This window comes from Agelaius phoeniceus, chromosome 3 (assembly GCF_051311805.1).
Source record: "Agelaius phoeniceus isolate bAgePho1 chromosome 3, bAgePho1.hap1, whole genome shotgun sequence".
In the NCBI taxonomy this organism is placed as follows: domain Eukaryota; kingdom Metazoa; phylum Chordata; class Aves; order Passeriformes; family Icteridae; genus Agelaius; species Agelaius phoeniceus.
In genome coordinates this window covers 70,175,403-70,247,491 of record NC_135267.1, presented here as the reverse complement: position 1 = coordinate 70,247,491, position 72,089 = coordinate 70,175,403, and the positions used below count along the sequence as shown (strand labels likewise).

General features: G+C 37.4%; 1 long non-coding RNA gene across 1 annotated transcript; it reads left to right on the top strand.

Moving 5' to 3' along the window:
* The first annotated feature begins 22,216 nt into the window (after window positions 1–22,216).
* On the top strand, window positions 22,217–57,093 carry LOC143693716 (uncharacterized). Its single transcript, XR_013181654.1, has 4 exons — window positions 22,217–22,416; window positions 35,948–36,106; window positions 54,789–54,854; window positions 56,625–57,093. It is a non-coding gene; the product is annotated as an uncharacterized LOC143693716 (long non-coding RNA).
* Window positions 57,094–72,089: the final 14,996 nt, after the last annotated feature.

The window sequence follows — 72,089 nt, the reverse complement described above, 5'->3', positions numbered from 1 at the left end:
GATAAATGAGAAAAAAAGGAGCTAATTGCACTTGCTGGTCATAGCAGCCAGATGGCCAGGTGTCTGAGGCACTGTTTGCTGTGGACAGTTAATTTGAGTTGGTGATGTGCTGTGCTAGATCTGGGTAGGATTCAAGAGTCTTATTTCCGTAGGGAAAAAGGGTCTCTGATCCTATCTCTTCTGTGTGTGCCAGGGTCCAGTGGAGGAAGAGCTGTGCCTGAGCATTGATGTGGTCTGGTACCCTAAGCAAAAATGATAAAGAAATAATGATTTGGAGCAGTAGTTTATCAGAAACTTGATGGAGGCATGCCCACAATATCAAGAGACCCCTGAGCTAAGAAAGACATCTTCCCTGTGAGAAAGCATGTCTGTTCTGCTTCCCATCTGGTAGTGTTTGAATGGTAAGTGTCCCCAAACTTAGCTCCTGGGTTTAAAAGCACAGTTTATTTAATGTGGAAACAGTGCAAGCAAATCTTACTGTTTTCAGTTATGCTTGGGCTCCTTCACAATTTGTGTCTTTTCTGTGCAGATCCAGAGCTGGATCCAGCTGCTCCATGGACAAGCCATTGTATGGCTGGCAGCAAAGCCACAGTGGAGCATGCTGGTTCTCCCAGCAGGCTGTGTGTTTCTCTGTTTCAGTAAGTTTAAGATCTTTAAATATTTACTTGGCTTTTGTTTTGCTAATAGAAAATGGTGAAGCAGTTTGTTTCAAAGAGGCAAAGAATGCATACAGATATTTGCCAGATCTTTATGCTTCAGAAATACAGACAGGCTATAGAGACCTTGATATTCTTGACCCCAGTAACTGAAAAATGCTTCAGCTTTTTAGTCTTTGTTCATTATATTAATGTCAAATGTGTCTTCAGTAATCACACTACTATGTGGCAGATGGGGGAATTCAGACATATGGAGTTCAATTTCTTCAGTGAAGAAAAGAGTTTTCCTGGTGCAGATGCCATCAAAGACTAAAAAGTACCACAGCACATGCAGAATTATTATGTTCTGTATTTATGGCTGAGTTAGTCTTGGCAAATAGAAAATAATACCTTACTGGGAGCAAACCAAGTCCTGGGATTGGATTCATTGGTATGCTCTGGCTGCTCAGGGCTCCATCAGAGACCCCAGCTGGTTTATGTTGTCAGAGCAACAGGACAGTCAGGAGTTACAAGAGAAGCTGGGCCAGCTTGGGGGCTTCTATGATTATTTTTTAAAATAAAAAAAAAACCAACAAACATTGTCAAGCATTAAAAAGGCGATATTAGCTCTGTAGTTAATTTGATATGACAGACTGACTGTTCAGAGGCTGCTACAGTTACTTAAAAGCAAACTACTCTTGAATATAATTGCTGCAGCAAGTGTCCAGCCACTAGCCATGTACAGGAATGTCCTTCACCATTTCTCTGCAAGCAACCAGGAACCTGATGTAGAGCCAGGATTTTCATCCTGGATTTGGTTAGGTATTTTCAGGCCACAATTCCTGCCCTTGCCATGCTGTGTGAGCAAGTTCCCCTGGCATAAGGCAATTCAGATACCAAAGTTCTGTGCCAGTCCCTGAAATTATGATTTAATGGGTACTGAAAATGAGGCTGTGAGGCTGGGAAAGGGTTAGCTGCTTTGAAAGTACTGATCTCTGTGACACATTGAGGCAAATGTGTCACCTCAATCACAGCTTCAGTCTCCTGCACCCTTTCCACTTTAAAGGTAATTTGTGATTATTTGTGTTTATTTACAACTGATTATATAAATGAAAACTTCTGGCAATATTATTGTTTTTGTTCTTGCCTTAAGTTTTCTCTTCAGAAATCTCTATTGCCTTACCTACCAGTAGAAATTCTTGTGTGCTTGCTTCAGTTTGCTCCAATTCAAATGACTTCACTTGCAGACATGCTGTGTTTGACTGCTTAAAGCAACCTAAGTAATTTTGACAAAAATAAATTATGGACTGATTGCCTCAGAGAGGTTGGCCAGCAGATGTGACTGAGAAGTGTCTTCCAAATGAGGTCAGTCAAAACCTTTAGCATCTTTAGCCAGCATATGGGCCAGAGGACTGTGTGTATGTACACACTGGCTCATCAAGCCTTCTGGTCATCTGCCCTGTGCCAACTGCTGGCCTCTGCTAGGGATTCAAAGCCCTGCTGAAACAGAAATAAAGGCAAACAATCTGGTTTCGATCATCATGCAAAAATCTTCCTGCAATTATTTTGCAAATTATCATCTCTTTGAATATTAACTTATCTCCACGCAGGGAAGACCAACAAAGACAATATTGCCAAATTTTGCAGAAAAAATACCGTGGATGGTAACTGCATTAGGTCTAGGTGAGCAGAAGAGCCGAGAACTGCTGTAAAGCAAATCCCCTGAACAGAAACTTTAGATGACAGTATTACTCAGAGAAGTATTGTCTCTTCTGTATCAGATACCTGAGTAACAGAAAAGATTTTATGATTTTTTTCCAGTTAGTTGGATTCTTTTGTTTAGTTCTTAGATTTACAGGAAGTATGTGCTTAAGAACCCCACTTTTTCTATGCCTGAAAGGTTCATAGCCCCAATTCTATGATGTACTCACTACCATCCTGGTTAGCTGAGTCCTACCAGGGACATTGAGGAAGTAGTCACACCCTTAAAACTGGCCCTGTAAAGCTGGAAAATAGAGAAAATGTGGTTATGTCATAGTTGACACTAGGATAACAAAGATACTGCTATGGGTTGCTATTTTATAGGCATGCAGACAAGAGTATGAAAACCCTTGTTTTATTTTTTGTTTTGTTCTTGCTGATTAGTGAAAGCAGAGGGTGAGATGACCTAGTGATGCTTGAGATCAGATCAGTAATTGAGACAAATTCCAGACATGAAAGGACTGCCTGATGCTTAGAAATCATTAAAGGCTGAAAATTACTCTCTGTGAGAGAGGGCTGCAATGAAACAGTTCTTTGGAAAATAAACAAAAACTTTAGAAATTGCTTTCAGAAATTCTGCTGTAAGGTTGATTGTGCAGCTGCTGGGTTTGTAAACACTTAAGTTGTATGCCAACAGGCAGCAAAGGGCAACTGATCTTGCTTCTAATTCTGTGATGATCAGCGACTCATTAATTGGCTTTGTAAAATTAAAATCTGGTGCTTATTTTTACTAAGCAGAATGGAGTTACTGCTGATATTACTGTGTAATGTATGCAAATAAACAAACGTTACCTTTTGTGGAATACAATTTGTGAATGATTTTTTGGCATTTTTTGACTCATTATCCTAATCCCAGTGTATGCAAAAAGTCATGCCTAAGAGGGGTCCATTTGTTTTGTGTTTTGCTTTCTGTTTTCTTTTGTTTTTTTCTATAGTTTCCATAGAGTGAGTGCTTTACACTAAATCCTGATAAAAATGAGTTTTGTAGTGTGTCTGTTCTTTGATGCATTTCAAAGAAATATCACCAGGAACATTTTACTTGGTGAGCAGCTTATGAGATCTGCTGCAAAAGTGTTGCAGTTCTCAAGAGAGCTGATTAAATGGGAGGCATCACTCTCTTTTAGAAATAGAAGAGAGCAGTTGATGTACTGCAGGACCTAAGTTATAGGGCATTACTTCCTCTTTCCTGCTGCAGGTTTTTACTTAGTTCCCTTAATAGCTCATGTAGCAAAAACACTTGCCAACTTATGGTAGGTTTTACTGAACTGGGAGACCTTGGAATTAGTCTGTGTTGGCTGAAAACAGGGCTGGTAAGCTGTGATGGCCAAGCTGACCATCTGGTTGGTGGCCACCTGGCTTTCACACTGTCAGGAATAGTGTTGTGCCTCTCTGTGGAGCCTGGGATGCTGCAGCAAGCTAAACTCTTGTGCTTTGTCTCCTGATGGATGTTACCTGGGGATGGGCTGGGGCAGCAGCTTCAGTCAGTGCATGCACTGGCTGCCTCTCTGTTGCCACATAACAGGCGAACCTCACTGCTCACCTTATAGTGTGTTCATTTTTATTTCTCTGGAAGTAACTTTCTTCTGGAATCAGGAGAGACAGCACTAATAAAAAAACATTTTTCCTTTATCCTTCCCCCTTCTCATTCACTTGTCCTAGCTTTTTCTTTGAAGTGTTACAGTTTGTCTAGGGCCTCTTTGTAACTTAGGGACAGCATTATGTAGAGATCTGCTTATCTCTTACTTCCTTAACAATCAGAAATCTTCAAGACTTCCTGACACTCACTCCAAATCTCCATCATAACCACAGTGACTTCCAAAACTATTAGCTCTCCTGCTGTATTATGTCAGGTTATAATGATATAAGGAGTGTAGACGTCTTTTTGCACAGGAGTTTTATGACCTGTAGAAGGTACAGGAACTAAACTAAGATCTTCATTATCTGCCTCCTTTCTAGCAGAACCCTAAAAGATATTGTCATGGGGGGATTCTCTGGGAGATGTGCCGTGGTAAATTTTGCCACAGTGGAAATTCAGTTCATTTCTCAGCATGTTAGTACTTAGGACTGGGGCAAAGATCTACCTTGTGCTCCAGAACAGAGGGAAGGGCAGATAAAAACCCTAAGCCATTTGGCTGAAGGGTCAACCAGATCAGTTTTCTTGGCTGACACTCATCATCAGTTTATCATTCTATTTCAATGAATAGCACTAATAACTCCCTAAAATAATTAATAATTAACCTAAAAACTTCATCCAAGAGCTGAAAGCAATGTAAATAGGTATTTGAGATTCTTTTCTGCTGTGAAACTGCAGTGTTATAGAAACAAGCAAACTGTGCAGCACAGCCAGCTGCTGGTAACCATGTGCAGCTTGTGCTATTAACACCTGGAAATTGTCTAAACCAACAGCTGCCTAGCAGGGCAAAATGGTCATACATGTGGATTCAAATACCCCAAATTGATCCTACTTAATTCATATCCATAAACATCCTTAGCCTCTGAAGTATATAATTATCATACCATAAATGGAAATATCATATAATATTGTAATACTGCATCTGAAGCTAGTGTAGACTGTTTAATGTGTTTTCCTTCTTTGGAGGTTATATAATTGGCTTGTTTTTATTCAGATGGCATGATGATTGACAGATAGAGTGAATGTAGCCAAAATACTTGCACAGTTACTAGATTACAATGAATTCTGTTCACCCACCTTTGCTTTAATTTTGGGTTTGTTTCTCACAAATGTTTAGCTTCTGCAGTTTCTAGAGAAAACGTTTCCAGACAATGGATTTCAAAACAATTTTCCTGAAATTGCCCAGCACTTTCCTCCCTGGATATCCAGACAGCACCTGCACACCTTGCTCAGGGCCAATCTGTCAGGGAGGAAGAGGAGGCCCCATGTGTGAAAAAGAGACCCAGGAGCCAGAATGGATAATCAGCCTGGCATTGTAATATAATGTCCATTTATTGTGGGAAAGAAATGCAATTAATCTCTCCAGTCTGTAAAGCAGAGAGAGGATGCAATTGTACAACAGTGACTTTACTGTCTCTAAACCTGCGCAGCTGGGTAAAGTTCAAGATGTTATGAACAATCCATTCTGCAAAGATCTAAAAGATAACCAAATGAAAATATTTTTGATGCTGTCACATTGTGAGTGGAGGAAAGAGCCAAATCAAGGAGTACCTTCATGCATTTTTGGTGCATTATTACTCACCTCTTGTCTTGCTTGCAGGAATTCAGTCAGTTATCTCTGCTTGTAAACACATTTCCACAGTTTTTAAGTTAAGCCTAAGGAAATCCAAAATGTTTTTAAGGATAAATTAATTTCAAAAATAATTAAATGATAAAAAAGTGTGATAAATAGAAATAGAGGTATTACTACATATTTTCTGGTTTTCATCTGTTCTTTGACAAGCAGAGCTGACATTTAAAAGCAGCAATGGCCAATCCCATTTCCTTGAAAATCAATCCAAGTCCTCCAAGTCCTGTTGCAATAACATGAATTCAGGAGAGGATTTTAATTTCTGTAAACCCCAGAAGGGCTTCTATGTTTAATTTAAATGGATAGATGGCAGGATTTAAAGTTTTTATTGCTTTTAGTACACCAAGTTCTAATTAGACATTATAAATTGTCTGTAAAACCATGGTTAGATGTTTGCACATAAATTTAAGTATGCTTCTATTTTTTCCTCAGAGGTGTTTGTCACTTTCCTCTCAAATTCCCTGCTGAAGTAAATTTTTACTTCATACAGAGAGAATGATTGAAAGCATATATTACACATTTTATTTTATATATTTTATAAATATATATTTTAAGAGGAAGAAAGCCTAGTCATTCTTTTAATAGCTCAAATGGTGGCACTTTTTCTTTCAAAAGTAGCTGGCAGCCATCCAGGCACTAAATGGCTGAGTCCTTTGGTGACAGTCTAGGGATGTCATGGTCCATGAGTGCTTTAGGGAGAATCTGACTAAATGAATTCTTTTGCCAAAAGTGAAACAGGTGGTTCCCATTGCAAAAGTTTGTCAGACCTATAGCAGACTTAATATACAGCCCAAGTGGCAGTGGATTGAAAAAAAAATGAGGTTTAGACTGAACCAGAAAAACACACCAAGCTAATGGTTGCAGTGATAGTAGGAAAAGAAAGTTCTTTGACTTCAGGTCATCCTTAAACCTCCCATGTACTCCCTGGGCCAGCTCTGTGAATCATGCAATCATACCTTCTGAGATATTCTAGATGTACACCTGTAAGCAATCAGTAATTTTAGAATGTGGTGGAAATAATGAATTTAGAATGCCTAACAGCAAAGACTTGCATAATTTAAAAGTAAAAGAACTGCAAAATTCATATTTTTTCTCTTCCACTACTACATCATTTCACCTGGTTTCATAAATTCTGCTGCTTGTCCAGAGGCCAAAAAACATTAAAATTCCAGGTTCACTGCATGTAGGACAATGTATATTCACACAGTCACAGTGATGTATGAGGATGTAAGCCCATTCTTATACTGTCTGATGTCCATAAAAGTTAGATTAATTAATTTTTTCTTACATCTTTTTATTTTGAGACTCTTTTAAACCAATTTATGTAAATCACCTAGAAATTAAGTATGCTCAATTATTTGTTCCATGCTTTAAATCTGTTCTAGTCTGGATGCATTTATTAATCACTCTTAATCCCTATGAAATGCTTGACAGTCTCAGCAAATAATGATATATTGTGGATATAATTGAAGCTGAAGTAAAAATATTGTTTTCTTTTGTAACAATTATACCATGGGATGACTAAATGTTGACCTCATAACTAAGGGAAGATTTCTATTGTTTTGTATCAAAATGGTGCTGAAATTGTTTTGCTATAGCTGTGCTCTTCGTTGCCAAAGTCATATCTATCTTCTTCTCTGTCTTACCATCCAGTTACTAGGTAGTGGTTTTAATAACCAGAGAAATAGAATATCTTCATGCCACACCACTCTTTAGCTCTTACTGAGGAAACAATTAAATGGGACAATATTACAGCATAGCAGTATTTGTATTCTACCAGTAGTTCAGTGGAACTGTTCTTACTTTCTTGGCTCCTGAAAGGCCAAGAAAGCTGTTGTGTTTTTATTTCTAATTGCAAGTGTTTCCTCTACCCACCTTCTCCCTGTGATGTCCATGGAATTTTACAAGTGCTCCCAAACAAGAGCAATATTTAGAGAGTTTATTTATTTTAAAAAATTCCTTCTCTCCTTTTCAACCCTGCCACCACTCTTGATGCAGCTGATCTGTGCTGGGGCTCTTACCAGGATACCAGGTTTAGCTACAGAACTGAGACACAAGTTAAAGGAGAGGTACTGCACATGTGGAATAATTTTTACTATCTTGGTACTCTTGCTGCAATGACTTTGTATAATTTTCCTCAGGCAGAGCAAGAGATATCTGTGGAAGCTGTTGTTTTTGTGAGGCAATTTACAATTTTTTGGGAGGGAGGAAATTCTTTAAGTTTATACTTTCTAGCCTTGGATTTCAGTAACATATGTTGAGGAAAAGAAATATTGCAATTCTTATTATGCTGAGCTAGGGTTAATCTTGGCTCTGCTCAGCTTGCTTTATTTCAAAATCAACTGAAAAGTGGTATTAAGGAAAAGAAATTGAAATATAATGAATATGTATGTATAAAAATATCACAGCCTGAGACATGCAGTTGGAAAAGATTGCTGTTATACAAAATACTCACTTATATACAGACACTGATACCAAAACACATAAATCATGGGCTGCAACATGAAACTTTTCAACTGAGCCTTTCTTCGATGTCCCAGCTCCTTCCAAAGAGCACCTTTGCTTTTTTACAATAGGAAAGCAATCCTGTTAAAACAAAACTTCTTTCAGCCATGGAGTCTGTAAAACCTCTTGATTTTCTGTCTCACTGACACCTGCTTCACTTCTTTAAGTTGCATGGCTTTACCTGCAGGAGAAGGAAGGGCTACAGTGCCCCAGAGGAAGGGTGGAGAGATGGTCTCTGGGTAGCTCTTAAGAGTGGTCACTCCTCTCTTGCAACAAAGGAAGACCATGAAAGGGAATCAACATAAATCAATAAAGCAGGGAAGAAAACTGAAGAGGACTTCTGTTTCTCTGGTGAATTCTCTTACAGAATGAGAAACTAAAAAAAGTCAAGCTCTTGGTAATGCTCTCTGGCATGCATTACAGAAACCTGTCTTATTTTTGAGGTATGATATATATTCAGGGAGCACATGAAAAGTCTTTTCCTATTACTATGCAACTTTTTTTTCCCCCAGCTTCCCTACTGTATCTCACAAGTAGTTTCTTGAAATTAATTCACTCAGCTTTCCCTAAAATCAAGAGAACAGCACGGTATTGATTTCATGCTAATAATTTCTCTGACTTGCACAAGGAGATAGCTAATTTATTTGCAGAGAGAGACATATCCTTAAAGCTGTTTTGATTACAGACAATGTGGATAAAATATTATGTTTGTGGCAAGAAAAATTTCTATAAATATTTTGATGAAAGTACATGGCAAGGAAAGTATTTCTTATGATGTTTAAAATAATTGTAAACTTACAAGGAAGTATAATAATCTCTTGAATGAGACCATTTGCATGCATTGTTAAAATACAGTGTACAGTATCAGCAAATTTGATGACACAGGACAAAATTTGCTCTAGGATGTATTGTTATCTACTATAAGTTGCTATCAGGATGGACTGGTCCTTTTTTTATTGGCATAATTATGCTTTAGTCAAAGCTGCATTTTCTCCCTCTTAATATGGGCCTGATACCTATTGAAATCAAAGTGTGGTGTGCTCCCTTATGCTTGGGACTTTGTGCTGTGTTTAGCTGTAGTTTCCTGGAGTAAAATGAGCTTTTCCCAGCTAGGCAAAGGCACTGCTACTGGGATTGATTGTAATCTGAATTTTGCACACAGAAGTAACTCACCAAGATCAGACAAACTAGTTTAGTGTCTGTGCCTTTAGCCCCATGTTAAAGCAGACTCTTAGGGTCTGTCTCAGCCATAGCTTGCTTACCCATGCAGTTCACACATCTCTGTGTCTCTTGGTGAGAGGGAAAATGGTACAGCTATGCAGTGTGGTTTTTTTGTCCTTGATTGTATTAGTTTTTCCACTTGTGGAGTATTTTGAGCCATATCTGTCAAGAGAATGTGGCCATGGATGCTATTGACTCTCTCTCTGCACACCAAGGCATTGGGCGCCAGGCTCTGAGCCTCCGCCTCAGGCAGTACCCTCTGCCTTGTGCCTCCAAAGGGCTCCTCATGCAGCAGTCCAAAGTGTGCAAGCATAAATAACAGTTTTAGATGAAAATGTTTGCATCTGCATTAAAAATAGCATCTATTTGGCTCAAATCAGAAAGGTCTTTCCTAACTCAGAGAGGATCGTGGTATGGTTAATGCCATGTAACAGTCAACAGTACAGCAGAGGTACAATGAGAGTTGCTGGATCTGCACTTGGAAAAATGGTGAGTACAAAATGTTTTCTCATTCTCCTAAAAAGAGGAAAAATGTCATGAATTTTCTGTTGCCTGTTGATATACTAATTTTCACAACCTGCTGACTGTTTTCCTTCTGGATTTTTTGTCTCACTATTATGTCTGCCTCCATCTCAAAGTTGTTATGTTTGGGGGTGGGGCTGTGCCTTGAATGCAGCCACCTGTACTGGAGTTTTCTTAATTCCCAGTGCAAGGCAGAATAAATAATTGGCAGAACTAACTTTATGATACACACCAAGAAACACAGATGCTCTGTGTTGATTTCTGAGGAATCACTAAAAGATCCAACCAGGCTTTCCAAATTCTACCTTAAGCCTCAGATTGCAAGCCAAACTCAACTTTTGAAGAAGTGTGTTTATTTGTACACTTTCCAAGTCAAACATCCCACCCCAACTTTCATGGCTGATAGCAGATGTTATACCTTTCTAACATGTGCTCCAATATTTTAGAAGAAATAGAATTTGTGAAATTCTGCCATGTGAGGTCAGGCATTAGGAAATCCAATGGGGATGGAAGTGAAAGGAATTATACAACTTTAATTATGGAGCCTGCTGTCTGTGGTGTGAGGCAGCATCAGGGCAGCATAATCCTTTGAGAGAAAAAATTCTGTTTAGGCTGGTATCAGAAATCGGGTGAATATGGATGCTGCTTCCACCTGCTTCAAATTTTTCAGATTGGACAGACATAATTCATAATTTTAAATAGTCTTTTGACAGCTAGAACATGTGCTGTCATTTGAAATTATACCACATAACATCTGTATCATTTCATGTTAGTTTATCCTGGTTATCTTTAAATGAGCCATCACTAACCATGCAGACATGTGCTTCTACATTAGAGGACTTGTTCCATGAAACAGAGAGAAATGCTCCATTACAACATCACTGGTATATAATTTCTCTTTCTAAGAGAAATTGCCTTTTGTGAAAACTCCTATTCTGATTTTTCTAGTCCACCTAAGTCAGATTTGGCTTTCTGGGGTGTAAAGTAAGCTGTTGTTCACATGCTGGTCTTATGCCTTAAAATTTAATTTTCTGAGATTTCACAGATTTATTTTGTGGTGTTACTATGTTATTGTCAGAAATACATAGGTATTAAATTGAGGTTTCACAAAATCTCCAGGAACGCATGCTAGATGGATTTCAAATCATTCTGTTTCCTCCTTTATCCTCTTCATTAGGTTTTGACATCCTTCATTTTGGCTTCAATTCAGGGAAGCACTCAAGCAAGTACTTAACTTTAGGAATGTGCTTAAATTCAGCTAATTTTTTTTGCTTTTTTTTTCTTTTATTAAGTGGAAATGCAGGCTAATGCTAAGTGCTTTTCAAAGCAAGAAATGTTGCCATTTTTCCATAGGGTGTCCCCCATGTGTAATTCATGTGCTTGCTTGCCACTTATTTTCTGTATTTCATGTAGAAGTACAGAAATCTTAATTTAAAGGGGATTGGATGAATTCAAACCTGTTTTCCTATCTTTATTTTAAATAAATTTATTCCCTTTACAGGATTAAGAGACAGTTAAAAATTATGAGTAGAGCCCAACCGAGCTCCACCTTTAAAATGGTACTCCTATGCAGTTTTAACAGTGACACTTTCACAAGGGATACTATCTTCCTGGGAGTAACTGATCATCCCTGGATGTCACAAAATTGGACAATTTTTTTAATATTCAAATTTTTTCACATAAAATTTGCATGAGAAAGTTGAATGTAGGCTGCATATTTTCTTCATCGCAGCTAACAGGTAAGATGGGGAAAAAAAGGCCACAAAACCAGATGTGGAACATTTAATAATCTGAATTCTTGCTGTCTCTGGAACCCTATCTTAAACATGGTTTTAAGCCTTCAGTTAGGGGAATTATCTATACAAAGTATCTTCAAAGGGTTCATAATTGAGAAATCTTGCTATAGTAAATAAGATTTTTTTTTCCTTTTTTAGCAGCCTAACTACTGAAAACAGGGAAAGACAGCAGTCATTTAATTCTTTTCACTCAACAATTTATGGTGGTAAGCAGAACATTTATATTTTCTAGATTAAAAAATATTATTCAGAACTTTAGATCCTTTTAATTTCTTTAATCAGTTGTGATAGGACTTGTTTGAAATTATTTTGCTGCTATATTTGATATCTTCAGTTTTGGCCTGTCTGTTCTTAAAATGCTAAAGTTTTGTAGATGATTATTTCATTAAACAAAAATTCTGTCAGTATTTGGAGGTGGTTCTAGAGGTGAGACACAAATATTGAGAAGAAACCATACTGACAAAATAAAATTACCGCATTGAAATATGTGTCACTTATGATACTATTATCAGTAATATCGTAAGCACCAACATTAGCACCTCAAAAATGAGTTGTAAGAATAAAGCAAGCAGTATCATTTTATAAGTGTATGAAGGGCTGCACATGCATGGATGGTTTCCATTTAAGGACTGGTTGGTTTGTTACATGACCTTTTGAGATTTTCTTTAGTGGGGCATCAGAAATGGGAATTTGGGGTGTGGAATCGCTCATAGTTCTTGAAGATGATGGAAAAGCATATGCAAAGACTGAAAAATAGACTGCACAACACATTTTTGTAGGTGATAAACAAGCAGAAAAAATCCTTTTTCACATCGTCCTGAATAAATCATGATTATTTAAAAAATTTAAAAATACAAAATATTACAGACTTGAAAAAAAAAGCAGAAATGTAATTTACAGATGTAAAGTACAATTCCTGGCTAGATTTCCAAACAGGGACAGTTTCTTTCTTCTTTTTTTTGCCTTTTTTTAATTCATGAAAGCTACAATTTTATATATTTGTAGTCCCACATTTGATTGATTATTGGAAGATTTTTAATAGCAATTAAGAATATTCTGTGGATATCTGCACACATGCTTTTTTCTGTGCAGTTTTGAGTGCGTGAGAGCTAAATTGGTTGTATTCTTACAGATGATTTTTGAAAGCAATTCTGCAGTTTGATTGCATGTCCCTGTGGGCAGGGATATGCTCACTGCTCTCCTTCTGTACAGTCAAAGCATCTCTGGATACACAGAAATTAACAAAGACATTGTTATCCAGCCTCATTCTGCTCTTATTTAGACTCCAATTAACCTGCATGTAGCCATAGGAGAGGGATAATTGTTTCTACATGGCAATTCCTGTAGCCTGCTCTGGGGGCTATCTTGAGACAGATTGCTGTGTCTCTCTCATAGCTGAAGATGCTCCTGATGATTTCTGCAGATGTTGAACTAGATGACATTTAAAGGTCCTTTCCAACTCGAATTATTCTATGCTTCTATAATTAGTAAAGGTGAACATCCATTTTGAAAGCATCTATATTTATGGAAGAAAAATTGTACTGTTTAGGTACATCTAGAGAGTAATTACTTCCCTGTTTTGGGGAATAACTTGCATTCTGAGTAATTTCTGTAATTAACGAGAAACACAATCCCCAATGAATGATTTACTTCATCACACCACTGAGGGCTGTCTTTAACAGTTTTGCATTCTCTTCTGCTCCCGATTAGAGGATGCAGTGGTACAGTAAACAGGACTTGTTTGTTTGATTTTTAAGCCCTGGGTAGTTTATTTGAAGATCACTCTAGTGTAAACATTTTCAAGCAATCAATTGTGTATTGATCTCTTTCCCTTCAGGCAGAACTTGAGAAGATAATAGTATGTATGTATATATATTGTAAATATATTTCCATTGCAAACATGGATGATAACTTTAAAAGGACCATCCTTGTTCCAAATACTCGTGGATATAGAACTGAAGTGCTGTGCAAGGAAAGGCAATGTCAGACTCAAAAAAAGATGTTGAAGTAAAAAAGTTGTAGCTGAATAGGAAAACTGGCAGAAAATCGAGTAATAGAACAATACCTGAAGACAGCTTTATCCACTTTTTCAGTTGATGAAGGATAGTATTATTCCCTATAAATATTGTCTCAGACACCCTCCCACCATTGTGGAGGCAAAAGAATTGGTACTAATGAGCCTCAGAGATTGCTGTGAGAAATACTCCTTCAAGACTTAAAGGATGCATGGTGCTTGACTGAAATTATTCATGTTTACTTCAGCCAGGTTGTATCATAAACAAATGCAACTTATTACAGCATCTGCCAGCAAATACAGTGTTTGATTACTCTACAGAAGGATATTTGGAGACATACTGGCATTCATATATCCCTAAAGGCAGCTCCTGAAACATGTTTGTTTCTAGTTTCCAGAACGCAGAATGATCAATAGTCTGGTCCAAGGAGCCAGAAGGAGGAAGTTAGATCTTAAAGACAGAAAGCAATGTGAAAGCAAATTGAATTACATGTCTTTCTTCCAAACAAACTTGATGTCCCACTGGCATGGAAAGATATGCTTGCTCAGTGCTACAGAAAATGACAATGTGCTTTCTGAAATGTGTTCTCTGTTATATCATATTCCAGAGAACCCAATAGTAAGTTTAACCGCCAGAAACTGGAGAAAGAAATTGGGTCTCCTGACACTTACAGCTATTATTCCATTCTTTCTGAATTAAGAGTTTTCTCTAATCACTAGTTTTTAAAATTATTACTATAATATGAAAAAGCATTATAGATTTCTGGATTAATGTTTTAGGTTCTGCAAACTAAGACAAGTGTGGCTGAATAGGTCCTGTGGGGGTGGTCAGGAATACAAGGGACTTGTGCAAAATGATTAATCGCTGGGGCCACAGTCTGCAGTGACAACTCTGCTCCTACAGGTAAGAAAATGCCCCAAATAAAACAGGCCGGGATTTTCCAATTAAAAGAAATAGTCATGAGAGATTTTGCTGGAAAAGTGCCATACACTTGATCAAATTCATCAGGCTAAATACTCTTTTTTATTTCCCCTGAAACATAGCAGGAAGCCTTTCTGCATAGGGCATTAGTTGGTACACAACAAACCTATTAAAGAGACAAAATTCACGACTGTAGGCAATGTGATGACATGGACTCCCTCACTGAAGGACAGACCTCTGCTGGAAGGTTAGGTACCCATAGCTTCCATTTCACCCAGAAGCCAATTCATATTGATAGATTGTGTACATTTTCCAAAAACACTGAAAGTAGGTTTCATCTCAATTAGCTTTAGACACTTAAAACATGTATGGGATATATCAGAGCTGTTCTGTTAGATTCCCTTTATTGTCAGCAAGGAGAAGTAGGTACCAAGAAAAATGATTCATCTGACCTGCCTTAGAAATCTGCTGAAAGACAAGATGACTCATACTTGAGCAAATTGTATTCCTTTCCACTGACAGGGAAAGAAGTTCAGACAAGTAGTCTGACTGCAAGTAAATCCAACACAGGAAAACAACACTGATTCATAAATCTGGAACCAACAGAAGTTTTGTAATAAAAGGGAGAAACAGCCTCATTCCTACAGAAGAGCCACATTTTCAGTGTGCCTGCTTCAGACACTATTAAAACAAACGCATACAAAGAAGTAAATCAAAACCACAAGTCATAAAAGTTTGAAAATCAACCTTTTTCATATATTGAAGGTTTTTTACCTTCAATAAAGCTATGGGAGATGAGAATGATAGTTTCTTTTTCAGAATCTTTATATATCTGAACCATATTACATTAGCTTTATGTATCTGAACCATTATTTGGCCACCAACAAGTTCCTTCTGAGTATCATCAAGTATAACTTGCAGCAAGTAGCAAAAATTAAAAGCTTCTTTGGAACTCCTCTTGTTTCTCTCTGGAAGAGTGAGGTTCCTCCCAGTCTGAAATCTATAGGGCACCACTCTAACCAACAAAGAGTTCACAATCAGCTCACCACAAGTCTTTCTGTTCCGATTTTTCAGCATTATAGATAACAATTTCCTAGAGCCTTCTTTGAGGAACTATGTAATTGGGTGAAAATATGCCTAAATCTACTGCCTTTTGTCTTTTTTTTCCTTTTTCCAAATGAAAAAAACAACCCTCAGTTTTTTCTCTGATGACTGCAGAAAGCCATCAGAGATTACTTGACTGGGAGAAAGTGCTCAGCCAGAATCAAAAGAAACACAGACAGAAGTCCCAGAGCTGCCCTGGTGGCCTGTAAGGCTGCCAGGCAGTCTCCCAACTCCAGAGCTCAGCATCATGCCTTGCCTAAGCCCTCTGTCATCCCCCCTGTAGTGCTCAGCTCTGCTGCAATTCCAGCTGCCCAGAGTGACTTTCTGAGTCATTGCAGTTTCAGCACCACATAATCCTGAAAGGGATGTGAATGGAATAAGTTGAGGCTGTGGGGGGAATGCCCACATGCCAAAAGAAAAGGGAAGCCAAAATGGTAGGGACATGGTAAGTGTCGTCACTGAACAAAAACATGATACACCCAGAAAGCTGAGGAAAGGAAAAATTGTCCTGGATGCCTCCACAGTAACAATGCAGAGCCTTGAGTGTGACAGAGGGAGCACAACATTCACACGGATAGGTCATCACCTTCCCCATCATGGAGAAGAGTAACCAGAGAGGACAAACTTTCAATGAAAGGGAGGTGAAAGCTTCTAGGAAGTGATGATGATGATGGACATTCAGCAAACTTCAGGCTTATTTAGAAAAACTGCAGGAAGTTTTCAATAATTTATGCTGGATCTTCTTAATAAAGAGAAATGAAGCTTATTGTTGAACATAGTAATCACAGAAAAATGATGAAGAGTCCCCTTCTTTCTCAAGAATCTAGTAAAGGAGAAAAACCTGCCGTGCTGCTTTCTCACAACTCAGCACATGGGACCAAAATAACAAAGCATTGGAGATGTTAATTTTGACCAGAGTGGCTGACCACAATATTGAGGCTGTGGTCACACATCCTGACCTAACTGCAGCAGAGCCAAGTGAAGACACTGCCAGCCCTGCCTTGTTCCCATCTGTTTATCTGCACTATTTGCTGGGGCTACTGACTTGTGGACCTGCTGGCATAACTACTCAGTCAAGTGCTCTCGCTTCAATTAAAGCAAGTCAGATGAGCTAATATGTCATAAATATAAGGTCTTCTCTAGGCTGAGCTGTTGCAACTCACTGGGTCCTGAGGTGATCAATCACCAGCATTTCCAGGGATCTTGAACCTTACCAGCACTGCCAGGGATCTCAAACTTCAGCTACCTCTGGCCAAGTACTGTTTCTTAATGGAGAAAGGAGACTAACCCTTTGCCCCTCATGCTGCTGAATTCTAACATCTCCATTCTTTTCCCCTGACAACTCTCTCCCTACAAACTCTGCCTTTTAAGTCATGCTTAAAATTTTTCTCTGATTTTTCTGCTGCCTTGGCCATCATCTTCTTTAGCTGTCCTCAGCCTGCCTCCTTCCCTGGTACTTTGTCCCACAATGTCCAATCTCCCTCCAGCAGAGGCCTACTCCCACTGTGTTCAGATCCTTGCAGCTGCTGTGCATTTTGACTCATAGTTCCCAGTGCTTTGGTTGCCTGCTCAGTAAAGAAGCTTAAATCCTTTTTGGCAGGGTAGCAAAGTGCATGGGTTCTTCAGGAAAACAGGAAATCAGCTGGTCCTTGCTGTGCATTGAAACTAGACACAGAGAATTGCAATAAGATAGAAATTTCAGTAACTCTCCAGTCCAGGAGGTATGGTGGGCTGGCTTTCAGAAAGGGACACTGAAAAATGTGCATAGGGAGTCCATGTCTTTAAAGAGTCTTACCCATTCTTCTCTATGGACTCATCCCCCAGTGACTGATGGGTAATTCAGAGGAAAACAGACTGCGTTTTCTCTCTGGTCTGAGCTGCCTTTCCTTATGTCTGAAGTAAACTTTGTGGCTGACAGGCCAAGCCTTGTTGGCACCCTTCAGCCTGAGCCTGCTGATGTGGGACCAGCCTTAACAGGGTACCCTCAGCTCCCAGCACTACACAGTAAAATTTGAAGTGGCAGAGAGATATATATCCTCACAGAGGTGCATACTGTTAAATATTACAGCTGGTTTCTCCCCAGAATATTCCTACACTGCTGTGTTGGTACATGTATCTTAGTTGGTATGGTTTAACTAAGAAAAAACACTTGTAAATGTAACAGAAATCATCATAAAGGTACCACAAGTAATTTTTAAAATAATTTTTTATCTCAACGTATAATTAATGAGACTCAGTCTGCAAATACTTGTGTTCAGCAGATAAAACTATAGACTTTTTATTCCAGAAATGAGATTTGTGATACACACAAAGGTCTGAAAAACAGACCAGAAGTGAGGAAAATGTGCATTTGTCAGTCATACCTCAAAAATGTTAGAAAAATATGGACAATGATTTTTGAAACGGGCTTAGTCTTTTAACAAAAATATTGAAAAGGCTTAGAAATAGATGAATGCTTTAAGGGCTTATTAAGTTCATTTTCCCAGAAGTTCTGAACTAAATTCTTCTGCAATTCCAGTATTACAGTAAACCATTTATTCTAAATACAGCAGGAAAGGAATATTTATCACCTGGATATTTTTAAACAGTCTCCCATAATACATTCCCGATAAATAAAGCATTGTGGGGCCAAGCTATAATGGGAGAAGAGCACCACCAATGAAAGCACTATTGTCCTTGTGCTACCTTTCATCTCAAACTGCAGATGTACAGATAGCCTTTTTTTTCCTTGGGAAGAAAATTTTCTTTTTTCACTCCGTTCAATTAATTTGCTTTGAAAGCACAAATACATCCACAATATTTTTGTCTGACTTTTTCATCAAAGCACTTATCAAAGTGAAGAGACATTGACCTTGTGTTCCTTTAATATTTCACTCATATTGAGTCACCACCTAAGCAATGCTGAGTATTGTCTTAATTCTCAGTTATAGCCATATTTGGCAAAGAACCACACTATAAAAATACAAATTTTAGAACCACTTTCCTATTACTAGAGAAAAGCAAGTAACTGGTTAAGTCAATAAATGGCATATTAAAAATAAAACTTTAAAAGATGTGCACACAATTAGGGTTCATGGAAAGTGTAACTTTGTCATTGATTTGGGATCTATTATAAATTTTAGCAGTTGTGTTTGAAGCTTGAGTGATCAAAGCACAAGCAGAAAATATGCCCCATGAGCCCTGCTCAACAACCAAAGGTACTTCAGCCAGTACAACAAAAAACAGTTCAGCATGAAGAACTCTCATATTTTATTTTTAACGAATATGGGATCAGAGCAAAAATCATTGCTTCATCAAAGTAAGCTTTCAGTTCATTAGATACACAAATTTGAAAAACTCCAAAAATGTCGTACTTAACAATATACCCAAACCTATTCTCCAAAAACAGTAAGTTTCAAAGTTGCAATAATTCATTGAGAAATGCATAAGAATTCCATAGAACTTTAGAAAATAAAAGACATTCCTTGATTAGATTGAGAAACTCACAAATGTTGTCCAAGTTACATCTCAATATACTTTTCTATTAACATAATTGTTAGTCATGACATGGAAGACAGTTGTGCACATCTTGAAGCTAAAACATTCCTGGAATTCAGATTAGTCTTTGAACATGTGAGTAGAGTGCTTTTCGAAACAGAAATAAAAGATATGTCACTCAAAGCGATTAAGTTTTTCCTCATCATCCCACACACATGCAAAAAATCTGTTATAAAATGAAATATTATGAAATTTTTAATTACCCTGACTTCAGAGTAAAATGAAGTAAAAGCAGATGGATAAAAAAAAGGAAAGGTCATACTGTATGTGTATGAACCAATGACATAGCATAGATTTCTAGTATAACTGAAGTGTCTCTGATAACATTTTAAAATGAAATAATAAGTGTAAATATTTGAGGCAACTAATTTCAATGGTATAAATGCCCAAAAATGTACAGTGCTGCAAATAAATTGCTGCACATATTCAGGCATACAGTTTTCTAATTACATATGCAAACTTTTGCTTAAGAAGTACTTCAGTCAATATGGAAGAGATTGAAAATGATTCCAAACATTTAAAAATTACACATTATTTCCTGAAAGCTACAGTGAGATGTTTAAATACAAATATTGACAAAATTCTCCATTAAAAATGTAATTTTGAATTATAATATATTTAAAAGTAATGTTAAATTTTTCAGTTATATTAGACTTGGGATGAACTAGATTTTCTTCATAATCTCAAAATCTGATTGTTTTCTTGCCTCAAATACAAATTTTAACTCTTCATCATGTTCCAGTTACTCAGGTTTGTTGTCTACGCCCTCTTCAGACCAAATGGCAACTGACTTTTTCCTGAGTTGGGACCCATAGAAGTGTTGCACACTAAACATTCTGTTCTGCCTTTGGAAGTCTGGGTGTCATCTTGGTTTGGTTTGTTTATCTGAACCAGCCCCTCTCATAATCAGAAAACAGACAACTGTGATCCTCATCCAAGCTGCAATTTTCCTCCTCTCCTTCTCCAGTATGGAAAAGAGGTTCCACATCTTCAAAACCAGCTGCTATGCTATCACTTACAGTGTACTTTTATGGGATGGCCAGCAGTTAGTTCAGGCCTCTACACATGGCAGGCCATTCTCAATGTCCTTTTCAAAAACTTTATCCTGTCATTTAAATGCCAGAGCATTAAATTAATTAATTAAAGTTAACACATCCGGCAAACTGCCTAGTGAATAGTGACACAACTTTCTCCTGTACTAGAATGAAAATCCCTACAAAGGCGAACTTCCCTTCCTGGAGCTTCCCTTCTCTTTCCAGAGCTTTCCTTCCTTTCCCCGAACTTCCCTTCCCAGGACTTCCCTTCTCTTTTCTCTCTCCCTCTCTCTCTCTTTCTTCTAACATTCTTTTCTCAAAATCAGTGTAACTTAAAGTTGGATGAATTAGAGTTTGCTAAGTCAGTGCCTTGTGGAGTTTTTAACTGGATGTTGATTTAAAATTTGCTAAGACCTTTGCTCTCTGAAGCTTGCAAGTAAAAGTTTGCAATTCAGCCTCCTGAGAAGTTTGTTGTCTTCTCCTGCACTCCACCCAGCAGTGTCAAAGCATTTAAGCCCCTTTAAAACACTCTGGGTGAACTTAGGGTGTAACAAAGCAGGAGAAAAGTGTTTTGAGAACATTTGGAGTCTTGTACATTCCAGATTCTTTCTGTGGGCCAATTAACCTCCTTTAGGTCCTGTCAGAATGGAAGCTGTGTGTCTGGGAGAGTCTCCATCATGGCAGAGGAAGTGATACAAAAATTTAGTCAGGTATTATTCCTTTCTATTGACTCAAGGACAGTGTCTGATCATCTAAATGATGTTTTGCTCATCTGTTCTGCACTTCTGTGGCATACATTCATTGGCAGAATCATTCATTGGCAGAAAATGGTTAGGAGCATGTTTAATTTACTAGACATGGCTAGGAAAAGCATAGAGAAACTATGTTAGGTGGGGACATGAGGCTCATCTCCTGACTGTACAGTAACCCACATCCTCAGGGACTTTTCCTTAATTTGAAAAGGTGACTGGAACAGGAGGAAAAACAGCACACATACCTGCAATGTCAAATAGCTCTTCTGACAAGTTTAAACAGGCTGCTTTAAATTGTAAATGAAGCAAATATCAGAACTGTTATGTTTCAATTTTTAAGATAACACAAAACACAACATTTGCCATAGTGTTATTTTCTGTGTGGGGTTTTTCATGCTGAAAGTTTTCAGACAAAGTCAGACTCCATCACATGAAAGTCAAACCTATAACTAAATTATGGAGACATTATAAGCAAATTAAAACCAGACTTCCTAATATAAACTGTTGCACCTATTTAACAAAATACAGTTCTCCAATGAAAATCTGTCTTAATCATTGATGTCTTTCAGGTCCACTTTTAGAAATAAACTACTCAGGCCTTTGTATTTTCTGTTCTAATGCTCACCTATTCAAATAACTAATTTGTAATACAATTATTTGGGTTCCAGCAGGATGGCATAGGGCTTTCTGAGGTGTTATAATATATATATAAAAACCAAGAATATTAAGATTTTTCTTTAAAATCTTAGGAGTTATTTTTCTACTAACATCAAGACTCTTTGTTGTATTGGGATTTTATTAATAATCTAAATTATTATTTTATGGTCTGAAATGGATGTATCTGAGACTACTTGAGTGAATTAATGTAGAAGTCAAAACATGGCCAATATACTCTGAGCAAGCTTTCCAGACAGTAATTAATTCATTATATGTTTTAGGTTAAAGTGAAATTTTGCAATGTTTAGGATGAAAAATGAAAACTTACCAATGGCATGATTTGTTACCATTTCCTGTAGACCCTTTTAGGAAGAAATCAGTGCTGCTGGCAAATCTGACTGGACTAGCTGACCTACTGAAAATTCAAAAGGCTTAAGGACTTCAAGGATTACTGCAAAGTTCCTATGAATATTTAACCAACCAACCTGTCTGACTGATAGATGCCACTGACACTTTTAGAAATTCATTTATTCAAAGAAATGCCGTGTTGTTGTCAGAAGCTGATCTAATAGACATGTCCTTCTTTCAAGCTGGAACTTTGATCTGTGGTTTTTAACTAAGTGGAAACACTTTTCTGGTTGGAAGACGCCGTGTTGTTTACTGGATTTCTCAGCATGAAACTGCAACCAAAAGGTAAGTCATATTCTTGCAAATAGTTACAACAAATTTGAATATGGTTTTTTTTGACTAGACAATGGCTTCACTGAATTTGTGGACTGTTACAGTTGCTTTAGAACATGGTATATGAAATATTTGGAATTTGTTATCCAGCAGTAAGCTGTCTTTGCAAATATTCCTCTGAATAGGTTCACTCTCCAGCTGTTACGCAGTAAGCTGAATGAGCCTAAATAATTTTTTACGAGTCAGAGGAAAAAAATAGGAGATATCCAAAAGCCAAAGTGGGAAAAACAAGAAAAGTTCTCTAGGGCTGATGTAGTTTCCATCTATGACTCTGCTGAGCCTCTATTTTTTGAATCACAGAAGCAGGTTTAACCTGCCTCTTAACCTTTGTAAAACTTTTCATGTTTTGTCTTCCCCAACTCTCTCAAGAGTAAGCTGGGGAGATAGGGCCAAAGTGGAAAGGTGATTGGGTAGGTGCAGATCTTATCAAGTAACTGCACCAGGGACATTGGAAAGTGGGACAAAGCAGTTCTATTTTTATTTAATCATACACTCCTTTTTCTTTTGTTCCTCTACATTTTTTTATCATATATGCTAAAGAAAAGTTAGACTTTCCACTTGGATTTTGGAAAGTCTTTAAAAAGAAGAGAAGACATACTTTCTCACTGTCTTGTATCTTAAGTATGGTTTATTTGAAACACATTCAGTTTCAAAGTCTGCTATTTTTAAAGATAAGTGTTCTCGTTGTGACTTGCAATAAAAGGTTTAAATCTAGATCAGACCTCACCTGGAACATCGTCTTGTCTCCTGAAGGCCTAAATTTGATTCTGTGTTTCAAACTCAGCTACAACAGCGCTGTGTCTACAGTATCTACAGTATCCCTGAAGAGGGTAGATATTGAGAGATTTATTAATAAATAACCCAAGAAGTAAAGGAAGACTTTATAGGCAAAAATCAAACCTTAATGAAGTTATGACACTTCAGTTTGCAGTTATTGTATGGCATAGTAGTCAGGTGGAAAAAACCATTTTAAATGTTTTTTAAAAAAACGTTTAAAATATAATAAAGCTGTATTAATGTGGAGGGATAGAATGTAAGAAAATAATGATAGTGCAGAAGGTAGTCTCACACCTGAGGAGTTGCAGCTGTACCAATCACCAAAGATTAGGAACAGGCCTGCCCTTAATAGGCCACAGCTGTGTCCAATAAGAAGAGGAGTGCTACAAAGGAGTGGGTTAGCTGGGTGGGGAAAGAGTTGGAGTTTGTTGGCCGTGCTGTGAAGGAGCTGCCCTATGCAAGGTCACCAAGATGGTATGGGACTTTTGTAATAAGATGACAACATATCAATATCCCCTATTGTGCTATTCCAAATAATTTTTTAATATATTTCTGCTTGTGACAAGCATCTGGGACTATCCTAGATTCTTTATTGATAAAATCAATCCAAAGACTAAAATAATGATAAAAGCAAATTTAGAACTTCTATGATGTTAAAGCTTTTGAGGGTATCTAACTTTTTTATACTGCTTGAAAAAGTGAAAATGCATAAATGGTTCTACCAGAACAGAGTTGTTTAAAGAATGCACTTGTCTCATGGAGGGGGTTTATGCAGAAAGGCAAGGGAAGGAAAAAATCTTTCAGACGTTTAATTAACTGTTACTCTTATAAATGTGTGCTTTTGCAGTAAAACACTCTTTCATGTAGCTAGAAAGTACTTTAAATTCATGTTCTAGTCAGCTGGAAGGGAACAAAAGTTAGTCCCACAGTATTACAATGCTCTGTCAAGATCCTGAAGGATAATATGAAACTTAATTAATGTGTTCCATGAAAAAAGTTGCTTTACAGTCAAAGCAACATTTGGTATCAATATAAGGGACTAGCAGAAATACCTCTCACAGAACAAATGACATTTCTGATGGGCCATATCTGATGCTTAAAAGTAGTACTAGACTTACCATGACAGGCAGCCTGAAGGTCAGAAATACTTAATTCTCACTCTGTCAGCAACATTTTCAAGTCTGTTTTTGGCTGTAGCCTTGTAAGAGGCTCATTCTTTGCAGATGATGATTTTTTTTTTTCAGTAAGAGGAACATGTGAGGGTTCCAATAGCTTGTGAATGCATCAGCTGGGGAGGGAAAATCTCACCTGTTTTCCTCAACTGAAAATTACAAAGAAAATAAGCTGATTATTTGGTTGCTTAAATTAAACAGACTTAAGCCACAAGAAAAGTGGGACAAAACCAGGCAAGAATATTCAAAGAACTATTGACCTTTCTTAATGTCTCCTAGGTTTTTACTGTGAATTTTCTCTTTGTTAGAAATTTGTTTATCTTATGCCAAATAAGGCAATTTTTCTTCATTTGACAGGAAGTTTCTGTAAAGTTTTATGGCTTCAATCCATGTGGATGCTTTTTTTGTCCTTGCCCTCTTAAAATGAGTATGAAAGCAATCCATCTTTATTTTTTTGTTTGAAATTCAAAGAGAATTTCTCTATTTCACAAGGATTGTAGGAAAGAAAAATAAAACGCACTAGCTTGCTTTATTTTTCTGTTCCTCATGCAAAACTGTTTTGTCAGCAGTCAGAGCTACCTTAGAGTTCAGCAGAAATATAGATGCTATTTAATGCTCTTGTCTTGGACTCCTTGCGGTTTGCTCTCTGTAAAGCAGTGAGCCAGGACAGCTGAGAGAAATAGGTGGGAGCAAAAAGGGTAGCTAAAAAGGTTGTAAGGGAGAGGTGACATGAGTCAATGGTTCACTGGCCACACTGCTTTTTGTGCTTCCTATCAAATTTTAGAAAGAGACCGGCAAGACTTAAAAGCTTTAGGGGAGAAATGTTCCTATTTCACTTTTAATTTGTTCCTCCTGTTACACATTTCTCAAGTATGAGACTTCCTTTGCTCCACCTTTCACTGTTCCTTATTTTCATTGAGTAGAGGAAACCCTCCAACTCTTCATAAATCAGTTACTCAGACTTATGTGCCTCAGTAACTCTCAGAGGTGGGAACAATTCTGGGAACTTGTTGGACTGGATCAGCTCTAGGATGCTCTAACCTGTGCTGGTTTAGGGAACCATCTAACATATCCTTTTTTTTTAATGCATTCTACAGTCAGAACTCTGACATTTGAAGGATGAAGTAAACTCTTGTTCAAGATCTATGTACAAAGATGGAAGTTCAAGTTTTGCAGCTGAAATCTCATGGCACTACTGCACTGAGATCTGAAGCTGCAGACAAGAACACTACTGAGAGTTTCTGCCAAATATGGAAATAAGTTATTACATGTAAAGACAGCATTTAGATATATTGCTGGGACTGCATCAGGGCATGGCATCTTAATCTGAGTTATTGATGCAAGTATAAAAGGAAAGAAGAAAGTTTCATAACTCTTTCATATACTCTTCAACATTGGTAATGATGCATTTCCTTTGGGAGTTTGTTTCATTCTTTTCCAACCTAATGCATGACTGTATAATACTTATCAAAGTTTTAATGGCAGTCTTTCACCTCATGTCCAGCTGTCTTTATGAGGGATCAGAAAGCTGCTTTTTCATTAATTTATGGGCTTTTGCATTAATTTATTTGATTTTTTAGATGCTAAGTCATACAGAAGGTTTGACTGTTAGTGTCAATGGAAAGAGGAATGACATGATGCACGTGAATGAATGATGACAAGAATTCCTCAGAATTCAGCTGCTGAACTATTTTAGTATATTTGGACTTAAATTCCTCTCCTTATCTTCATTAGTCTTCATTTCATTTGAAAAGAGCTGAGAAAGGCATTTCCAAAAGGAAGGATTAAAAGCTAATTTAAAAACACAGCCTCTAGAAAATTCATCTTGACATAAAATATGTAACTTTTAGCACAGATTGACCAAGAAGTTGCAGTATTCTTGTCTGAACAAAATCTCAGCTAACAATATTAATTTTATTTCTTTAATTAACACATCAATGCTTGTTATGTAGAAAAACTTAGGATTCATATATTGCTTCCTAAATCTAAAAAGGGCATAAAAATCCCATTCATATGTGTGAGTAAATTACTCTACTTGCTGTTTTAATTTTTTTTCTTTAGGATTATTAATTTTCTTTAATAATTCTCATTTAGTTTAAATTTTGTAGACTTCCATCCATAATTCAAAATCTTTATCATGAACTAAGAAAATCTCTTAATAGTCTTGTCCCACAGAAATAGCATGATATTATTCACCAGTTTCTAGGCAAAAATGACAGGATCATTCTCAGGATGCTTTGTGGGGAAAAAAAATGAGTTGTAATGTGTCAGAACTTTTGTACTTGGATAATAGAGAAGCTTAACAAATATTTGTTATAAAGAGAATATTTGATACCTGAAAGAAGTCAAAACTCACATGCCATGTGTCTCCCTACAAGAAATGCAGTCATTGCATGGCCACTTGAGTGTTGGGTTGTTTGATTCCTCAGTGTCTTTTAACAATAATTTTGTATTTTTTATTTCTGCCTTTTACTGCGTAATTGTATAAGAAGCTCCTTTCAACATTTTAAAGGCATCATGAGTTAGATTATTTGCAAGTAAAATGGCTGCCAAGCATTTGTTATGCAAATACAATTGATCCGGTTTCTCATAATGTTGTTTTTTAGGCATGTTCGATTTCTCTCACTGAGAATCAAACAGTGGGTTCTATGCATTCCTAGTGACAATTATCTCTTTATACAAACAGCACTGGACTGCAGGGGAAATGCAATAATAGCTTTAAGTAATTTATTTCTTCTGTCATTTGTTAAAAAGCCCTTGAACTTCAAAATGCTTTCCTTTGCGTTGGCACTTAAATGCTTCATTTTCCTCGCTAGAAAAAAATTGAAATACTAAAACAATTCTGTAAAGTTCTTTAAGTTCCAGCAAGTGCAGCAAACAGATTTCAGTGTCAGCTTTCTGCTTTCAAATTCATAATTTGAACTGTGTGATCCCTTTGAGGAGCTCTGCAATATGGAATTATCACCATGTGATGCAATGAAAATGAACCAAAGGGGAATGCTGAGTATAAACAGCGCACTTCAATTTCTCAAGATGACACATGTTTGGAGAAAGCAAATGCAAATATTGTTCAAAACCAGCATCAGCTTTAAGCTCTCCTTTTCAGCCATGTTGCTGGCCTTGTTCTCCACAGGAGCAGCTTCCTTCTTCCAAAACATCATTTATCAGTTGCCTTTGTTTACTGTTCTTGACACTTCACTTTGCCCATGCTGAGTGATTGGTTTATCCACTGGCTTAAATGAAGGACAAGCCAGGTTAGCAAATACCTAAACATGGCCATGCTTCATTCAGATTTTTTTTTTCTCTCTGCATTTGTGATCAGTCTTCACACTCTCTTGGAAGTCCCAGCCCAAAGGCTTCCCAAGGGATCAACCACTGTGTCTTGTAGGAGATGAAGGATCTGAAGCAAGGCCATCCTATTTTCCTTCTACTGGCTCACTGGTCTGTCTGAGGCTCTTCTATCCTTCTCTGGGAAATCTGTCCTCCATCTGCACTCAAGAAGCACAAGATATTTCTACAAAGCTGAACTACTGTGTCAGCAGGGCAGAGAAGAGCTTGCTGCATAACAAAATGCTTAACTTAAGAGTCCAGGGACTTTTTGACAGTTGTGCTTCTGTGCTTCTTTCTGGGCTTGCAGATGAGCTTTTATCACATAACTTATCAGGAATGACTCCAACCATGAATTTCATTCCATAAAATGATGAATTCTTATTTGTCAGAAGAGTAAAGGGCATTGCTATGCAGGTGCATTTCCTATTGTTTTGCTGCCTTGCTGAAATTAATTTTCATGCTTATGCTGCCCTCACCAAACTTTAAACGTGCGAAAATTAACATTTCATCCAGTGCTTCTCTGTGCCAAGAACAGGAGGACTGTTTTAGTAGATAAATAATGGATTCCTCAGCAATGAGCGCTAATGCCTGCAAACACATGAAGAAATTAGGTTTAATTAGCACTGTGTACAAGTCATTGCCATTTTTAAGCTGTGTAAAAGATACATCTTTAATAATTAGTTTATGTACTAATAGTCTAGTGGTGTCTGTGGGTGTTGGGAGGGCTGGCAGCAGAGCATCCTGCTCCTGGTACATCAGCCAGGGTGCAGATTTGCCTGGGCTGTCTTGGGTCAGAGAATACAGAACAGACTCCAAGTGCTGTGTATCACTAAGCAAGGCATTTGAGTACAGATTCTTTCCTCCCCTTGACGGACACCAGGCAGTGAAAAATTCTGTAAAACTGTATGTGTGGGCTCCCCTTTTGATGTGCTTGTCCTGGTGCTGACCCAGTTGCCACACGGATGCCTTGAGGGTAGCAGGGAAGAGTGTGAAAGGAGGAAATGGTGATATTCTGACTCAAGTTCAGGAGGGCAAAAAGATACTGTAACTTAAAACAATATTTTCCCCCTAGTAGCTCACTTTCCTCCTCACTGGCTGTTAGGGATATTTTGAATAGTAAGGCAGAAGCAGATGTGTTAGTGTGCCTTGCTCACTGCAGTTCAACCTGTTGTACTGGTATGATTCCAGCCTTCCTTGTGGTTAAAATCGCATGGCAACTGCTTACAAATTTTCTTTTTTTTTTTCTGCCACTGTTATGGCAGGGGTGCTTGGCAGGAACATGGTGTGGACAGATGGGACAGCAACCTCCTGAACTGCCCTTTCTAAATTCACAGCATCCCATGACTGTGATTACTAATGGAATACATGGCTTGAGATCACTCAGAAGTTCAAAATAGTCTGCACAGGATGCAGCTGATTATTTTTCCATCTTCTCCTCCTACTGGCAGTCATCAATATGTCTTGCAACCAGATATAAATTACTTGCTTTTCTAAACTGTTTGATTTAAGCTACTCTGCAAAAGGGAAGCCTAGCTGGCCTGTTTCTCATAGACACATGACCTAATTTTTCTGTCATTTTATTTTGATGATTGTCAAATTGAAGGACTTCCTTCAGTACACAGTTTGATGGGGCCAACACAGAGGTCTGCTTTTGCAATGGGAAGTTTAAAATAAGTGATAAAATCCAAGATCATATGTCAAAGATGGATTTAGAGTGGGATTCTAAAGTCTTTTTTTGTTGTTGTTGTTTGTGGTTTGTTCTTTGGTCTTTTTGTTTTTTGGTTTTTTTGTAATTGAACATTACAAAACTAAATTATAAAAAGAAGATGAAAAAACAGAAGCTGTCAATGAAAATGATGGCAAGACAGAGGAGGATTTCTAAAGGCTTTGCCAAAGAAACAGTTGGAGAGAGAAAAAGGGAATGAAAATTAGAAGATGGTGTCATGGGCACCAACAGAGAGTAATATTTTGGGAAATGGTGTTTCTGGGTAGTACTAAGACAGCTGACAGGTCCAGATGGATGAAACTGATCAGGTTTTGCAGTTTGGTGAAGAGAAATCCATGCAGATTTGAGAAAAAAGCAAAAAAAGGAAGGCTTTTGATGATTATGAATTGTAATTGCAAAGTGCCTAAAATGAAACTGGAAAATAAAGTCTTCAGGGAGAGCAAATTTACAGGTATGAGAAAAAAGGTGGAATGACAGGTATAGATGAACTGTGTCTGTGCTAATGTGGCTTACTAAAAAGGGCGAAAAATAGCCTGTGATGAGGTAAAGACTGGAAGGTATTCAGTGCAGGGATGCAGGAATGGGTTAACCTGTGGTAAGGCAAACTGTTCTTGTCATAAAATCTATGACCACTGTGAAACAGTTCTTGGAGCAAGACACTAAGAGTGGAAAATTGACACATAAATTAATGAGGGGAATAAGTACCAGATTTCTAAATATGTGTCAGTTGGAAGCGAAGGAAGACAAGCTGAGGATACATAAAAAAACCCAGGTAATGTTGGGGATGTGCTGTACAGAAGCAGCAGTGAGGACAGGGAAGGTGGGCCAGTGCAAGGCAGCAGAAGTGCAGGAACTGCTCTGTGCTTCCCTGCCAAGCTGAAAGAGCTGTGCAACCCAGGGATCAGCAGGACTGAGTGTGAAGAGGTGTGTCCTGGAGGCAGACTAATGCAGGATTTCAAACTCTCATACTCTATGAAAGTGTTAGGATTTTATATAGCTATATAAGTATATGCCTACTTTATTATTATTGTTAATTAATAATAATAGTAACAGACACTGCATTTAGAGATTATACATTTCAGTGAATCTCACATCAAACTTTAGAAAATTAAAAGTAAAACACAGTCATGTTGAAAATGTAGTAAAGAATTGGCAATACACCTTCCTTGACCTTCTGACTACATGTCACAGGTGGTGTTTAAAATACAAAACCATCTGCAGAGGGTAAACTTCTTCTTGGTCTGCAGGGTCAAGATGGAACAAGCACATGTATTTAAGGGGAAATACTTTTCACTGTATTAATTAAAACAGTTGATGATACTGCATCTCAAATCCCATGTCCAGTTTTTGGTCCCTCATTACAAGAAGGACATTGAGGTGCTGGAGTGAGTCCAGAGAAGGGCAGCAGAGCTGGGGAAGGGTCTGGAGCACAGGTCTGGTGAGGAGTCACTGAGGAATCTGGGGTTGTTTAGCCATAAGAAAAAGAGGCTCGGGGGTGGCCTTATGGCTCCCTACAACGTCCTGGAAGGAGACTCTTGCCAGGTGGGTGTCAGTCTCTTTTCTCAAGTATCAAATGACAGGATGAGAAAAAGTGGCCTCAAGTTGTACCAGGAGAGGTCCAGACTGAACAGTAGGAACTTTTTTTTTTTTTTCCACAGAAAAGGTTGTAAAGCAATAGAACAGACTGTCCAGGGAAGTGATGGAGTCACCATCCCTGGAAGTATTCAAAACATGTGTGGCTGTGTCACTTGAGGAAATGGTTTGATGGTGAACATGGTAGTTATGTTGTTGGCTGGACCTGATGGTCCCTTTCAAACCTCAAAGGTTCTATGACTTTTAAAAGTCCAGGAAATCTTGATTCACAAACATCAGCTGAAATTGAAAATACCCTAGAATCATAGAATAACCATAAAATGTTTAGGGTTGGAAGGACCTTAAAGATCATCTAGTTCCAACCCCTCTGCCATGGAAAGGGGTGCCAGTCACTAGATGAGGTTGCTCAGGGCCCCATCTGGGTCTTGAACACTTTCATGGGTAGAGCACCTACAGCTTCTCTGGGCAAACTCTTCCAGCAATTCACCACCCTCTGAGTAAAGAATTTCTTCCTGACATCTAAACTAAACCTGTCCTCTTTCAATTTAAAACCATTGCCCCTTTTCCTGTCACTATTTGCTTGTATAAAAGTCCTTTGACCTCCTTTTTATGAGCCCCCTTAAAGAACTGGAAGGGCACAATGAGGTCTCCCCAAAGAATTCTCTTTCCTCACGTTGAACAGAAGCTGACAAACCATACCATCTCAATATATATGTAATAAATCAAGGTCTGGGGAGGACAAAACATGTGGGTGTAGACAGTTTTAAGTACCAGATGATTCAAGTATGGTTACTGTGATGTAAATGATGACTCTTTTGAAGGCACATTTTTCCTATGGTCCTGGATGTTTCCAAATGCATGGGTAATGTAATATTTGTTTGCTTAATACGTTACATCAAAAAAGCTTCTGAAGCAAAGCATTCCCTATTCTTCAATGTTTTCAGTAACATCTCTCATTTTTTTTCTTTATTATCATCACTAAAATTAATTCAGTCCACATTCTGAAATTATTCCAGAGTGCTCAATCTTTGGTTTTTCCAACTGATTATATGGTGTCTCAGAAAACATGAATGTGTGAGAAAAGAGGATTTTTCAGAGCTTTTCAATTTGTCTAAAATATTTGCTCAAAGTTTACCAGAAATTAAAATTATATGTCCAGAACCTTCTGACATAGAAGTCTTCAAAATTTGTCAAGCACTTTGATTTGATGAAAGTGACAGCACCTTAATAAGGCCAGACCAACAGACAGAAACATGCAAAACCAGGCCTAATAGCTTCAATTTACCATTTTTCCCATGCTCATTAATGTGCTCAACTTTCTTCTTAGAACAAGCCCAATGTCAGTGCAAAAAAGACCAACACTGTGATTTTCATTCAAGGAAAAGCTAACACAACCCATGCCTAACAGGTATCAAAGAGAGAGTTCCAGGAGTTTTGGCTTATATTTCTGTGCTTGACTCCATTTAGATAAAATTTTGGTTTAAATTAATTACTTGATTTATACGTTGCCAAATACTTGCTTTAGAGACTCAGCATGACATGACCTCAACATAGCAGAAATATCCTTTTATAATTTTTTCATGTCTATAATAGCAAAAAACCCAGCCATCAGCATTCTGCTTCAATTCAGACAACAGGTGAGAAAACAGTGAATTTTTATTTTGTGATTTTTGGGCCCACTTACATCTTATACCATCCTGATTACTTCACATTTCTCAAAAGCATAAGGGCTGGGCCCATTTATTGTAGCCTTCACTGCATGTCCAGATGGTAAATCTTGCATTTATAGAGATCAGAGCATGACAGGCCATTTTGATAGCTGACACCAATGAAATAAAAAAGTATCCAGCTGTCCCTCCTTTCTCCCTTCGGTCTTCTAATTCCACCTCCTACATATATGAAGAAAGAAAAGTGATGCAGGAGCTCATGATTTCAAATGCTCTATTTGACTGTCTTTGTGTCTGTGCTTCCAATGACTTGATAAGCTTGAGAAATGCTAAATTTTGGGAGAAAAATTCATATTTTGTCATGACTTACAAATAACATATGCCCTTTGTATATTAAAATCAGAATATTTCAGTGATGAGTTGGATTACTAAATTTAGTTTCTGGTTAAATTAACTCACAAATTTATCCTGAACTTTCATTAACTCTATAAATTAATGATATTGCACTTGTCCTCTTATGCATGGCAGTGCAAAGCAAGACTTGGGCATTGTGTGATACTGTAATTAATCAGTGTAATTAATCTGTGCTGCAAGAAAAAAAGAATTCATTTGGTATGAAATATGCATCCTTAATCTTGATTTTTCTCAACTTTTGACTGCTTATTTTTTATATGTCAGTAATATTCCTCTATTAGATAATGCAATGCTCATGCATAGAGGAGATATATGTATTACATTGGTTTCCTTGCAAAATGTAATCTTTCAATGCAGTTTATAGGAGGAAACGCTGGAGATCCAATCACAGCAAAAGAAGAAAGCAGTTTTGTTTTTTTGAATGACATCCACAATGAGCTTGCTGTTGAAAACACAGTGAATAATCCCATACTTTTGACACAAAAACATTCAGAAAAAAGCATCATAAAAATAATTTTTCCAGCATTTATATATGCAAAATATGGTAACTTCAGCCCAAGTTCCTGCCAGTGAATCCAGAGAATGAAAAATACATTAAAGAAATGCCATATGTAAAGAAGGCAGATTGTCAGTGCTTCTTAACAGTGTGTTGAGAATAACAGGAGCATTTGCTCCTGTACTGCTCACTGTATCTGATGTAATTTAAATGTGACTGAAATTTCTTTCAGGTATACATCTCTTCGTGGTGTGTACTTCAAAGTGAGCATTAGACTACACACATTGCAAAAATTAGGGCAGATTTTCCTGAGTCAAAATCTGTGACAGTGTTCACAGGGGTTCTTGGATGAGGCAAGAGACAAGAATGTTGACTCCATGTTCAGAAGGCTTGATTTATTATTTTATGATATACATATATTACATTATAACTATACTAAGAAGAAATAGAAGAAGAGGTTTGCTCAGCAGGCTAGCTAAGAATAGAATAGAAAAGAATGGTAACAAAAGGCAGCTCTCCTGGACTCTGTGCAAGATAGCTCGGTCTTGATTGGCCGTTAATTATAAGCAGTCAAGATGGCCAAATCAAAAATCTACCTGTTGCATTCCACAGCAGCAGACAACCATTGTTTACATTCTTTTTCTGAGGCCTCAGCTTCTCAGAAGGGAAAATCCTAAAGAAAGGATGTTTAGTGAAAAAGATGTCTGCGACAAAAATCTACAAATTCTGAAAAATTGATAATCAGTTAAACTGAAAAAACCTTATAATTACAGTTGTTGTTAAGAATTTTCTTGAAAGAAAATTTGAGCGGCTGATTGGATAGTCAAGGTCAAGCGCCATTTGGTTTTCCAAAATTCTAGCTATAGTTACTGTGTCCCTCTCCCTGGACTACTGTCTCTGATAAGGATGCAGATATATTAGCTTATCATTTATAGCAGCCACACAATATATTAATTTGAGCCGTTTAAAATATGCCATTACATGTACTGGATTTGCCGTTACTGGATGTTGCTATGATGAAAATCCCTTTTTGAACCCAGTATTGTACCAAGCCAAGAGCTGTAGCTTCAAGAAAATCATATCCCTATATATGTATCAAATATTAGAATCAGTTTTAAGGCTTATGAAACGATGAAATATACATCACTAAAAAGGATCTTTGAACTTAGATGGTTATAGATGGTGTATAGGCTGTAGCTATATATAATTTGAGGAATTTGAGTATTACTTTATATTAATAACTTTACTAATTGTGGTCAGCCCTGTATGTTTGGCATTAGAGGATTCAGGGAACTGGTTGCTCCATCTATGTCAATTCTAAGCTAATGACTGTGCTGATTCTACCTATTTATTCATACTTCTAATTTGCAAATAGGCTCATTTCCATTCTTTCCTCTTTCCTGGAAGGAAGGAAAAGTTTTTACTTTTTTTCTGAAGAATATCAACAACAGCAGAAGCTGAGTAGCAGGGCAGAATTTACTTTTTTAATTGATTTTACTTTTTATCTTTTTCTTGATTTTTAGCCTGATTATATAGCTTTTAATCACTGATTGTAAGATGATATTAAGATGGCTTCAAATGGTATCCATTGAGTACTTTATACTGCATTCTTCCTTTAATCTTTCAAATGAAATTGAATTTAGAAACATCACTCATTTGGCAGCAATTCTTTGTTGAAGTCTCTTTTCCTTTTTCTGCCATCAAGCTGTGTTTTGCTAAGGCTGCTACCTTGTTAACTGTCTCATATTCAGTAATAATGCTAATAGCTACTACATACCTTGTGCCAGCAAGCAGTTCAGAAAATGAAATATTCATTTGAAATGCACATAACTTAGCAGTGGTAGCTGAAAGGCAGCAGCAGCAAGTACAGACAGAGTGATTTAATTAATTAGAATTATGGCCTTTGGGTTTTGTATGTGCTGTTGCAATTATAGGAATGTCTTTACTATTGCATCCTAAATATCAAAGGAAAATGTGAAATCTTACTGCCTTTTCTATTAAAAGAGGTACATTTATAAGACCTTTGTTACATATTTTGCTGTCCTTTTTCAAGTATTCTAGTTTATCATGGGCTGATTTCAGGGTAACAGTCAGCTGATAACTCACACACTTCTGTTACCTGTATGACCAACTTAGATCAAAATTTGGTATCCCCCTATTATCTTAGATGGCTCTAGTCAACACATTGAACGTTGATCTTTAAGAAAGGAATCCTTAAATTTTAGATCATATCAGTGTAACCACCTTCCTTTCTGATTTTAAAAGTTACCATGCAAAGCAATAACCAGTGTTCTTTCACTCCTACCAGGTCCACAGATATCTCCAAGAACCTACACTGAGCCCTTGGCCCTGTGGTTTGTCCAGCCTGGGTTTTTATGCACATATGGTGACCGTAATATTATGAAGAACGGAATTCTTTGAGACAGAAAGAACTCATTGCTGTCCTGGGGATTATAAAACACCAAATGTGAGTATCTGTTTTATTTGGTGTGGTGATTTGGATCTCTCTGTTGAGAAGTGGAAGGACTGTTTCATAAGAAAGGTGGCACTGGCAGCTTCTGAGGAGTCTGATTACTCTGCCTGACAAGGAATCCTTTAAATGTCTGACTGGGCATGACCAAAAAATATACCAATGTTACTTGTACTTGCTATTTGGCTGAGCATCCAGGTCAAATTGTGGGGAAAAAATGTATAATGGGGAAAAAAAAAGTATAATTTGGCATGCTAAACTAAAAGGGTTGAAGTTATATAGACTGCATCTCTAAAGCTTATAAATCAAAGTTTACTCCAATTGGCAAGGTTTTCTGTGCTCAACACACCATATGATATCACCATTGGAATCATTTTTATTTCAGGAGTCATAAAAGGAGATGCAGAGATTTTGTCAAAACAGAATTTCACATTTAGGCATTGTGTTAGAAATAATGGCAATGATAATGACAGACTAATGGCTCCAAACTAGACATACAACGACTGGACTCAAAAGTTGTAAGCAAGAGTGAAATTCCAAATGTTTTTCTCTGCTATAACTGCTTCATTTATATAGACACCAGGAAGCATTATGAACCTAGGGAAAGACTGTTCTGATGCAGGCAGGATCTAATCAAAAAAGGGAAAAAATAATTCTACGGAAATCTGTTGCAAATCCAAAAACTGCCAGTATATCAGACTGGAACTGCATACTATGAGAATGGTGCTCTGAAATTTGAAAGGTCTGGGTTCAGTTTCTGGCTTGGCTACAGATTTCCTCTAGGCAAATCACTCACATCTTGCTGTGGCTCAGTTCTCCTGTAAAGGGAAATCTGTGAAAGGGAGATAATGTTTCCCTGCCTTTCAAAAGGTTTGTGAAGATGAGTTCATTAATGTTTGATAGATGCAGGGCTGGAGACCATATCGCTGTCAAGCAAGTGTGGAATACAGCCTCAGCAGTACCTCCTGAAGCTTGTGAAGTGCAGTCTTTTGGGGAAATATACTTTGTTTTCCCCAGTCTGGTGAATGGCTGCAGCTTTCCCACTTCATACAATGAGGCACAGACTGTGGAGAACTGAAGTGAACTGACTGAACATCCACATGAAGACTCCAGATGTTTGAGGAGTCACCTTTCTGGTTTTCTTAGTCTTGTCTTTATCCAGGTTATACTCTGATTTTGCTATTTAGACTTGTTGATATATGCAATTGTCTGACACAGTGAGAGGTTTATCTGCTTCTTAGTGACTTCTCTCTACCCACTGCAGAATGCAGGAACTGTTGCTTACTCAATGAACAAAAAATAGATGGAATTTATTCCCTTCCCCCTTGCATTGCTGGTATTCAAACAATGTTTAAACGACACCCTTTTTAAAATCTGTAAAACTGGAGAACTACAAGACTTAATATGATTGCTACATTATTTAGGTCTGACAGCTCTCTTGTTTTATATTCTAAAGGAGCTGACCCAGGACGATGTTACATGTGCTGTCCATCAGAGCTGAATTTTCAAACCCTCCCTCTGTAAGTTTTAGTCTTCTGACCTGAAACACAGCTAAGAGGAGTTGGTGGATTCTCTTAAGAAAATCCATCCAGAGTCAGGGGGAGGGCATTAGGCCTTGGACTCTTGCAATGCTTTACCCCAGAGATATTATACTAACTAGTAGTCATAAATCCTGTATGAATAGTATTTGTCAGAAAAGGACCAATGTTAGAATGAGCAGCCTTCAGTAACTATGATATTTATACAGAAATACACTTTACACTCCCTCTGATGAAACAATAGTAGCTGCAACATTTTAGGCATGAACAGTTTCATCTGAAAATGTTGTGAGAAGGCAGCACTGAAATAGAGAAACTAAACAAGATTCAGAGTCATGTGGCTGTCATTGTTTCCTCAGTAAATTCAGCTGTGGGAAAAAATAATGCCTTTTTTTGGAAAGAATGGTCCTGTTCCACATAGTGATCATCCTGCACATATAATTTTTCACTGCAGAATTTCTTCAAACTTCTGACCTAAATCATAAAAAAAAAGTCAGGTAAGTCAAGAGACAAAAGCGAATACATCTTGACCAAGGTGTTAATTAGTTTGAAGAAAAAATTGCTAGCAGCATGTTGACAGATTGTGGGTGGCTTCAATGATAGCTGGCAGCTTCTCTGTGAATATTACCCATTTTCCCCTCTAAAGGATGCCCCCAATGTCCATTTTCGGAAGGGCATGAGTTTGTGAATATTGCATCTGTGGTTCTTTTGTGCCTTAATTCCTTGCTTTCTGTAAAAAACCCTCCATAATTGGTACTATTACATAACCAGGCTTTTAAGATTATTTGAGGACATCTTCTGTTTATATCCTCAATCACCTGCCAGAGGAACAAAATTGTGCAAATCATCATTCTCCCAACCTTGAAAAACTATTCTCTTGCATATGATTCTTGTACCTCACTGTTTATTAATAAAATATCAGTGCCTTCTATATTAACATCTATCAGCTGCAGTTCTTTTTCTTTTTTCCCTCCTTTAATATTTCTCTAAAATGTTTAATTTATATTAATGGGAATAGTTGCAGAATGAATCATGGTATCTCTCAGAATGGGTCACATTGGAAGGGACCACAGTGGGTCATCTGGCCCAACCTCCCTCAATCAGGGTCGTCCTACAGCACCTGGCACAGGATTGTATCAAGACAGCTCTTGAACTTCTCCAGGAGGGAGACTCCACAACCTCCCTTGAAAGTTTGTTCAGTGTGCAGTTGCTCATGCAATAAAGAAGTTTTTCCTCATATTCAGGTAGAACTTCCTGTGCATTGGTTTCTGCCCATTGCCTCTTGTCCTATTGGTTGGTATCACCAAAAAGAACCTGGATTCATCTTCTTGGCACCCTCCCTTTAGATACTATTAGACATTGATCAGGTCCCCTCTCTGTCATCTCTTCTCAAGACTGATTTGGCTCAGCTCCCTTGGCCTCTCTTCATAAGACAGAAGATCCAGTCCCTTGAACTCTGCAGCCCTCTGCTGGATCTGCTCCAGAAGCTCCATGTCTCTTCTGAACTGAGGAGTCCAAAATTGGACAAAGCAATCCAAATATGACTTCACCAGGGCTGAGGAGAGGGGCAGGATCACCTTCCTTGACCTGCTGGCAGTACTTTTCCTGATGTACCCCAGGATACCAATGGCCTTCTTGGCCACAAGGGCACACTGCTGGCTCATGAGTGAGGTGCAATTCCCTGAGATGTGAGAATTGGGGGTGATGTAATAAGGAATGAGAGAGATAAAATGAGAAGATCAAGTGACTTTCCTCCATCTCTGCTCTAGAGTACAAAAAGAGCTGTATTTCTCTCATTTCTCTCTCTTCTGCAGCCACTAATCAAACAATATGAAAGCAAACACAATGAAAGCAAGTTGGATCTGATGGCAATAATGCTGTCTTACCCTGAAGCCTGGCTTCTGTTCAGCAACTATTTAGAGGCAGCCTGTGTAATGGGAGACAGGCAAGACCTTGGTGTTTTTCATGTGCTTAGCAAGACAGAACAAAGACCGTGCTGTTATACTGTTCAGGCTTCCTAGAATCCCTGGGATGGTGGTCTGTGCTCCATAAAAGCACTGGTTGGGACAGTATTCAACCACATGCTTAGTCTTCTTTTGCTGTGGGTATACTTTTCTGTGTTTGGAATTATTGCTGGTTAGTTTTTTTTAAGCAAAGAAAAGTAGATCATCTGGTACAAAAGTTTTACACAAAATGTATTGGAGAATATGATGAAAACTGTTTTTAGATGTTAAAAAAGTGTATTTGACACATATATATATATATCAATGTATATATGTTTGCCAAGTTTGAGTCCTAGAAAATATCAGTTACTTATTCACAGATGAAAATATTAGATCAAACCAGGCAGAGATTGTCCTGCAGCAGTGCAAGCAAGGAGTCTAAAGTAAGGCATTAATAAAGGCAAGCAGGGTAGAATTTCATTCGCAGTACTTGCCCATCAAATTATGTCTTTAAAGCTGCACCTGTCAGTGTATTTGATATTAGCTTGTCAAGGCAAGTTATTTATTTCTCCCAGTTGATACTGAAGTTCACTATAAAGCCCTATCCTGCTGTAAGAAAAGTAAGTGAAAGCTGCCTGCATTTAGGTCTAGGCAGAGGAATCAGCAGAGGGCAGGACCACCACCTGGAGAGGGGCAGGAGGAGGAACTCAAGTTTTCTAAAATATAATACAATAGAAACTGTCATTCCTTTTCACTGGGATATTCCCCAGATGCTAGAATTCATCTCACCCACCTAAAGAAGTGTAACAGCACTTTTCTCAGTAAATTTTGACAGTTTGGGAATTTATCCTCATTATGTTATAAATGTCCTTTTGCTTGGTGAATAATGTACCAGCACATTTGCCTCAAGTTCCACCTGGGAGGTTCTCATCCACAGATGAGAGGAACTATCCCAGAAAGGTGATGCTGAAGGCAGGGGAAGGGGATCTGCCTCAACTCTAGTCACAAACAGAGGGTCCAGAGGGATTCTCTGCTGGTGTGACACTGAGCCTGATGGACCGTTTCCACAGAAATCCACATTAGCTGATGGGGAGGGGAAACACCTGCTGCAAGCAAGTAGGTGGAAAACTGATTGGTTTTTCAATGATGATCTGCACTCTGTATGGGAGAGAAGTACCTCATTGCTACTGAGCAGAAGTGCATAAGCACTAGGGCACTGAGATGTTTGCTCCTGGTTGGGGTCCAGTGTTGCTGTGTATCTGGAGGCTGGGAGTCCAGTGATGCAGGGGCTCTTCTTCCATGGAATGGGTGCTGCTGGACAGGGAGGCTGTGGGGAACAGTGCCTTGGGGGAGGGTTAAATGCCCTTATCTCCGTCTCTGTCACACTTGTTGGTTTCAAGGCCAGGGTTTGCTGGAGCTGGACAATGGAAGTTCAAACTCTGTTTTTAGAGGTTTTTCCAAGTCTTTGAGAAGGAAAGAACAGGATTTACTGCCAGTTTTGAGGTTCAGACAACACTGTCATGAAGTGGCCTCTGTTAACAGGTGTCTCAAATGCATCAGTAACCTCATATTGAAGAGGAGGAAATAGAAATCCCTGGTTCTAAGAGAGAAGCAATATACATTGAGTAAATGGGCCAAAAGTAAATAAGAGCCATCAGACATAAGGAGACTACTCTAATGATCTCTGTTCTGTTCCTCAGGCTAAATGATCCCATTTTGCCAGAGAAAACATGTTTTCTTCATGTGTTTCCTTCATGAACTGGCTTCTTTGCAAAAAATCCTTCTGCATAGTTAAGGTATAAATAATTGCAAGTAATGCTCAATTATTATAAATGCAGTAGAAGATATAAAGAATAGAAATTTAATATTTATATAAATTTTCTACCTAATATTCCAACGAAGGCTTGTGTAACCTTAAACTATGAGATCCATGTGAATTTTCTTTGGAATTTTTATTAGGTCAGTATTCGAAAAAAGTAGAACCAGTAGCTGGTTTTCAGACAACAGGAATTTCTATACATTTAATACTGTACTTCAGTATTCTAGAAAATAACATACTCGGTTTATATGTGTGGTGGTTTAACAGGAAATATGTTTTCTGGGATGCTGTGGTCAGGCCAATGGATGTTCAGATTTTAATATTGGCACCTAATGTGGCCATTGGGACATTGGATCAGCCTCTGAGAACACAGGGTTAAAGCAGGGCTCTCCCCTGGGAGGCTCTCTTGGGTTCCGGTCAGGGAAAGGTTCAGAGCTCCCCTGCCCGGCTGCGGGCTGGGCGGGGCAGCGGCAGCCATGGGGCCGGGTGAGGTAGGCCCAGGGGCAGCCATGGGGCCGGGTGAGGTAGGCCCAGGGGCAGCCATGGGGCCGGGTGAGGTAGGCCCAGGGGCAGCCATGGGGCCGGGTGAGGTAGGCCCAGGGGCAGCCATGGGGCCGGGTGAGGTAGGCCGGGGCCTGGACAGAAGGGAAGGGAAGGCCCCTGCAGGATGGAAGGGTGGAGGAGCACTGAGAGGCATCGGGCAGCCACCCCCTCCCCAGGAGAGACAGAGAGAGAGCCTGTGCCTGTGCTTGGCCGGCCGAGAAGGAGAAGGGGGGGGTGCGAGAAGGTGCCCGGCTGGGCAGCCGTGGGAGTTCTGGACAGACAGAGGCTCAGATTTTTAACCCTTTTCTTGGTGATGGAAACCTTACAAATGCTAATCCTCCTGGAGTTGAATGAGAAGAGAGATATAGATAAGAGGAAATGGGCCACGAGAGAAATAGAGAAGAACTCAGGTGGAAGAGATGATGGAGTAGCTTTTGCTCTTTTTGTGTAGCCATGGACAGAACCATGTTCCTTGTGATACAGAGACTGCATTCTAGGGGGAGGCAATGCCTCAGGACCAAGAGGGTTCGGTGTGGGTACCCCTCGGCCCCAGGGGGTGAAATATGGGGGGACAGATGTCCCAAAGTTGAGACTGTGCCTTTTTGGAGTGGGATGAAGCATCCTTAAAAGTCGACCCTAGAAGCAGCTCTGGTCCGTGTTCAGTGGTGAGAGCGCTGGACATGAAAGGAAGAGGTCACCATTGGCACAAGAAGGACTCCTTCTCCTCTTGATGGACTGAGGATTGAGTATTCTGAAGGGTGGTGCCGGACCGAGAGTCGATGATTTAGGGGATATATTGTATTGGGAATTTGGTGGGGAGGAGGAGGAGATGTATTTGTGAAGTTTTCATTTTCCTTGTGTGTTTCTTTTTTTTCCCTTTCCCTTGTAGTTTAGTTAATAAATTCTTTTTTTTCCTAAGTGGGAGCCTGCTTTGCTTATTCCTGGTCACATCTCATAGCAGAAACCAGGGAGAGGGTATTCTCATGGGGGCACTGGCATTGTGCCAGTGTCAAACCATGACAATATGCTACAAAGTTATGTGTCCTTTTGGTGTCAATAATCTGTAAAGCCTGTAGCTGGACCTAGACTCCCTATTCTCAAGACTCATGCAGCTTCTCAAATAGGGAGAGTTGTGGAGTTAGATGTATTTTGACCCAATGTAAAAAGCAGGACAAATTGAGAGGGAAGTGCAGACAATTGGTGAAAAGTTAGCAGCGTAGGAAAGCTGAAATTCCCACCTGCATGAGTTAGCAGTAAATGAGGTTATTTAACATCACTCAGGGAACAGAAGGTCACCCTTGCTCTCACTGTGAGCTGCCGTGCAAATAAATAGGCCTTTGCTTCCAACAGTGGAAACAGGCTTATCTTTCCACAAACTCCATGGATATTCATCTCTCTCTGTCTATGATTCATTCTTTGTAGTTACCTAAAAAGCTTTAATCATCTAGTGAGGAAGAACTAGCTAATGCTCCATAATTTAAGTGACCTGTCACACTACATAGAAAAAGCCAAAGCAGTTCACTGAAGCTTGTTTTTCAAGGCCATTTATAGACTCTAGGGTTTCAAGCCACGAGCCAAGTACTTCTGAGAGGAAAAAAAAGTGAAAATGACAACAGCAGCAACAACAAAAAGACAGAGACCAGAATTCAGATCAGTTTATGCATGAAAAAATTTGGAATGGAAAAATATGCTGAAAATTTTGGAGGTTTATCTGGAATGAAAGGACAAGTAATGGTCGCCTGACAAGTTAAGATGAAAATTTGTAAATATGAGACTACTCTTCCAACCCTGTGCTTGGCACCAGAAAAAGAAGTAGTTTGACTGCAACATTCATGGGGGCAATTAGCTTTGTAGTTGTGAATTAATTAAAGCTTTCACTGTTACTTTTGTTGACTAAATCATATTAGAAAACACAATGGTACTTCTCAATGTCCTTGGATTGGAATTTAGGAAATCTGCATCCTTGCATTAGAGCAATTTTGTTTCAAATATGTTCTTATCCCTGCAAAAAGTGAATTACAGGCACGCTGAATGTACTGAGTTCAGCTGAGGACCAACTGTATAATTGGATGCTCCTCATTACAGAGTGGTTTGTATTGTTACCTAGTGGATACTGAGTAGGCTTTTAATCCTTTTGACCATAATTGCTATCTCAAGAAATGAGCATTAATTCAAAATGTTCTGTGTCTGTTTTACCCTGTCAACACTTCCACTCAGTGTAAAATAACATATCATCAGTGGTGTTATTTTATGCTGCTGTTGTACTAACTAGTTACTAACCCTAGTTACTGATTAGGAGTTTCTGACACTAGCCCAGTTGTTGTGTGATGCCCACAACAAATATTTTTCCAGAACTATAACAACTGAGCAGATTGCCTAGATCACAGTCAATAAATTATATTATTGCTACAAGCTGAACACTATTTAACCATCACACAATGGCTGTTTGAAAGTGGGATGCTCGAGCTCCCAATTGTGATTGTTCTGACTGAAGACAGAAGTATAATGGCGAAAATCCATGTCAGTCTTTCAGTCTGAATAAAGTGTTTAAGTTTTCAAATAAACAGCAAAGAAATAATTAAACCTATCTGCTGAAGCCTAAAGCAGTTTGTGATTTAGTTTGTGATTTATGTACTTTTAGTAAACTCCTTCCTCTTCTCCTGGTGCTCTGTTATACTCCAAGTGGGACTAGATACCTCATAGTGGAAAGGTTTCTGTCAGGTAGTGTGAGATATGCTGGGAAGCAGAGCAAGATTTTGCTTGGGGAAAAAAAACCAAACCTATAAGCTTTTGATGAGTGTTGCTTTTTTTAACAGTTTATTTGCTTTCAAAACTCCAATTCTCATGGGAAAGTTTCTTAGACATGTACCTTTAAAGCTATGTGGCAAATAAGAACCTTGAAAACAGCAGATGACTGCTATCAAGGAAAGGAAATAGAAGCTAATTATTAGCTGCATAGTAATTGTGACTTTTTTAACCTCTGTACCAAAAATAAAATAAAAATTCAGTGAAAAGAGCTTTTCTTAAAAGATTATAAGAGATTAAATTCAAATTTTCAGGGAAATGCTGTACCTTCCTTGCAGTAAATGCATCTGAAAAGATGTTTTCTGTTTGAAGCAATGGTCAGATCTTCACTTGTCAGAGGTACAGAATAGAAAAGCTATAGAGTTAAAAAGGCAAAGGTTACTAGTCATTCTGAATTGCCTCAGTTTCTGTTTGATCAGTAGAAATAGCAAAACCATATGCCTTATCCTCTGTAGCAAAGTGAGCCAGAGTTATCAGGGATAAAGTCCAAGATCCACAAGTTCATAAGGGCAGACAGTAATTTACCTTAGCCAAGATCTAAAAGACCTAAATAACATCAATATTATTGTGGGGATGCAGTTTAGAACTTCTACAAGAATATTTAAAAGGATCTATTCTTTCCTATTAAGAATTATGCATATCCATCTTTCACATAAAGACCATTATTTAATAGGTTGTTCTGAAGTACTTATTCTTTTACTGCTTTTCAAACTGTCTTTTGTCTGACAAGACCATGACCTTCAAAGCTATGAGCTCTCTGGGGCTACAGAGGCAGATGTTTGTGATAAGGTGAACAAGCACAGATTTGTGTTTTCCTGATAATTTTTTAAATGTAGTTGAGGAAGACAACTTGAGAGAAAAATTTTTAAAAACATGTGAACAATGGAAAGCCAGCAGCAAATGAGACAAGATGCTAACCAAGGGAAGGACTGACCATGAAAAATTACCAAACTTGTGAAGTTTATTCAGGAATTTTTTATAGATTCATTGTTAACCTTTACATAAAATATTTTAGTGCTGATAATCAAATATTTACTGTATACACAGAGGTAGATCTAGTGGTCCTGGAATTGAAAAGGAAGATACCACTTTCTCATTCAATTTGTCGAAGCATCCTTCAACAGCAAAATTTTATTCAGTAAACTCAAGGTTTCGTTAGGGAATTCTTTTTGTTTTGGCTTGGGGTTTTTGTGAACTTTCAGTTTGCTTTTATACAGAGATGCTATAAAGCCTTTTTGTAGAGGATTATCCTCTGAGAAGTTACTTTCTGAAACCCTCCAAAAGTAATTTGATTTTCTGCCTGCCTAAAGGTCTTCTGTTTTCTGCTCTGATTAATGAAGAAAAATACTGAAAGAGAAGTCAAGTTTTCTCACTGAATTACATACATAATGAGATAGAAAACTCTTGATCCTATAGATATGTATGAGAAGGTAGGTATACCAGAAATGCGGGGGGGGGTGGAATCCACAAGAAAGATGTCATATCATGGAGTTAGTTATTTTACATTCTCATAATGGACTAGCAAATAGAGAAAGACAAAAGTGATAATTTTTGGTATCTGAATCATATACTATGTTGAAGATCTCACTCTGGTTTTTTGTGACACTTTTAAAGTTGGCATGCTCAATTACCGGGGTGAAGGCATGTTTCTTTTTTACTACTTTTAAAAATGCTGGTTTTCACAGTGTATTTTAATGCACAAAAAAAGGTCTTTTGACTGTTGGGTGTACTTTAAGTGATTGACTGTATTTCTGATGGAAGACTAAAATCTGTATGCCTCTGGTGAGCTGATCTTCATCATGTCAAATCTCTGGGAAAACTGCCATCCTTGTCCTTACTGACAGGAGCTGTCAGATCAAGAACAAGAATGAACTCCTAAGGAACCACAATGAAATTGCAAGGTAGGGCTCACCTGTATGTTTTACACTCTGACACCAGTCCTAGTTTAAGTAAAGAGTCTGTGCCTGTTAAACCCAGGAAGGGTTGAGGAGGAAGCATAAGAGCTGCTGTTACCTAGTATGAACCAGCACTCCCAATTCATTGGAGTGCTCAGCCAAAAGAGGGTCTTAAGCAGAACAGTTTATGCATTAGGAATTTTGGATGATGAATTATCTGAAACTTCTATGTCTGTACATTAAACATATTTAGCAGGCCCTATTAAACCTTGCTTTTGTAATTTTACTTCCTTTCCAGTATTCTCCAACCTGCTCTCAGTACCTCTTACAAAGACATTTTGAGAGAGAGAGTTCATGTGGTAAACAGAGAGATTTCCTCTAAGCAGTGTTAAACCTGGACCAGGCTGGGTGTGCCCCTGCTCAAAGGTGGATTCCAAAGCAGCTATGTGAAGGGGCCTCATGGCAGTACTGAAACCATTTTGCAGTTACCACTGTGGTCTCACAGAAACACTTGTCTCTGTAGGCACTGAAATTTCTTTCACCTGAGTTTACAAAAGGATGTCAAGGAGGTGATCTTTTTGGCTGTAAATTAATATTCATATTACTGCTAAAACACTCCCTAGAGTTTTCAACGATGCCAGGCTATAGATGTGAGAAATTCTACTGACCTCTGGAATGCTGCCCCTGACCCTGCAGTGCTCTGCTGTTTTCTTTCTCTTTTGGTCTTTAAAAGTCTGTGGAAGACCTGAATTTGGAGAGATAAGGAGGTCAATCACAGAAGCACTGGGCAGGTCATGGGCAAACAAGAGATACAGGTTCAAAATGTTAAAGTGCAAATTATTAAAGACACAGTGAAAAAGAAATCAAAATGTTAGAAAGTATGTTCCTTTCCTAGGATACAGACAAAAGATTTTTTCCTTCTAGTGCAAAATCCTCCTCCAGAAACTGAAGACCAATTTTATTTCTTGCAAACAGTGAAATCTGTACCCATCTCCATCATTATGAGGTAAACCCAGATTAGATCAATAGAAGTCATTCAGTCACAGTGGAATAATTTGCTTTTTGAAGGTTTTGAACTGTGTCTGAATACTCTCCTGAGATTTTTGTCTTTCAGCTATGTTATTAACAACTCTTTTCTTTTTCTGTTAAAAACAGCTCTTTTTTAAAGTATTTCTTTTGTCCTTTCCTTTAAACCATTGCCTTACATTTTTCACAATGTGTTTTCTTGCTACAAAGGGAGATTTCATGATTATAGATGAAGATAAAGCAGCAGGAATGCAGAAACTGAGAAACAAAGATAGTACTGCTATACAACTGACTTTAGGGAAATAGCAGAAGAGTAAAAATAGGCAGTTACCTGGATTGACATTTATCTCAAATATTCTATTTATTTTCAACAGATCTTTCAAACGACAGCAAATTATTAACATTCATCCACTTCTTACTGAAAAGTATATTTAGTATTTTTCATTTTTAGTAGGGAGATTCCAAAGCTATACCAAATATTTCAATCTACTTATGGTTACTATCAAAATTGACAAGGAAATTTGTATTGGAAGAATTTTATTCAGTTATTTTATAGAATATCAAGAACAAAATTCCAAAGTTTAATAGAGTGATACAGCAGCACAAGTCTTACACATAAGCAATTTATACATGCTCATATAAACCTCTCTTAAATATACAGCTCTAGTTATAAACCACACTGTGTCCCAATCTAATGGCTGTGTGGGATGCTTGTGAGAATTTATAGTATGCTGTTTTGGGACAAGGGGAATGCTAACAAACTCCTCCTTGGAAGGCTGTTCACTTTGCTGCATAACATGGGTTTTAAGTGAGTGTACATAAAAGCTAACCAAGAACCCAGTCCCATCCAATGCATCCAAGCCTCTCTGTGAGAGAAAACCTGGATACAAGCAGTCCAGACCCACCAGCTCCTTTTTGCCATTTTTGAATCAGAAAGTTTCCCAGCTTGCAGCCCAACTTCCCTTGCCTCAAGGAGAGCAGTCCAAATCTCTCCATTGCAGACACCCTGACTATCTCTGTGTTTCTTCCTTCTGTTTTTGAAGCCTCTTTACATGTCCATCATCACTCAGCAGCAAATGTGATCTTGCCCAAAGCTAATTATCCAGAAATTTCCACACCATCGGCTTAATATAACACTGACAACTGGCAAAGGAGCAGAAAAACAAAGAAATGACAGATACATAAATATATAATGGGAAAGATTTTAAGCAAATCATGTTGGGTAGGAATAAAAATGGTAAGCAGAACATTATGTATTTACTCAAGGAGTACCTGCCAATGGAACAAAATTCAGGAGTAAGATGATATTTTGTTTTTCTGTGAGTTTTTTGTCTTAGAGCTCTCAGGAAGACACAAAGTATTTCTGCAAATATTTGGGTTCTGGTAGCCCCTCCATTCCCACATGTGATATTCTGTGCTCATTTGATGGCTTTTGGCACCTTTTCTGCACATGATTTTGTGTGAATCCATAGCCAGCATGTAGAATGGGGTAAGAGTTTTTTTAAACAAATTCAGAGATGTAATATTTGGTTTACATTGAAAGGGTCTTTTTGATGTGGTGGGGTAATAATAGGGGCAGGTCCTGTAAGACACCAGGAGCTGCCCCTGTAGAGGCCAATGGCAGCTTGAAATGGCTCCAGAATGGACGTGCCACTGGACACAGTGGCACACTGGGGGCAGTGCCTCTGTGATGACATATTTGAGAGAGGGTAAGAACACGCTGCACAGCATCTTTAAGAAAGGAATGAGAATATATGAACAAAAAAACCCTGCAGACACCAAGGTTAAAATAGGAGGAGGCAGTGGAGGGGCTCCTGGCACTAGAGTAGGGATTCCCTTGCAGTCCAGTGGAGAAGACCACAGTGATGCTGGGAGGTATTGGATTAGGGGAAAAAAGCTTTATTTATTTATTTTATGTTATTTTTTATTTGGGGGTTTGTTTGTGGTTTTTGGGGGGTTTTTTTGGTTTTTTTTTTGGTTTTTTTTTTTTTTTGTTTGTTTGTTTTTTGTTGTTGTTGTTGTTTTGGGTTTTTTTTTTTGCATTACAGCTCTGTAAATAACTTCATTTTTCTTTCTTAAAGAGAAAAAAAAAAGCCCAGAGCTAGACCCTCATGCAATCATGTGGGCATCTGTGTAACAGAGGTCAGCTGTTCCTCAGTGTACCCTTGTCTAAGGCCAAAACTTCACTGTTTCTGGTGTGTCACTTTCCTAACCAAAAGGGCAGAAACACTGAACAGCAGCAGCAGATACCACAAGGGCCTGTCCAGAGAAAGGAGCAGGAGTTGTTAATGGTAGCAATTTTCAGCTAAAGTACTATAATTTTTGGGGAAAAGTATATGTGCTTTCAGTGGTTTTCCACCAGTAACTCAACTTTTTCTATGGAAAGGAAAAAATATTTCTTGTGTCCTTCTAAAATGAAGGTTTACTTTTATGGAGTTACTGCAGAATTTTAAGGTGAATACCCAGGAATTTTTCCCTGTGATTAGCTGAGAATAAGGATAAAAAGGAATTGTCTTGGGAGTACTTCAAATATAAGCTGTCATCACCACAATGATGAGAGCTAATTTTCCATTTCTGAAGGTTGTATAAGTGTTGTCACTGTGCTTTTATTTTGCCTTATTTTAGGAATAGGGTGTCCTAACTTATCCTTTTGGGACTGAGGCATTAAATCCCCTCTTTTTGGTTAGGTTATTACAGACAGCTAAAAGAAAAAGTAAAGAAATGGCTTTTGATACAGAGAATATCTTCGGGGATTCTTTTCAAATCACATTTTTAGGCTGCTAATATAATGCTAATTGTTTAAATTCATACCTGAAGGCTTTATAAATTTCATCATTTTCATTGACTGTTATGGGGCAATAATGATCTGATCCACAGCACTCCTCAGTCAGAACAAAAAAAAAAACAAACCAAAAAAATCAGCTTATTACCTTTGGGAGATTGAGATGTGGACTGTAAACCAAATAAGAGGAGAGAGTTGCAAGTATCTGAGCTGGGTTACGTAGTGTTCGTTGGACACATAACTCACAGTTTTTTGTTTCTATTCTGTTAGCAGACTGTAATGTAAATAACCATGATAACAAATAGGAATTTCAGATTGTGGCTAGTCTAATACGTGGTTAAAACACTATTTGTGCTACTATTCCTGCCACTTTTCTTTTCCTAAAATACCAGGAAGAAACAGAAAAAAGGCAGGAATACTTGTCTTGTGGATTTGTTTGCAAGTTGTAATTTTAATGTCTGTGGCATCCTTCTGTAGTGCTATATTGTTTGCTAACAGTGTTTTCTTATCAAGCCATACTAGTTGAAGTATTAGCAATGGGCATGGCAAGGCACTAAGGATAAGGAAATTGATGACAGTTAGTGCCAGCAATGCTACTAGTGAGGAAAACGTACAGAAAAATTTAACAAGGAAGAAAAAAGAGTGCAAGCTTTAGAACATAATATAAAACTAAGGATTATTTTTAAAGTCTGTGGTGAAAGTAAGAGTAGTCAGCAAATATCTGTGGGAAGGTATGCTTAAAATCGAATCAGTTATGGAAAATTTTTATATACATGCCAGGTAATCTTGGGAATATGCTATCTTAAATAGGCATAAAACACATGCTGTATCAAAAAGCCTTCTTTTCCACGGAGTGTGTTGTAATCATATGGGTGAATTATCTTTGGTGAAGAAACTGACATAATTTAGCAATATTTTGAAGTATTAGTGGATAATAAAATTGTTGGGAAACACTGCCATAAATTTACAGGCCTTGAGATATACCACATGTCTGGAAAATCTCATTTCAGTAAGGATTCCACACAGGGTAAGGAGGTGAAAGAAATCACACTTTTGGGTTTTTTTTTTTGTCTTAGATGATTTCTTTGATGTGATGCTAAGATGCTGTAGTCCAATGTGATGGCATCCTATGTCCTGTAGCTGAGAGAATGAGGTACAGCTGTGTTAGCAGGTGGAACAGGAAAATGGAATTATTGGAAAGTTCTGTATAATGGGACTTCCAAAGCAGCTGACATGAAAATCTAAGCTTAAATATGTTTTATAGTACATCTGAAAAAGGTATTGGCTCTGCTCTTCTTTTCAGAGAATTGCATGATGTTCTCAGGAGGGTTAATGATCAAAGACAAAGCATTGTCCTTATTTTCCATTGTTACACCTTGCATCACTCAAAATTTAAGATCATGCTTGTTTTCTACCATGAATAGACATGGCCTAAGAATGTTTAAATGCTGGCCAAAAAAAGCAGGCTATAATACAATAATATGGAGTATCATTGGTTCTCAGAAGTCCTGTGACATTTTTAATGTGAATATACTTGACATTTCATAAATATTTCTTGAAATGCTATGTAAAAGCCCAGGAATATTTGTGAGTTTTGCAATAGCATGTAAAAAATGTACTTTGAACTACCACCTCAAATCCAAAGCCCTAATTTCCTTTATCTTGCAACAGAATGAAGAATCTCTATAAGACTGCCTTTTCTTTGCTGTTTTTTTTTGTTCTCTTGGCTTTTGTTAGCATACTCAATTTAACTGCATTAGTTCTCACACTGAAGGCCTTGTCAAAATGTTAACTTATAGTTAGATTTTATACTACTATTACATACTTGACATACACTTTTAAACTCAGAAATGCCAAGGCATGATTCCAAATCGAAGTCTGAGCAAAGACAGTTTATGTATTTTGCTATGTCAGGTTTGCAGCCAAGTGGTAATGAGGTCAGCTGGATTCATCCTGAGACTTAAAAGATGATGCATGGCAATGCCTGAACTTACAAGGAAAATCACAAATACCTGTTCCAAATTAATGTAAATGGGTACCAAAAAATGTCTTTCTCACTGAAATGAGGTCCAGTGTGCTCAGACTTTGAAGTGAAGTGATTCAGCATTTATGCAGTAATGCTGAGCCCCAGCATGGGCTTATGTGCCAGTTCAGTGGGCTTTTTCTCTACCTACAGAAAGGCAACTTCCCTGCTCCCTTTGTAAAGCTGCCTGTGAGAGATTGGAAAAATGGGATGGACATGACTCAATACTTCTCATACACAAAAGATATGATTCAACAGTAGCATCTTCCCATGCGGTATCCAAAGCAATGAGATTGCCACTGAGAGTAGTGCCAGTGTTCTCCTTTGTTGGCACCTCTTCCATTTCTGGATTTCCAGAGGATGCTAAGTGAAAAGAGTAAAGTATTATCATTTGCTAATTTCTGTATGGCAGCATCTTTGCACAAACCACTGCACAGAAGCAACTTTTCTGGGAGAAAGTGATCTTTGGAAGTTCCTAAAATAATGGTTACTTGAGAAAAATAAATAGAAAAATAAGTGATTAAATAACTGCTTGTGCAGTGAGCTGTGAGTACTCACCAGAGTTTAATTAAGGGAACACCTACAGTTCCTGAACTTTTCCAGTTGCTGAACTTAGTATTCAGGTCAGCTTTGAAGGGAAAAGGATCTCAGGAGAGCAAGAGAAATAAATTTACACTGACTCAATCCTAAAAATGCCAGGTGCTATTCTTATATATAATATTTCTTTGCACTTCTTCCCCTGAACTAGTACAAGAACATATTTCTCCTTAATAGGAATATATGCATATATAAGTGTTAGCAAGAATCCTCCACATAAGTCATGGTGTATGATAACAATCTTAATAATTTTAATGATGTTGCAATCATTCAGCTCATGATAGAATTTCTTCCCCAGAAGAAAGTGGATAAGGCTTCACATGACTTTAAGCAAATTGGCTGAAATATAAACATGTGGTAATATTGTCCTGAAGTGGAGCTTTGAGATACTTTACCTTTTTCCTCACTGCAAACATTTATTCATTTTGATCCTATAAAAGTCTTTCCTTTCTGTGCTCCTTTGCCAAGTAACACCTTTTGTGGTCCCCTTTAGATTGTACTCAGGCTTACATGTTTCTTCTCTCACACAAGCCATTTGCATACTCTGAAGTGGGTGCCGACTTACATGGCATAAAATTCAGTGTGCCCAGAAGAGATTATATTCCAGCTATCTCAGCTGACACATTTTTGAGAGCTACACAACAGAGCATAACAAAAAGATTTCTGTTCATTTTTAGAGGAGTTTGAAGGCTCAGGACAGAGGAAATTAAAAATCCTGGGACAGGCCCAATGTTTTCTCTTTCTTGATGTTGCATTAAGGGAAATCCTGATGTCTTTTTTTTCTGAGTGAGCAGTAAGGAGCAATTACCTAATTCTCTAGTTATGGAAACTGTACAGGGACCATAGTATTCAAGGCCTTAAAACATACTTCCCTCCCAGTGTCAGTAAAAGTGAACAACTATGAATTTATTTCTTCACATCCTGAGTGCCATTTATAGCTATGACATTGACCTCTTCCTAGTTTTCCTCCTTCTGTAGAGTTGGTGTCAGGCCCAACACAGCTGTTTCACTTTGACATAAGTTCAGAAGTTCAAGAAGTTCAAAACAATAAATTTCAAACAAAAGAAAGATAAAACTCTTGCAAATCCCAATTCTGTGCTTGAAGGGTATTAAGGGAGACTGGGCAAATCTCTGAAGAAACTTAGGGGAGCTTTATTTTTGGCAGGTAAGACTCACTAACTGAGCTTACAGAATGTGCCTTTTAAATCCCAGAACGTATGAGTCACTCCTGTCTGGCTCATGGCAAAAGGCTAGGGAGGAATGGTTTCTGAAACACAAAAACCAAAATGAGAGAAAATAGCATATGATGAGTGTATTGACTAGAGCAGAAACATGGAGATTATTACTCTAGTTGCACACAGAATTCTTTAACTGGGCTAAAGTACTTCTGCTCTCTTATTCTTTCTTCTCCAGCAGAAGACGGGAAGAGGGAAGGAAAAAACAATTTTCAGAAGCTTCTTGTATTTACTGATGATTTACTTTGCCGAAGGACCATTTCACCTTGACAGTGTGTGACAGTAGCATTGCAGTCTCTTGAAGGCAAAGCAAAGTGTTAAAACATATTTTTTCCCCCTAACTTTAAAGCAGATTAGTTCAGGTTTTTATTTTTTGATCTTTTTGTTGCTTGTTTCTTTTTCTATCAAGTATTTCAAGCAGAGATGTAAACTCTAAACTGATGTTTTTAATGATTTGTGTCTTATACCTGCAGTTTTTCTGAAGACCTGTGATTTGTACATGGCAAGTCAGCAGGTGAGATCCTATTGAGCATCCTAAGGTGGGTAATGCTAAAGTGTATGTTTTGCATTACATGTTATGCAGTAGAAACTGCAAAAGGCATATTTGACTTATAAGCAGGAGAATCATTTTATTGCCTCCTTCTGCTTTGTGAACATAACCTTTAATTTGTTTTAAGATTTGACATAGTCATGTATGGATTTTGATCTTTGAATAATTTACTGTGGTATAGTTACTCTTTGTGTGACTCTTGAGACTACCAAGGCTCTTCTGATAGCTAGCCTTTTTTTTTCTCAGACACAAAATGCATGTTAAACACTCAGATAGATAGATAGAAATGCATCTGTGCTATGGTAATTTCAGTTTTAAATTGAAAGTTTTCTTTCCCTTTTTTTTCCCACTTGTTTTTTTATCTTTGATTCAGTACTTCTATATTATCTACTTTTTGAGAGTTTTGCTTTCATTGAGGCTGAGATCTATTTAATGTATTTTTGTCATGAATTATTGGTTAATTTGCTAGCTTTCCTCATTAAAAACAGAGAAGAAAAATGTTCAGTCTTCTAAAGGAGACCTTTGGAGGGATCAACATGCAGAACTAATCTTACACCCCTTACCAACTCTTTTATGATGAGGAAAGTTCTTTCAAGACTTAGTCTTGATGCTGGCCTATATTCAATGGATATCAAGAAAATTGTTTTGTTAAATCCCATTGTTCTGTTTTTCTGGTTTGAAGAGCAAAAATTCACGACATCTGCAGCATGGAATAAAAGAACTTCATGTATGAAGAGTATCCTTCTCTGCACTCTAGGACTCCTGCCATCTGACAGCAGGGAGTGCTGCAGAGGTAGAGAATCCAAAGAGAATCCAGGCTGAATTGTTGCGCAGTTGATAATTTCTTTCAGAACAACATGAGTTTCTTTCTCCATATGGGCTAGGGTAGTATATAGTTCATTCTCCTATAGTGCCTGTTTCCTTCCTTCCTGTTCCTTTATCCCACTTTTTCTCTAAAAACTTAGGACATTTTCTGAAGAAATCCAAAGCCTGTGTTTGCTATAAATCATTTCAGTGCAGAAGATATGACAGATATTATATAAAAAATTGATTAGATTTTTATCTATTTCCCTTGGACTTTCTAAGTCAACGCGAGTCCCAGTTACTAGAATCATTATGGACAATTTTGTATTTAAACAAAACAACCCAACCAACGCACCAAAAAAACCCCAAACAAAACAACCCCAAGGAAACCCCAATCAAAATCAAACAAGACAAACACAGAAAACCCACCAAAATCAAAACAACAAATACACACCAAAAAAACAAAGAAGGAAACATATCAACTGGTATGTAATATTTAAAGAAAGCTTTTACAGAGCTGCAAAGGCATTCAGAACACTACAGGCCCCGTCTGTTGTTCTGACTCCTGCCTGTGTTTCTTTCTGATTCTGATCCTGTTGCACATCATTAACGAAAGGCACAGAGAAATGTTACAATTTGCTGGTTTTAGGAGAGCTAACCAAAAGGGTCAGGCCAGTTTACACTACATAAAATAATGCAGTGGATCATCTGGGGATTGTTGCATGTGAGAAGTGATTGTTTCATGTGAAAATCATTCTCCTGGCTTTCAAAAATCTGCCCTCACTTGAAACTTACACAGTGAAGCTGAGTTTCCTACTTCACGTTGTGAACTGTAAGGAATCACCTGTGGTTTCCCCTATAAAGGTGATGGACTCTAGAAATGCCTGTGCTCTGATGAAATAACATTCTGTCTTTCATTAATGCCTAGTGATGTTGCTCTGATCTTTATCCTCAGCTCTGACAGTCCTATCAATCATAACAAAACTGCCTGGGGTGGCTGAGTAAGGACTTGCAAGACATCTTACCCAAGATCTAACTCTGCCATGTTAGTATTTGTATTATTTTTCTACCTCTGTGATTTCTTTACTGTGGCATATTGAATTTGTTTTCACAAAAAGGTGAAATAGATCTGTTATGTAAGACTTCTTGCTTCTCTGGTAACATAGTAAAAAAACTCAACCAAAAAACCTAAAAGCTGTTTGATAATCTGATTCTGGCGGAAATCTTGTGACATTTGAAGGTCAGTATAATTAAATTTCACACAAAACCCCAACAAATATACATTTTTATTTTTATATTTATATGCGGTTTTATTTTTATATTTATATACAGTTTATTTTTATTATTATAGTTTATATTATACCCAGTTTGAATGCTATATTTAGTTACAAGGCTTAGGCAAGGGACAAAGCCTTATGATGTCCCAAGAGGAAGGTATTTGGTAAGAACTAGTCTCATGTGAAAAAAGGAAATTTCCTTGACCCTTCACTACAAAATGTGTCCTGAGTTTTACAGTAGATGAATGTCAGAAGTTCTAATTGATTTGATTAACACTTAATATGCATTCAGAAAACATTGAAATGAGTCTGTAACTCCTCAAAACCATGTGTTAGTTACCTGATTTAGGATGAAAATTTAGGAAAAGTTGATTTAAAAGTCTCTGAACTTGGAGTAGTTTATTTGTAACTTTGGGACCATGCTGCATTAGCAAAGTATTATGGAGATTATTCAACTAATCTTAAATGAGTTTAAGAAAAATTATAGGCTTAAAAGTATAGAAATGGAAATAATCTAGTTACCCAATAATGTAAATATTTCTTCTAAAAATTTTAATTCCTGAGTATATTGATTTTGCAAAGAAGAGGTAACTGGCCTAATAAAGTGCTGAAAATTTCTCATATTTTGTGCTGTTCGATATATTTTGTATAGTGTGATGCTCTAGTTATTTTATTGCAGATGAGTATCTGTTACTATTTATTGGGCAAAGAACATACATTGTATGTTGTACATTATTCTTTCCCCTCAGAATGTAGGCATTTCTGGCCCAGGGATTTTGATACTTGCCAATTCAAATCCCAAGACAAATAATTTTAGTGTCAGTTATGCAGGACATATTCTGACACTACAGTTGGTAAATAGAACATAAAATGAACAGAAAAAAATCCAAGACAGCCATCAAAACAAAACATAACCATAGCTGACTGTGGAGTGTGAATATAAGATGGCAAAGAAATTAATTGCTGTCTTTGTCCCCTGAGCTCTTCCCTGTAGCACTGGGTGGAAGTTCTGCAAGATTTCCAGGTGCCACTCAGCCATGTGCCAATCACTGCTTTGACAGACCCCTAAACTGTTGGGATGGTATTAGTCTTAGGGGATATTTTCTTGTTCCTTTCCAACCTTAGCTGGAATTGGAAGTCGGATGTTTAAATAAATAGATGCAACTCAATTATTTTTGCCATTTCCTTGGGACAGGTGATAATATGTGGGCATTTTTTAAATCTAGGAAAACTGCTCATGTTTTTCTCTTCTAAAGAGAGATTTCAGTACATGGTGGCCCTTACTTTGTATTTTGTAACAGCTTATCTGGTTTTAAAACATCTTGGTTTTATATCTAAGTATTTATTTGGAAAAGTGCTTGAATCAGGAGTTGAAGTCTTATTCTACTTCTACTGCAACTTCCTACAATATGTTGTCAAAATGATGATGGCAAGCACAGGACCTCCCTGTTTGGCTCCTGAAGCATGTCTGTGTGTGTGAACTGAACTTCACAGGAAGAAAAAGGAAACGAGCACTTGTCTTCCCTCGAGGAGCACTCCAGCCATGAGGTTACCACAGAGAAAGAAGTATTGCACTCCTACCTGCCACTCATTCCTTCAGGTAACATTTCAAAAGTGATAACTGGAACAGCAATCTGTGGTACATTGAATGTAACAGGACACTTTCTAGATTGAGCTCCCAAAAATTATTTTGGCAGTGGTATATCTTGTTTCTGGATCCTACTGTGCTATTAGGATTTGGGATTCTCTGTCTAGCTAAGACAATTTAAGTGCAATTTAAGCTGATAGATCTGAAGAACAACAAAGCACTGGTGGATTTGCCTTACTAGCAGTTGAAAGCAGAATGTTTTTCCAAGTAACCAATTTGTATTTGAATGTCTAAATTCCATCCCACTCCAAATGACTCATTATTGAATGAGCAGCAGGAAAATTTGCAGGTGTTTCACCAAGCTGCAGCACCGTGAAGAGGCCCATAGCAGCAGTAGCAGACACTTTGTTCTTAGAAGTCTGAGGAACACTAGAATAAGCATGCATCTTTAGGGGACCAGGCTGAAAATATAAATTTTTGGTTTGATAAGTCTGAGAAAAATATGAATATTTTCTCAGAAATTAATTAAAGTCCATTTTACCCCAGCTGGTGCTTAAACATATTGCTCTGGCCCATATAGGTCGCAGAAAACTGTGAAGAAAAAATCCCACTCAGCCCAGTTCACCTCAACACTCTAGAATAAACTATTTCTGTGAAAAATTCTAATATGAAATGTAGACAGATTAATGAATTTAAATTAATTTTTAAAAATTTGTGTAATGAAACTTTTAAGGGGTTTCTGGTTTCAAATAAGAAAAATAAATAAAAAATATTCATGCAAAAGGTCAAGGGATTTCTGCCTCCACAGAAGCCCTAGAGAGATTGCAGAATAATGTCAAAACACTAAGAAAAGTTGATAAATTTTAGAAAAATAAAATTATTTTACAGGACCATATCCAGGATGCAATGAATCAAGAATAAATAGAATACACTAACTGGGTATGGCATGGATAGACTCATACCGGAACAGTGAAGTCATACTGTACCTCATTTATCTTTCCTGAAATGACAATTGACAAGCTTCAACCTCGGGATTGCATCAGAGTGAGAAAACCACTTCCCGAGATGTTAATTATGTCACTTCTATTTTAGTCAAAAATTTATCCTTTCTGCTCTTTTTCCAAGCCATTTTCCTCCCATTCTGCATAATCACAAGTAATCAAAAGCATAAAATTTTGGCAAAAGTAGACTCATGGTTTTGTGTTAATCTCAGAAAGTTTTCCCTATGTACTAGTATTGCTGTGGAAGAGGCAAGATGGGCTTCATGGTCAACTTGAAGAGTAGTATAACACTGACTGATTCCCTTGTAAAAGCACCAAATCACTGTTATCTCTTCATGGCTCTTGGCATTTCGCTTCTTAGTACTTTCTACACAATGTTTTGGTCACCAGAATGATATACAGGGCAGCAATATGGTTCCTAAAGATTCTTGATATCCCAATTCCAATACAGTAACTTGATAACCAAAGATATATTACTTCAGCCATTTCAGTTAATTCAGATTTGCAAAAACCCCAATTGGTATGTGAAGAGAATTAAAGTGGTAATATCTAATCCTCACATGCAGTGATTGGTAAAGAAAAATTGTATGAATCAGCCTGGAATGATTTGGGCATCCAAAACCATTACAATATCATGAGGTCATGCAGTCTGAACAACAATGGCCCAGCATTTTATAGTGCAAAGTCAGATGACCTTTTGTTGCACAGTTCAATTGATTTGCTAGGGAACAATTTTCTCCAGCAGTATCATTTATCTGTGTGTTATACAAAATCAATGTGAGCAGCAATAAATAAATCCTGATTCCAATTACCATAATGAAGCTACTGGAAAACTCAGTGGAAGCTGTCAAACTGCTTTCAGCAGTACTTGCATGGAAAACTTGTGGAGGAGCAGCAGCAAGTGTGATCAGCAATTTCCAACGTAAAAAGCTTTGACTCCAGCCAGCCACTGCCAGTCTGTTTTCAAAGGGAAAAAAATGCTGTCAGTGTTAAGGTAAGGTTATTGCAACTATTGGAGAGATGCCTCTGCGCAAATTAAGGGCAAATGAGGCCACATACTGAAGTTAATAGTATGATTTTACTTAACAGTAAATGTGAGGGAGAGAGAAAGAAATAGAAAGAAGGAAATAGAAAACAGGTAGTAAGGAGGGAAAGTGACAGAGGCAGATTAAGTACAAAAATATCACCACTCCATGGATTCTGATGGAGTCCATTTAGTCCTGTTCTTCTGCTCTTCTCAGTGGTGAGGGTCCCATGAAACATAGAGTTCAATGGATTAGTATATGTTCAGGACAGGTGGGAACACCCAGATGCCTCCCCTGGGGTGTGCATGGGAAATATTATAGTCTTTTGTAATAGCCTCTGGTTGTGTTACAACACTTGGATCATGTGCAGTCATCTGATGCAAGGCCTCAGGAATCAGTCTGAGCAACGCTTTGGGGGTCTTTGATGGTTTATGACACCTCCTCAACTGTCTCTCACGTAAATGTCCCATATGTAGGTGGCCTTCACAGGCTGGGGGGGAAGTTGAACAACCAAGACAGTTTGTGTAAGTGAAGATGAGTGTTTACTCCCTCTGTCTTGAGCATCACACCCTCAAAAACTCACTTTCTTCCCCCTCAACTGACGTGGACTGAGTGCAAATGCAGTCAAATGAGCAAATGAGTTTCATTTGCCCTCAGCAAATAAGTCTGTGGGCTTTGGTGGTCACAGCTTCTTTCTTTAGTTTTGCTATTAAGGGCAAAGTCCTTCAGTAATCTTAACAATGTTTAAGCCATAAGCCATTTCAGTTTCTTATATGCAGCGAGAATACAGGTTTAGATCAGGTATTATGGAAAAATTCTTTACTGTGAGAGTAAAGGTAAACAGGTTCCTGAGGTACAGGAACCTGTTGCTCAGAGAAGTTGTAGATGCCACATCCCTGGAAGTGTTTAAAGACAGGTTGGGTAGAGATCTGAACAGCCTGGTCTGGTGCAAGGTGCCCTAAATGGCCCTTCTAAAGATACTTTTTAATGAAGTTCGTCCTTTCAAATGGGCATCTGGATGCTATTAGAATCAAAACAGTAAAAAAAGTGTAACACTTAAAAAATTTAATAAAATGTTTTTGTCTATATATCTATAAAAGTGAAAAGTGAACACTCTATGTTTATTCTACTCACAACTTTTCTGGTTTGGCAAGAACAATTAAAAGGACACAAATCAGATATCTCAGCATGTGGAAGCAGCTTCTCCTTTAATGGATGTGTAAATGTATGTAAATACGTCCTTTTATCCCCAAGAACATCTGCTGTACATGTGGATTTCTGTTCACAAGTTAGACACGCTACAGTAATTCAGTATAAGGTTGCTCATATCACTTTGATGAAAATAATGTGTGTCCTCCCCTGCATTCATGATGAGCTCTTATATCTGAGATGCTGTGCCCATGCCTCTAATAATAAATGTTCTTCTGTGCCTGCCAACGATGGGTACAAAGGCACCCTTAAAAATGCCTCTGTCTGAGGGTATCCACAACCATTTTTCCAAGATACAGGACAAATAAGGACACTGATGGTTTTATTAAAATGATATTAAAAGAATTATTGGTTTTTAAGGAATCAAAGAGTTTTGTCAATAAAAACTGAGAAAAACAAACCTCCTTCCACCAGTGAAACTGATGTTTAACAAAATCAGCCAACACACTTTTTTTCCAAAGGTTTAGTGTTTTTCCTTTCCTTTTTAATTTCTGTTGCTCTGTTCACCTTGCAAACATGACATAGAAAAAGAAAAAAAATGAGAGAAGACTGAGGGAAGAAAAAGGAAACAAAAGAGAAAAGTAAAAACTATTCTGAAAGTTTAATATTTTAGAAATGTGAGCCTTAACTAATTTAAATGGAACTACTACTTTGTGGTTTATCTGATCTGCCATCATGGAATGATGGAATAATTATGAAATAATATTACCTCTAGATTGTACTATAGAAAGCCTGATCTCAACTTGCAAGCAGATTGAAGCCATTCCAACTGATTGAGATTTTAAGCCATTTGGACCATGTGACCTTTGAGTTACAGAGTAGAAGGGAAAAAAAATTATGTTTTATTTCAACTTCAGCTAATGAATAATTCATAGTGATGTTTGAGTGACTTGAATAAATAAATTAAAGTATTAATTTCAAGAGGCTGAGATTGAATAATAAAGTAAATATAATTTGAGATAATTTCATCAGATATATTTTAAGGGATACTGCTGACAGAATCATCTTCCTTTTTTGGAAGGAAAGAGGAAAACCTGTGTGTAAATTAAATATGACTCAGGCCATTGGAATAATAATGAATTTCACCATTTAAAGTTAAGACATAGAGCAAATTTTGAGACTCATAAATATAGTTATTATATATTCAGATATATATATACACAAAAGCATTTCAATATATATATGAATTTAGTATTAGAAATTTAGAGAACTGTATATATATTTTATGTACATTATAGATATACCAGCTGATCAGTGTTTGCTGCACTTTAAAATGAAGAAAAGTAAGAGGTAAAGAAAATTTAGTAGGGAAGACCAAGCAGGTATACAAGTAAATCAAAAATACACTCACTCTAAGAGGAGTAACCTACTACAATGTTGTCTATATAAAACAACCAAAAGGCTTTGTGAAAAGCAGGCTCCACTTTTTTTTTAATGGAATAACGCAATTATGGATATTAAAAGGAGCAATGATAAACTAAATTAAAAGGGGAGAAGACTTAAAAGTAAGAGTAGATCTTAATATACCGTGAAATCTTTTCTGCATTGCTTGTCAAAGCAAAGATCATAACACAGTTAAGTGGTTCCCCTTCTTGAAGGATGTCATATTTAAGGGAGAAGACAACAGCTGAAATGTTTTGGATTTTTTTTCTGGTGCTCTTTAAGGAACTGTGAAGCTACAGTAAAAACCCCATTCTGCCTCCTCTTTGCTTCTTGTGTTAGACCAAAAGCCACAAAATGCTGGCACAAGATCTACTGTCCCCAGATTTTCAGTTCAGCTGATCAGAATAAATGATAGCAGTTTATAGGAGTTGAGGTTCCCCTTGTCAACATGATCTTGTGCTTGTGTCTTGTTTGTCTATGTTTCTATTTCTCTTTTAAAATAACAAAGTTTAAGTTTTTACAATAGCTTGATTTCTTTGGTTATAATGTGATGTCTCACTAATTTCTTTGCATAGCCTCTTTTGGAGGGGGAGAGTTTATGTGCCCTGGATTTCACCAGTTTTGAAGTAAGAACAATAATATTTCATTGCTGAAAAACTGTATTGCCATCTTGCCAGTATTAAGCACTTTCAACGTTTACAGTTGGAAAATGTAGGGGAATGGAATATAGGTAAATAAAGGTAGTATAGAAAGTAATCTTATCCCCTAAAGAGTAGCAGCTGGGCCAATTACTAAGGATTAGGAACAGGCCTGATATTGACAGGCCGCAGCTGTAGCCAATAAGGAGAGTGTTATAAAAGAGTGGATTGGTTGGTTGAGGGGAGCTGGAGTCAATTGGCTGCTGCGAGGACAAGTCAGGCAGCCTAGAGGAGATGCCTATGAGAAACAGCAGGGAGGTATGACACTCTAGCAATGTGGAACCTTTGCAATGTAATGACAATAGAACTCTTGCACTATAATGACAACAGGAAAATGCATATATAATCACTCATTTTGCCTTCTTTTGCTAAATAGCATTGAGTTATTTGCTATATTGTTCTGCAACATCCCCTGGAATAGCAAAGTATGGACAGGGACATTATTATCAATATAGATATCTCAAAGTAGTCTTAAAAATAATGTTATTATCTTAATAATAACTTGGATATATTCTAGCACCTAAAGCATCAGCTTTATTGGAAAATTATTATTATGATTATGTATTTGATATTTCTCTTCTGACCTGCACAATGTTTGGGGCGAGGTTCATACTTTCTGTATATTGCCTGATTTGTTGTGCTCACATGCCGAACATAATGAGTAAAGGCATGTCATTAGAGCCAGATGGAAACATAAAGGATCTCTGTGTCATGGTGTTCTCAGCTCTCTTCAGGCAAAGTGCTCCTCACTCCCACTATTTTCAGAGCTTTTGTGTTAACCAGTATTTTTAGTGCAAATCCCACACTGGAAAAACTTGCTGGCATATGTAGTCTATTTCTTCAAAGGAAATATTGCTTCATAATAAATTTGAACAATTCTTTGGTAGAAAACAAGAAAATCAATATTGTAACTGCATGCTCAGGGAAATGGATATAATAGTTTCACCACCTCTATATGCTGCAAAAGAAAAAGTATCAGTGCTTATTTTTTGACAAGAAATATTTATTCACACAAAATTTCTCAGACCCAATGACTTCAGCTGACTACATTTTTCTTCACAGTTAATCCACTCCAGCAAAGTGAAAGGCCTGTAAAATGTGTGCACTTGGAAGGACTCCATCCCTTACCTTGAAAAAGTACCTTAATACTCCTTAGTTTAAGGGAAGATCAGTTGCTTCAGCCTATGAAAGGGCCATTCCTGTTTGTCAGGGCCTTAATCTCAAGTTTTCAAGGGCATTGATGTTCATTCACAGCATAAGGAAGAATGGACAGATCTGCAATAATTTCACTAATGATGTAATAAGAAAAATGATCCTATTTTTGATGATCCCATGGAGGGCACATACTAAAAGTATTCTTTTACTTTCTAGTGTTTTGATTACCAACTAGGCTGTTCATTTGCAAAGATAAACAGTGGTGACAGGATGTAGAGATATATTTCATTAATATACTGGTTCCATTGTGAGGCATATTGTTAGCTAACCATTACAATTCCTGTTAATACATAGTAATCAAAATCTAAATTTTATACCTAATATTTGGAGCACAAAGGTTAAAAATAGGTAAAGCATCCTTCTTCTGGTGTAATTGTGCTAAGCAAAACATGCATATGATTATCCTTGGTAAGTTTATAAAATGTGAACTTCATGAAAAGTAATCTGATAAAATTGTGAAATTAATTTTACTCAGCTCCAAAAAGGGGATTTTCCATGCATGTTAATGAGTGATACATCCTGTTCTCTTGCTCACTAAAGTTAAACAAGCTGAAAATTCTGTACTGTAGTATTGTAGTCTAGTCTTGGTTTGCTGAACATTTAAAGGGTCCATGGAACTATCTGACTGTACCTATACTTATCCTGTAAGACAAAATATGAGCTACAAAAGTCGAGTGAAAATATCTTCAAAACTGAAACAACCAGTCCAATATAGGTAGATCAGATTATATGTTTTCTTTCATTATAAGGGATTAATCTTAATTTTTCATTCACCTAAAGGACTTAAAATAACTTAATACCTAAAGTAATTAATTTCCAGTGCTGAATAAACTCACTGAAATATGAATGAGCTGGCATAGGCAATGAATCTGCTCTGGATCTTCTTGTGGCTGTGAGGTCTGTCCTACATAATTACTTTAGTAGAAGAACTTGATATAGCAAAGTACTAAGACTTCAAAGCTCTCCTCTATCAATAGGTGTGACAAAAAGCTGTCTTTTCTCATTTAATGCAAAGATTGGAGTATGGAATTTGATGAGGATCTTTCCTTTTCAGGAAAAATATTTAGTAATGAGTATTCTCTGATGATGTCATATTATTGAAGGAGTCCTTTCTTTTGGGAAGATTTCTGAAGCACTCTGGCTTACTGTAGAAGAGCAAAATAAACCAAAGTAAGCCAAGAGAATCTGATTTTCATGCTGTTGTTATCTCAGGGATATCCTTCAGTTTTGAGACACCTGACAACTAAGATCTAAGCCAAAGCCCAGGAAAGATAATGTGGCAGCTACCTGCTGGGAGAAACTTGTCTGTCAATAAGAGTAGAAAGGGCACTTGAATTCTTTACTAAGAGAATAAAGTGGAAATTGTGTTGTGTCTCCATTTCTCTAAGCAAAGTGGCCTCATTGGCCTCCTGCCTTGTATGTCCTAGAAGGAAATTGTTTAATTCTCACATTCACTGACATTGCTTCTAGAACACTTGACACATCTGTGCATATTACTGCTGTTTCTGCATCATACAGCTGCATCCTGCATACCTTTTAGTCCTGTTCAATGATTCTCACTACAGTTTAACAAGATTTTTCCTGATTTTTTTTAAGCATTTAGATTTTAATTTTCATTCTGGGATTAAGAAGGCATTGTAATCAAAACTGGGAGGTCTTTATCCCACCCATAGATGGAGTCATAATTCACTGGCATTGAATTTGTTTTGGCTTAAGAAATTGTATAAGGATATGTAGTGAAGTGGGGGTCGTCAAGAACAGTTGAGAGAAATGCCTGTCAGGAATCATCCAACAGCACTTCCTCCAGAGGTGTGATGGGAGAGCAGGGCAAAGGGTGGTCTCTGTGATCTCAGATTTCCTCTCACCCTACACTTCTGTGGGTTATGTGCTCTCTTGAAGCCAGTTATCTTAGAGACTCAATAATTATTTCTCTCATGTCTTTTTGGGCAATGCTTTTACATTCGGGCAAATTCTGTTAGGTTAAAATCACACACCTTGACTACTTCCTTTATGTTCTAAGGATTCACTGAGCATTCCATATCTGCAATGCTAGTTGTCAGGATACATGCACACACATGTGCAGGGAAATGTGTTCTGATGTAAACATACTGTCCTTACAAGAAAGATGCTAAGAAAACATTAACCTCTTATTTCTGATGTATTTTAAATTACCATGCCCATTTCCAGCACTCTCACTCTTAGAGGCAGCTAAACCCAACAGAGTGGGAAAAATCTCTCCTTCTACCTTTCAATTCAAATGAAGCCAAGCAGAAGATAAGTAATTTTGTACTATACATGCAGCCATCCCAGACATCAGAAAAGGGGGAAATGGTTTTCTGGACAATGTGATTTTTTTACCAGGGTGCTTGGTTTATAAGTGTACTTTTCTTTCTACTTCAGAGATCTGTCAATTTATTTGAGAAAAAGACTGAGAAAAGATTAGAGGAGAAAGAACACATTTCAAATCTGGTACTTGTCATAAATGCAGAGCTTTTCGTAAACAGGACACTTTGAAGTAGGAGATATATATTTGTACAAGTTCATATACCACCCAGCAAAATAGGCTTTTCACTTTCACTGAGGACTCTGAACTACTATAATTATTTAAAAATCTTTTTAACTGTGCCTCTATGTCTGTGTAATTTTTCTTTATATCTCTTGGGAATGCTGCTGTTTATTTATCACACCCAGCCTCCACTTAATGTTGATGTCAGTGGGCTGCAGGGCAGAAGACTTACTCTGCTTCTTCTCTAATTTACTGCTGTGTTTTCTCATTCAGCCCTTCTCTTACCAGAAAAGGGGGCACAAAGGGAATTTCTTCATCTGAAAAGAATGAATTTGTTTTATCTGCATGATAGCACAGTCTCCAGAAGGTTAAGAAGCTCTGTTTAAAGTAGCAGAGGAGTATTCACACCCTCAAATCAGGTGTCTGTATGTTGATCACAGGCTGCTGTTATAGTAAGCATAGTTCTGTAGAATTTTAAAAAATATGAATACTTTGGATTTATGTTGTACTGAGGATTTCAGCTGCAAAATCAACATATGCGTGCTTTCTCTCATTGCCTTTTTTCTTCCTACCATTTTCATGTTGCTGATGGTTTTGGATGGTTCTCAGTTGTGTTTGTAACAGCCACACAAAAGCTGCCCAGTGAGCCTGATGCACCAGGGAGCCTGGGGGTTTTTTGACACAAAAGGAAAGCTGTGGTAGAGTTCACAGAAGGGCTGAGGTGGGAAGGCACCTCTGGAGATTGTTTGGTTCAGCCCCTTTGTTCACCCAGAGAAGGACATCCCATCTGGTTTTGAGTATCTCCAAGGACAGAGGCTCCAGGCAACCTGTGCCAGTGCTCATTTACCAGTGACATTATTGAATCTATATTCATGTAACTATTGCATCTATTCCAATCAGATAAAACAGGACGTGTAACATATGCCTATATTATACTTTATACAAGCTGTTTTTAATAAAAAACAAAAGAAGGAAAAGAAGATAAGCACATTAGTTATTGCAGAAAAGCAGCAATATTACAGCACTGAATGCAACAAAGCTGTACCCAAAAAAAAAAAAAAAATCAAGCTAAATGCTTGGTTTGAAGAAAACAAAGGAGGAAATCCAAGTCCAAGTGGGGATTAATTTGAAAAGTGTACTTTCAAGGATAAGCAGATGCAGCAGTACTGGCACGAAAAACAATTTTATGCAAGCTGCTTTTGTCACAAAATTAACTGTTCTCAAAATAATGTCTGCTGTATTTCCCACAGGTGAAGTAATGCTTGAAGGTATTATTTGGACATAATTTCAGTGATCAAATAAGGCTTTTGTTATTAAAAAATATTTAAATTCTCATTTCCATTATTTATTACCCTTTGGTGGGGTTTTTTTAGACTTTGAAAGGAAACATCCTATATTTAAAATAATTTTTTCATCAGTACTTATTACTCAAGGTCATATGAGGACTTTGAGAATGAATGTTTCAGTGTGTGTGGATTTTTCTTTAGCAAAAATTTTTAGTGGTGCACAGGGAATAGAGGAATACAATTGACACAGCACATCCGTTGCACTGGACACTTGGACTTGGAGAATGATCCAGGGGTTTCCTTTATTATTCTGTGGATCTCACAATTAACATTTAGCACAACCTTTATGTCTGGATGTAAGATGGAGAAAAATGTAAAATGGACAGAATGAAACCAGGATTCACTTGTAAGGCTTTGGACTCTGAGGGAGAATAAAATAGAGATTATATATTGTCATTGAATGTTTTTTCCTTTTATGGATCATTTATTGCATGTGTCTCAGATACAGAGGTTTTACATGCAATGCACAGTGCAAATTCCCTATAGGCTTCATTAAATGGTTTAGTTGTTTTGAGCTAGGATTCTCTTAAACCGAGGTGTTTAAATCAAGCCTTTTATTTATTGTTTTATCTATTCTTGTAACATTCTGAATTTTGATCTTCCAATCCATTTGCTGTGGGAGCTGCTTTATAACTGAAAAATCATGAGCACAGCACTGACTGCATAAGTTCTATCAAAGCAAGGAAGATGACATAACTGGAAATGATGATCATATCCAGTGGCCTATTTATTTTTATCATGCATAGTATGTGTTTAAGAGGTCCAGGTTTATATTCATGCATGTACTTGTGCATGCATCTATACACATGTGTATATATAATGTTACCATAACATGGTAGAAGATTTCTATCTGCTCTTCATTGTCCAGGGGCAAGCTGTTATAATAGCCACAGTAATTTCCCAGGAGCCCTTTGAAAACAGAAGAGTGTGTCTGCTAACCCCTCCAATTGCATATCATGTATACATAATAATATAGTATTATAGATACTATATATGCATATATGTGCCGACTATATCTCTTTATACATGTATTCTATGTGTGTGTTCACATGTGTATATATGTGATAAGAATATCATTGCTACAGACTGCTATATTCTCTAACTTTTGAAAAGCTTTTAGTTATTACAAAATTTGCAGATTTAATAAATTATAAAATTGATAGTCTATGTTTAAATATAGTATATAGAATATATAAGTTAGAGAATTTCTAGACATTTGTAGTTTAATTTTGACTTTTTGTAGTTTAAACTACATATGCTTCTTGTTACCTGTGTTGAATTGGCATTGAATACTAGAATGGGACTAGTTCAAATGAAATAAAATCACATTCAATTTAATAAAAATATGTATACTCTTTGTACCACAAATAATTAGTCAGTGAAACCGCTTCTCAGAAAATACTGTGGATAATTGCCTAATAGTATGAAAACAATAGGATATATGACTAATATTGTACCTAATTGCATTATCTAAGCTGGAAATGTAGAATGGATATCAATAGTTATGACGCACAACAAAATATAAAATTACCCATTTAACAAAATAGAAAGAAATACTCCCTGCAGACATAAGATTGCATGATTATCAATCATGTATTTGGACAGGCATAGATTTTAAGGTCAGGAGGATTCGTTCTAATTATGTCATCTGATTAGGTGATGACTAGATGTTACAAATTAAATATCAGTGGATCAGTGGACTAATCTTGGGATCTGTTTGTTTACATTTGTACATCCATTAATTGTTTCCTAAAGCATTTCACAGGTATACGTTTCAGTTCCTTTTTGACATGTGGCAGCAATGTTTGAAAATAAAGCACTTGCATTTGATAGGCAGATCATCTGCAGCCCAAATGGGTATTTTTTTTAAGATAAGTGTTTATATTTTGATTTACAATAAACCAAATCAGTGGTTACAAGACATAATGATTAAAAAAGAAATAGTTTATGCAGTAGGTCTATATTTGTACTCTACTAGTCTAAATTTTTCTATTGTTTTAAAGACAAAGTACAAAGATACATCAACTTGATGTAAAATTAAAATAACTTGTATGTAAAATTATTCATAATGGACAGTAGATGCTACAAAGCAATAGTTACCATAAAGACATGAAACCTGAATTTGTGAGAGTCATGAATATATTTATGATTTATCATATTCAAGAGATATATAATTTGATAGCCTCATGGTATACAAAAATTAAGAATATTTTTTAGCATTTGAGCTTTATCTGTATCTGTTGGTTGATTTATGCCCCATTTTTCATATCCTTCTTTTACCAGTTCAGCTTCTTTTAATTTTCATTTTCCTGTTTATCCATTTGTGTCTGCTCTATATCATATTCTATTGTTTTCTTTCCACATAATTGCTTTTACTTATTCATTTATTCCTTATTCTATGACTCAAGAATGATTCCACTGACAAAACATTTTTTTCCTACAATTTCTTAAGAGCACTCTTTGATCCTCTTGTCCTTGCACTTCACCCTGTGACTCATTGCTGAATGTTTTTCCCCATTCACCCTTCTCCAGCTATGTGATCATCAGCTTTTTCTGTGCTTCCATTTCATAAGCTCAGCACTTTGTATTTTTTGAGTTCTGCACATATAGTCAATGAATCAGAAACTACTGAATTCTCACATGAAGAAAATTGAGTACTTTTCCAAAATTCAGAACAAGCCAAGCTTTCCTTTTCCCTTCCCTCTGCCTCTTCTCTCTGAAGACTGCAGATTTTCTAGTGCTGCTCCCCATATAATTTTTGAGACTCTCTTCTCCCCAGTCACTCTCCTCTTTCTAATCATGTCAGTAGAGTGCTCTGATTTTTCCTAGTACGCCATTACCCCAGGTAATACAGTCAGAGGAAAGATTTTAGTATTATTTTTATCTATTCTTTTATTTTATCAGGGACATTCCTGGTATTAGAAAGATGTGAGAAGTTGGATGTTTGGGCATGGCATCCTTCGATGCAAAGACAAGAAGCAGCATGACATGAGATGGAGATGAAAGGCTCTGCCGTGCTCTTGGAGCTAGCAAACTATTTGATTACAAACCAGTTGTAGCAGGGAGAGTCTGCACCAGATGCCCTTGATGATAAATTTTCAGATGCTGTGGGTGGATAATGAACACCTGCTTTGATGCTTAGATCTGACCTCAGGCCAATTTGATATTAATT